The sequence below is a fragment of the Triticum urartu genome, chromosome 7, assembly GCF_003073215.2.
Source record: "Triticum urartu cultivar G1812 chromosome 7, Tu2.1, whole genome shotgun sequence".
Classification (NCBI taxonomy): domain Eukaryota; kingdom Viridiplantae; phylum Streptophyta; class Magnoliopsida; order Poales; family Poaceae; genus Triticum; species Triticum urartu.
The window spans coordinates 657,598,722-657,659,669 of NC_053028.1; the positions used below are offsets into that span (position 1 = coordinate 657,598,722).

The window sequence follows — 60,948 nt, forward strand, 5'->3', positions numbered from 1 at the left end:
TGATGTCTCGCAAGTTATTTAAGAGGAGAGAGATAAGTGTGATGACCTCAGAAAGAAACAATGCTAAGCGCGTGAACTTAGGCAAAACATTTAAAGGAAGGAAGTCCACCAATATATGAAGAGTTTTAGTTGCTAAATCATTAAATAAAGCAAGCTTAACAACCATAAGCTAAGCACCTATGCATTGGGGAATATAGTTGCTAAGCTATTTAATGTGCTTAGCACCTCATCTAAGCACCCATGCATTGGCAGTAGCCTAAGGCTTAAATATGAAATCTCATCAATCAAGGCATTTTGTGAATGGAGGAATGCATCTCGTACTTTACAAAACTATCTCAATTAAACTGATGCATTAACTTGGATTAATTGCAGTGCATGCATGCTTGGCCACTAGATAAGTAGAAACATTACATACATTGATGTGTTCCTTTTTTATTCTTACATGCAAAGATTTAATGCGTCTCAGAAACTAAAAATGAGATGAAGATGAGCCCTATAAATTGGAAAAACAAAAAAATTGAGATAAGCCCTACAAACCAGAAATGAGGGAGTAGATGAGTAGGAACATTATATGCATTGATGTGTTCCTTTTTAATTCTTGTATGCGAAGATCTAATGCCTCTCGAAAACTAAAAATGAGACGAAGATGCGCCATTTAAATTGGAAAAACAAAAAAAGTTGAGATAAACCCTATAAACCGAATCGCGCTTGCCTTAATTATTAAATGAGTTTTTCTCGCCACAAATTTCTTCTGCTACAGATGTCTAGACTCTAGAGCAGAGATCTAGTTGAAGCAGCGCTGCACGATACATGATGCCGAGGTCACGCGCCTTCTAGGTGACAGTCCTCCGCATTAAAGCTCATGATGGGATGGTATCATGGAGGTCGAAGATGAAGCGATGGTTGACTTGCTGCCGGGCGCCGATGACCGTCAGGTCCGTGGACGAGACGAAGCCAAGGCACTGGTAATGGTGGCCGCCGACGACGAGCGGCATGAACACATGCTCCGGCAACACCCGGAGCCACGCGCCGTTCTCGAAATGGAGCGTCATGCTCGGGAGGACGTGCGCCGCTGGGTGCTGCACGCACTTGTGCCCTCGGACCACCACGATATGTGCTCCGTGGTGCTCCAGGTGCTGCCGCACCGCCTGCTCGATGTGGACGTACGCCGCGTGCACGAACGACGTCATCTTCGTGCCGATGTCGATCACGCACCCGCCCGTCCCGTGTGCGGTGCGCCGAAACATGTCCGGCGTGACGCTGCGCAGCCGGTTGACGCCGATGGCGATCCCCGCGAGCTTCACGAAGTAGGCCTCTCTGTTCTCGGCCGGCGCAAGGACGGGCGTGCTCTGGCGGTGCACGCCCGCCGGTGGACGGCTAGGGATGTCGTTACCAAACCGGAGGTAGCTGTACAGGCTCGTCCCCGGCTTAAACGGGCAGTAGGAGAAGCGGCCGCCGTGGTACCGAAGGACCTGCTTCGTGAAGGCTGTCGGAGGCTTGCCCACCGGTCCCATTCCCAAGCTGAGGATGCCGGCGACGGTGTCCTGGTTCGAAGTGCCCGGTGCGGTGGGCGCAGCCAAAAACGATGCCCTCCAGTGGCAAAAACTGGTTGTTCCCGGTCGGGAAGGAGAAGGTGTCCCTGGCAAGGTACCCCGAAGCCTCGGTGGTGTCCCGATAGACAATGCGGAACCCGCACGCTCCGTTCGGCAAAACTTGATAGGGAGGACGACACCAGAGGGTATTGTGTGCCGGGATGATGCTGTAGGTCGGAGACTTGGTTGGATCAAACACCGGGTTGAGCTGCGCCCGGCAGGGCTGGCACGGCAAGCACTGCATCCAGGACAAGCCGCCCGCCATGTCCAGCGCGAGCTGGTAATTCTGGAACCCGGCCCCCGTGCCGACGCCCACCATGACGGCGTACATCATATGGTCCAGCGGGCACATGAACGGTCGTATCTCATTGAACGTTGGCAGGATTTGGTGCTTGATCCTGCACTTTACCTGGTCCTTGGCACGCTGGAGGCTCGCCAAGTCGTAGTGTGCTGGCTGGTCATTGGCGATGAGCAGGAGGCTGAAGCCACCACCGCCGCTGCCGTTGAACGGCGGCGACGACGACGACCCCAAGGCCGTGACGCCATGGGAGAATGGCACGAGGACAACAAGGAGGGCTAGTGCTAGAGTTGATTTGGGCGCCATGGAGAATGAATAGATCGGTGGTGCTTGTGTGGAATGAGATGTTCTGGAGCTATGCCATTGGGAAGCTATATATGCGCCGGAGGGAATCTAGTTTTAGGATTTGCATATCCACTTTACACATCTATGAGCATTAATAAGCCTACGATTGAATGCTTACTAGTAAATGTACGTGTGGAGGAAATCCATTTCGAGATACTACTCTAATAATATTTAGTTAGTAGTAGTATTTTTCAGTTCGAGATACTACTCTAATAATATTTCGAGATACTACTCTAATAATATTTCGAGATACCATTTCGAGATTGAACTGGTCCAGTTAACCATGCTCTTGGCATTAGGATGCAAGCGGACGCTTGTCCAGGATCGTTCGCGAAGCAACAATTGGACTAATGTTCATTACATTAATAACCGCGTTAGTTTAATTTTTCAGTTCATGGACGCTCACGGACCCTATTCATGCCTCATTTGCATTTAAAGCCTACGATTGAATGTTTAGTAAATGTATGTGTGGGGGAAATCTATCTATATCTCTATCTGTATTTAAATCTAGATCTATACTTCTACTAATTAGAGTCCCTATAAACTACTCCATCCATTTAGATATTACATGGCATCGCCTCCAAGAGACCATTATGCCGATTCCGTCCGGTGGGATGCAAGGAGAAGACGAGGAGTTTCTGTTCTCTATGGAGCATTTATGATGGTTCAGGGCTTCATTCTAGTTTTCTTAGAAACAAGGCCTAGCATCTTGCAGCCAAGATACAAAAGTTCTGTTTTTTATACAAACAAGGCCAAAATTATGACAAGTTGTGCAGATTTTCATTGGAATTTTCTGAAGGAAATATGCTCTAGAGGCAATAATAAAGTTATTATTTATTTCTTTATTTCATGATAAATGTTTATTATTCATGCTAGAATTGTATTAACCGGAAACATAATACATGTGTGAATACATAGAAAAACAGAGTGTCACTAGTATGCCTCTACTTGATTAGCTCGTTGATCAAAGATGGTTAAGTTTCCTAACTATATACATGAGTTGTCATTTGATTAACAAGATCACATCATTAGGAGAATGATGTGATTGACTTGACCCATTCCGTTAGCTTAGCATTTGATCGTTTAGTTTGTTGCTATTGCTTTCTTCATGACTTATACATGTTCCTATGACTATGAGATTATGCAACTCCCGTTTACCAGAGGAACACTTTGTGTGCCACCAAACGTCGCAACGTAACTGGGTGATTATAAAGGTGATCTACAGGTGTCTCCAAAGGTACTTGTGTTGGGGATCGTAGCAAAAATAAAAAAAAAATTCTACGCATCACCAAGATCAATCTATGGAGTATTCTAGCAATGAGGGGAATAGGAGTGCATCTACATACCCTTGTAGATCGCGAGCGGAAAGGTTCAAGTGAACGGGGATGATGGAGTCGTACTCGCCGTGATCCAAATCACCGATGACCAAGTGCCGAACGGACAACACCTCCGCGTTCAACACACGTACGGTTGGGAAGACGTCTCCTCCTTCTTGATCCAGCAAGGGGGAAGGAGAGGTTGATGAAGATCCAGCAGCACGACGGCGTGGTGGTGGATGCAGCAGGATCCCGGCAGGGCTTGGCCAAGCACAAGCAGGGAGGAGAGGTGTTACGGAGGGAGAGGGAGGCGCCAAGAGCAAGGTGCGGCTGCCCTCCCCCTTCCACTATATATAGGGGCTAGGGAGGGGGGGGGGCGCATGCCCCCTTGGAGATCCCATCTAAAGGGGGGGGGGCTGGGGGCAACGGCCCCCTTAGGGTTTCCAACCAGGGGGGCGCATGCCCCCTCGGGGGGGCAACGGCCCCCTAGGGTTTCCAACCCTAGGCGCCTTGGGCCCTTGTGTGGGGCGCACCAGCCCATCAGGGGCTGGTTCCCACGCTACTTCAGCCCATGGGGCCCTCCGGGATAGGTGGCCCCATCCGGTGGACCCCCAGGACCCTTCCGGTGGTCCCGGTACAATACCGGTAACCCCCGAAACCTTCCCGCTGGCCGAAACTGGACTTCCTATATATAAATCTTTACCTCCGGACCATTCCGGAACTCCCCGTGACGTCCGGGATCTCATCCAGGACTCCGAACAACTTTCGGGTTACTGCATACTAATATCTCTATAACCCTAGCGTCATCGAACCTTAAGTGTGTAGACCCTACGGGTTCGGGAGACACGCAGACATGACCAAGACGCCTCTCCGGTCAATAACCAACAACGGGATCTAGATACCCATGTTGGCTCCCACACGCTCCTCGATGATCTCGTCGGATGAACCACGATGTCGAGGACTTAATCAATCCCGTATACAATTCCCTTTGTCAATCGCTACGTTACTTGTCCAAGACTCGATCGTCGGTATCCCCATACCTTGTTCAGTCTCGTTACCGGCAAGTCACTTTACTCGTACTATAATGCATGATCCCGCAATCAACCACTTGATCACATTGAGCTCATTATGATGATGCATTACTGAGTGGGCCCAGAGATACCTCTCCGTCATACGGAGTGACAAATCCCAGTCTCGATTCGTGCCAACCCAACAGACACTTTCGGAGATACCTGTAATGTACCTTTATAGTCACCCAGTTACGTTGTGACGTTTGGCACACCCAAGGTACTCCTATGGTATCCGGGAGTTGCACAATCTCATGGTCTAAGGAAATGATACTTGACATTCAGAAAAGCTACAGCAAACGAACTACACGATCTTTGAGCTAAGCTTAGGATTGGGTCTTGTCCATCACATCATTCTCCTAATGATGTGATCCCGTTATCAATGACATCTAATGTCCATAGTCAGGAAACCATGACTATCTTTTGATCAACGAGCTAGTCAACTAGAGGCTCACTAGGGACGTGTTGTGGTCTATGTATTCACACATGTATTACGATTTCCCGGATAACACAATTATAGCATGAACAATAGACAATTATCATGAACAAAGAAATATAATAATAACCATTTTATTATTGCCTCTAGGGAATATTTCCAACAGTCTCCCACTTGCACTAGAGTCAATATTCTAGTTACATTGTGATGAATCGAACACCCATGCAGTTCTGGTGTTGATCATGTTTTGCTCTAGGGAGAGGTTTAGTCAACGGATCTACTACATTCAGGTCCGTATGTACTTTACAAATTTCTATGTCTCCATTTTGAACAGTTTCATGAATGGAGTTGAAGCGACGCTTGATATGCCTGGTCTTCCTGTGAAACCTGGGCTCCTTGGCAAGGGCAATAGCTCCAGTGTTGTCACAAAAGAGAGTCATCGGCCTCGACGCATTGGGTATGACTCCTAGGTCGGTGATGAAATCCTTCACCCAGATTGCTTCTTGTGCTACCTCCGAGGCTGCCATGTATTCTGCTTCACATGTAGATCCCGCCACGACGCTTTGCTTGGAACTGCACCAGCTTACTGCCCCACCATTCAAAACATACATGTATCCGGTTTGTGACTTAGAGTCATCCAGATCTGTGTCGAAGCTAGCGTCGACATAACCCTTTACGACGAGCTCTTCGCCACCTCCATAAATGAGAAACATATCCTTGGTCCTTTTCAGGTACTTCAGGATGTTTTTGACCGCTGTCTAGTGTTCCTTGCCGGGATTACTTTGATACCTACCTACCAAACTTACGGCAAGGTTTACATCAGGTCTGGTACACAGCATGACATACATAATAGACCCTATGGCTGAGGCATAGGGGATGACACTCATCTCTTCTATATCTTCTGCCGTGGTCGGGCATTGAGCCGTGCTCAATCGCACACCTTGCAATACAGGTAAGAACCCCTTCTTGGACTGATCCATATTGAACTTCTTCAATATCTTGTCAAGGTACGCACTTTGTGAAAGACCGATGAGGCGTCTCGATCTATCTCTATAGATCTTGATGCCTAATATATAAGCAGCTTCTCCAAGGTCCTTCATTGAAAAACACTTGTTCAAATAGGCCTTTATGCTTTCCAAGAATTCTATATCATTTCCCATCAACAGTATGTCTTCCACATATAATATGAGAAATGCTACAGAGCTCCCACTCACTTGTAAACGCAGGCTTCTCCATAAGTCTGCATAAACCCAAACGCTTTGATCATCTCATCAAAGCGAATGTTCCAACTCCGAGATGCTTGCACCAGCCCATAGATTGAGCGTTGGAGCTTGCACACCTTGTTAGCATTCTTAGGATCGACAAAACCTTCCGGCTGCATCATATACAATTCTTCCTTAAGAAAGCCGTTAAGGAATGCCGTTTTGACGTCCATTTGCCATATCTCATAATCATAGAATGCGGCAATTGCTAACATGATTCGGACGGACTTCAGCTTCGCTACGGGTGAGAAAGTCTCATCGTAGTCAACCCCTTGAACTTGTCGATAACCCTTAGCGACAAGTCGAGCCTTATAGATGGTCACATTACCATCCGCGTCTGTCTTCTTCTTAAAGATCCATTTATTTTCTATGGCTCGCCGATCTTCGGGCAAATCAGTCAAAGTCCATACTTTGTTTTCATACATGGATTCTATCTCGGATTTCATGGCTTCTAGCCATTTGTCGGAATCTGGGCCCGCCATCACTTCTTCATAGTTCGAAGGTTCACCGTTGTCCAACAACATGATTTCCAAGACAGGGTTGCCGTACCACTCTGGTGCAGAACGTGTCCTTGTGGACCTACGAAGTTCAGTAGGAGCTTGATCCGAAGTATCTTGATCATCATCATTAACTTCCTCTCTAATCGGTGCAGGCACCACAGGAACATTTTCCTGAGCTGCGCCACTTACCGGTTCAAGAGGTAATACTTCATCAAGTTCTACCTTCCTCCCACTTATTTCTTTCGAGAGAAACCCTTTCTCTAGAAAGGACCCATTCTTGGCAACAAAGATCTTGCCTTCAGATCTGAGGTAGAAGGTATACCCAACAGTTTCTTTAGGGTATCCTATGAAGACGCATTTTTCCGACTTGGGTTCGAGCTTTTCAGGTTGAAGTTTCTTGACATAAGCATCGCATCCCCAAACTTTTAGAAACGACAGCTTAGGTTTCTTCCCAAACCATAATTCATACGGTGTCGTCTCAACGGATTTCGACGGAGCCCTATTTAAAGTGAATGCGGAAGTCTCTAAAGTATAGCCCCAAAATGATAGCGGTAAATCGGTAAGAGACATCATAGATCGCACCATATCTAATAGAGTGCGATTACGATGTTTGGACACACCATTACGCTGAGGTGTTCCAGGCGGCGTTAGTTGTGAAACTATTCCACATTTTCTTAAGTGTGTGCCAAATTCGTGACTCAAGTATTCTCCCCCACGATCTGATCGCAAGAACTTGATTTTCCTGTCACGTTGATTCTCAACCTCACTCTAAAATTCCTTAAACTTTTCAAAGGTCCCAGACTTGTGTTTCATTAAGTAGACATACCCATATCTACTCAAGTCATCAGTGAGGGTGAGAACATAACGATAGCCACCACGAGCCTCAACACTCATTAGACCGCACACATCAGTATGTATGATTTCCAATAAGTTGGTTTCTCGCTCCATTGTTCCTGAGAACGGAGTCTTGGTCATTTTACCCATGAGGCATGGTTCGCACGTGTCAAATGATTCGTAATCAAGAGACTCTAAAAGTCCATCTGCATGGAGCTTCTTCATGCGTTTGACACCTATGTGACCAAGGCGGCAGTGCCACAAGTATGTGGGACTATCATTATCAACCTTACATCTTTTGGTATTCACACTATGAATATGTGTAGCATTACGCTCGAGATTCATTAAGAATAAACCATTCACCATCGGAGCATGACCATAAAACATATCTCTCATATAAATAGAACAACCATTATTCTCGGATTTAAATGAGTAGCCATCTCGAATTAAACGAGATCCTGATACAATGTTCATGCTCAAAGCTGGCACTAAATAGCAATTATTGAGGTTTAAAACTAATCCCGTAGGTAAATGTAGAGGTAGCGTGCCGACGGCGATCACATCGACCTTGGAACCATTCCCGACGCGCATCGTCACCTCGTCCTTCGCCAGTCTCCGCTTATTCCGCAGCTCCTGCTTTGAGTTACAAATGTGAGCAACCACACCGGTATCAAATACCCAGGAGCTACTACGAGTACTGGTAAGGTACACATCAATTACATGTATATCACATATACCTTTCGTGATGCCGGCCTTCTTGTCCGCTAAGTATTTGGGGCAGTTCCGCTTCCAGTGACCACTTCCCTTGCAATAAAAACACTCAGTCTCGGGCTTGGGTCCATTCTTTGGCTTCTTCCCGGCAGCTTGCTTACCGGGCGCGGCAACTCCCTTGCCGTCCTTCTTGAAGTTATTCTTACCCTTGCCTTTCTTGAACTTAGTGGTTTTATTCACCATCAACACTTGATGTTCCTTTTTGACTTCTACCTCTGCTGATTTCAGCATTGCAAATACTTCAGGAATGGTCTTTTCCATCCCCTGCATATTGAAGTTCATCACAAAGCTCTTGTAGCTCGGTGGAAGCGACTGAAGGATTCTGTCAATGACCGCGTCATCCGGGAGATTAACTCCCAGCTGAGTCAAGCGGTTATGCAACCCAGCCATTTTGAGTATGTGCTCGCTGACAGAACTATTTCCCTCCATCTTACAGCTGAAGAACTTGTCGGAGACTTCATATCTCTCGACCCGGGCATGAGCTTGAAAAACCATTTTCAGCTCTTCAAACATTTCATATGCTCCGTGTCTCTCAAAACGCTTTTGGAGCCCCGGTTCTAAACTGTAAAGCATGCCGCACTGAACGAGGGAGTAATCATCAGCACGTGTCTGCCAAACGTTCATAACGTCTTGGTTCTGTGGGACGAGTGCGTCACCTAGCGGTGCTTCTAGGACATAATCTTTCTTGGCAGCTATGAGGATGATCCTCAGGTTCCGGACCCAGTCCGTATAGTTGCTGCCATCATCTTTCAGCTTGGTTTTCTCTAGGAACGCGTTGAAGTTGAGGACAACGTGGGCCATTTGATCTACAAGACATATTGTAAAGATTTTAGACTAAGTTCATGATAATTAAGTTCATCTAATCAAATTATTAAATGAACTCCCACTCAGATAGACATCCCTCCAGTCATCTAAGTATAACATGATCCGAGTTAACTAGGCCGTGTCCGATCATCATGTGAGACGGACTAGTCAACATCGGTGAACATCTTCATGTTGATCGTATCTTCTATACGACTCATGCTCGACCTTTCGGTCTTCTGTGTTCCGAGGCCATGTATGTACATGCTAGGCTCGTCAAGTCAATCTAAGTGTATTGTGTGTGTAAATCTGTCTTACACCCGTTGTATTCGAATGTTAGAATCTATCACACCCGATCATCACGTGGTGCTTGAAACAACGAACCTTCGCAACGGTGCACAGTTAGGGGGAACACTTTCTTGAAATTATTACGAGGGATCATCTTATTTAAGCTACTGTCGTTCTAAGCAAATAAGATGTAAAACATGATAAACATCACATGCAATCAAATAGTGACATGATATGGCCAATATCATTTGCTCCTTTGATCTCCATCTTCGGGGCTCCATGATCATCACTGTCACCGGCATGACACCATGATCTCCATCATCATGATCTCCATCATCGTGTCTTCTTGACGTTGTCTCGTCATCTATTACTTCTACTACTATGGCTAACGCTTTAGCAATAAAGTAAAGTAATTACATGACGTTTATGTTGACATGCAGGTCATAAATAAATAAAGACAACTCCTATGGCTCCTGCCGGTTGTCATACTCATCGACATGCAAGTCGTGATTCCTATTACAAGAACATGATCAATCTCATACATCACATATATCATTCATCATTCATCACAACCTTTGGCCATATCACATCACAAAACACTTGCTGCAAAAACAAGTTAGACGTTCTCTAATTGTTGTTGCAAGTTTTTACGTGGCTGCTATAGGTTTCTAGCAAGAATGTTTCTTACCTACGCCAAAACAACAACGTGAATTTCCAATTTCTATTTACCCTTCATAAGGACCCTGTTCATCGAATCCGATCCGACTAAAGTGGGAGAGACAGACACCCGCCAGCCACCTTATGCAACTAGTGCATGTCAGTCGGTGGAACCGGTCTCACGTAAGCGTACGTGCAAGGTTGGTCCGGGCCGCTTCATCCCACGATGCCGCCAAATGAAGATAACACTAGTAACGGCAAGCAAATTGACAATATCGACGCCCACAACTACTTTGTGTTCTACTCGTGCATAGTAACTACGCATAGACCTAGCTCATGATGCCACTGTTGGGGATCGTAGCAGAAATTAAAAATTTTCTACGCATCACCAAGATCAATCTGTGGAGTATTCTAGAAACGAGGGGAATAGGAGTGCATCTACATACCCTTGTAGATCGCGAGCGGAAGCGTTCAAGTGAACGGGGATGATGGAGTCGTACTCGCCGTGATCCAAATCACCGATGACCAAGTGCCGAACGGACAACACCTCCGCGTTCAACACACGTACGGTTGGGAAGACGTCTCCTCCTTCTTGATCCAGCAAGGGGGAAGGAGAGGTTGATGAAGATCCAGCAGCATGATGGCGTGGTGGTGGATGCAGCAGGATCCCGGCAGGGCTTCGCCAAGCACAAGCGGGGAGGAGAGGTGTTACGGAGGGAGAGGGAGGCGCCAAGAGCAAGGTGCGGCTGCCCTCCCTCCCTTCCACTATATATAGGGGCTAGGGGGGCGCATGCCCCCTTGGAGATCCCATCTAAAGGGGGGGGGGCTGGGGGCAACGGCCCCCTTAGGGTTTCCAACCAGGGGGGCGCATGCCCCCTCGGGGGGGGGGGGGCAACGGCCCCCTAGGGTTTCCAACCCTAGGCGCCTTGGGCCCTTGTGTGGGGCGCACCAGCCCATCAGGGGCTGGTTCCCACGCCACTTCAGCCCATGGGGCCCTCCGGGATAGGTGGCCCCATCCGGTGGACCCCCAGGACCCTTCCGGTGGTCCCGGTACAATACCGGTAACCCCCGAAACCTTCCCGCTGGCCGAAACTGGACTTCCTATATATAAATCTTTACCTCCGGACCATTCCGAAACTCCCCGTGACGTCCGGGATCTCATCCGGGACTCCGAACAACTTTCGGGTTACTGCATACTAATATCTCTACAACCCTAGCGTCATCGAACCTTAAGTGTGTAGACCCTACGGGTTCGGGAGACACGCAGACATGACCGAGACGCCTCTCCGGTCAATAACCAACAACGGGATCTAGATACCCATGTTGGCTCCCACATGCTCCTCGATGATCTCGTCGGATGAACCACGATGTCGAGGACTTAATCAATCCCGTATACAATTCCCTTTGTCAATCGGTACGTTACTTGTCCAAGACTCGATCGTCGGTATCCCAATACCTTGTTCAGTCTCGTTACCGGCAAGTCACCTTACTCGTACCATAATGCATGATCCCGCAATCAACCACTTGATCACATTGAGCTCATTATGATGATGCATTACCGAGTGGGCCCAGAGATACCTCTCCGTCATACGGAGTGACAAATCCCAGTCTCGATTCGTGCCAACCCAACAGACACTTTCGGAGATACCTATAATGGACCTTTATAGTCACCCAGTTACGTTTTGACGTTTGGCACACCCAAGGTACTCCTACGGTATCCGGGAGTTGCACAATCTCATGGTCTAAGGAAATGATACTTGACATTCAGAAAAGCTACAACAAACGAACTACACGGTCTTTGAGCTAAGCGATTGGGTCTTGTCCATCACATCATTCTCCTAATGATGTGATCCCGTTATCAATGACATCTAATGTCCATAGTCAGGAAACCATGACTATCTTTTGATCAACGAGCTAGTCAACTAGAGGCTCACTAGGGACGTGTTGTGGTCTATGTATTCACACATGTATTACGATTTCCCGGATAACACAATTATAGCATGAACAATAGACAATTATCATGAACAAAGAAATATAATAATAACTATTTTATTATTGCCTCTAGGGCATATTTCCAACAACTTGTTGGGTTGGCGTATTTCGAGATTAGGATTTGTCACTCCGATTTTCGGAGAGGTATCTCTGGGCGCACTCGGTAATGCACATCACTATAAGCCTTGCAAGCATTGCAACTAATGAGTTAGTTGTGGGATGATGTATTACGGAACGAGTAAAGAGACTTGCCGGTAACGAGATTGAACTAGGTATTGAGATACTGACGGTCGAATCTCGGGCAAGTAACATACCGATGACAAAGGGAACAACGTATGTTGTTATGCGGTCTGACCGATAAAGATCTTCGTAGAATATGTAGGAGCCAATATGGGCATCCAGGTCCCGCTATTGGTTATTGACCAGAGAGGTGTCTCGGTCATGTCTACATAGTTCTCGAACTCGTAGGGTCCGCACGCTTAACGTTCGTTGATGATATAGTACTATATGAGTTATGTATGTTGATGACCGAATGTTGTTCGGAGTCCAGGATGAGATCACGGACATGACGGGGAACTCCGGAATGGTCCGGAGATAAAGTTTGATATATGGGAAAGTAGTGTTTGATCTCCGAAAGGGTTCCGGAATTCACCGGAAGGGGTTCCGGATGTTTCCCGAAATGTTTGGGCACGAGAACACTTTATCTGGGCCAAAGGGAAAAACCCACGATGCTTTTGGAAAGTGAAAAAGGAAGTTTTGCGGAGACCAGAGGCTAGACGCCGGGAACCCTGGCGTCTAGCCCTGGAGTCCGAGAAGGACTCTTGCCTTTCAGGTGAAACCGACTTTGAGGAGGCTTTTACTCTAAGTTTCGACCCCAGGGCTCAACATATGAATAGAGGGGTAGGGCTAGCACCAAAGACACATCAAGAAACACCAAGCCGTGTGCCGGCAACCCCGTCCCCTCTAGTTTATCCTCCATCATAGTTTTCGTAGTGCTTAGGCGAGGCCCTGCGGAGATTGTTCTTCACCAACACCGTCACCACGCCGTCGTGCTGCCGGAGCTCATCTACTACTTCGCCCCTCTTGCTGGATTGAGAAGGCGAGGACGTCATCGAGCCGAACGTGTGCAGAACTCGGAGGTGCCGTGCTTTCGGTACTTGGATCGGTCGGACGTGAAGGCGTACGACTACATCAACCGCATTGATATAACGCTTCCGCGAACGGTCTACGAGGGTACGTAGACAACACTCTCCCCTCTCGTTGCTATGCATCACCATGATCTTGCGTATGCGTAGGAAATTTTTTGAAATTACTACGTTCCCCAACAGTGGCATCCGAGCCTAGGTTTTATGCGTTGATGTTGTGCACGAGTAGAACACAAGTGAGTTGTGGGCGATATAAGTCATACTGCTTACCAGCATGTCATACTTTGGTTCGGCGGTATTGTTGGATGAAGCGGCCCGGATCGACATTACGCGTACGCGTACGCGAGACTGGTTCTACCGACGTGCTTTGCACACAGGTGGCTGGCGGGTGTCAGTTTCTCCAACTTTAGTTGAACCAAGTGTGGCTACGCCCGGTCCTTGCGAAGGTTAAAACAGCACCAACTTGACAAACTATCGTTGTGGTTTTGATGCGTACGTAAGAACGGTTCTTGCTTAAGCCCGTAGCAGCCACGTAAAACTTGCAACAACAAAGTAGAGGACGTCTAACTTGTTTTTGCAGGGCATGTTGTGATGTGATATGGTCAAGACATGATGCTAAATTTTATTGTATGAGATGATCATGTTTTGTAACCGAGTTATCGGCAACTGGCAGGAGCCATATGGTTGTCGCTTTATTGTATGCAATGCAATTGCGCTGTAATGCTTTACTTTATCACTAAGCGGTAGCGATAGTCGTGGAAGCATAAGATTGGCGAGACAACAACGATGCTACGATGGAGATCAATGTGTCACGCCGGTGACGATGGTGATCATGACGGTGCTTCGGAGATGGAGATCACAAGCACAAGATGATGATGGCCATATCATATCACTTATATTGATTGCATGTGATGTTTATCTTTTATGCATCTTATCTTGCTTTGATTGACGGTAGCATTATAAGATGATCTCTCACTAAATTTCAAGATAAAAGTGTTCTCCCTGAGTATGCACCGTTGCCAAATTTCGTCGTGCCCAGACACCACGTGATGATCGGGTGTGATAAGCTCTACGTCCATCTACAACGGGTGCAAGCCAGTTTTTGCACACGCAGAATACTCAGGTTAAACTTGATGAGCCTAGCATATGCAGATATGACCTCGGAACACTGAGACCGAAAGGTCGAGCGTGAATCATATAGTAGATATGATCAACATATTGATGTTCACCATTGAAAACTACTCCATTTCACGTGATGATCGGTTATGGTTTAGTTGATTTGGATCACGTGATCACTTAGAAGATTAGAGGGATGTCTTTCTAAGTGGGAGTTTTAAGTAATATGATTAATTGAACTCAAATTTATCATGAACTTAGTACCTGATAGTATTTTGCTTGTCTATGTTGATTGTAGATAGATGGCCCGTGCTGTTGTTCCGTTGAATTTTAATGCGTTCCTTGAGAAAGCAAAGTTGAAAGATGATGGTAGCAATTACACAGACTGGGTCTGTAACTTGAGGATTATCCTCATTGCTGCACAGAAGAATTACGTCCTGGAAGCACCGCTAAGTGCCAAGCCTGCTGCAGGAGCAACACCAGATGTTATGAACGGGCAGAGCAAAGCTGATGACTACTCGATAGTTCAGTGTGCCATGCTTTATGGCTTAGAACCGGGTCTTCAACGACGTTTTGAACGTCATGGAGCATATGAGATGTTTCAGGAGTTGAAGTTAATATTTCAAGCAAATGCCCGGATTGAGAGATATGAAGTCTCCAATAAGTTCTATAGCTGCAAGATGGAGGAGAATAGTTCTGTCAGTGAACATATACTCAAAATGTCTGGATATAATAATCACTTGATTCAATTGGGAGTTAATCTTCCTGTTGATAGTGTCATTGACAGAGTTCTTCAATCACTGCCACCAAGCTACAAGAGCTTCGTGATGAACTATAACATGCAAGGGATGGATAAGACTGTTCCCGAGCTCTTCGCGATGCTGCAAGCTGCGGAGGTAGAAATCAAGAAGGAGCATCAAGTGTTGATGGTTAATAAGACCACCAGTTTCAAGAAAAAGGGCAAAGGGAAGAAGAAGGGGAACTTCAAGAAGAACAGCAAACAAGTTGCTGCTCAGGAGAAGAAACCCAAATCTGGACCTAAGCCTTAAACTGAGTGCTTCTACTGCAAGCAGACTGGTCACTGGAAGCGGAACTGCCCCAAGTATTTGGCGGATAAGAAGGATGGCAAGGTGAACAAAGGTATATGTGATATACATGTTATTGATGTGTACCTTACTAGAGCTCGCAGTAGCACCTGGGTATTTGATACTGGTTCTGTTGCTAATATTTGCAACTCGAAACAGGGACTACGGATTAAGCGAACACTGGCAAAGGATGAGGTGACGATGCGCGTGGGAAATGGTTCCAAAGTCGATGTGATCGCGGTCGGCACGCTACCTCTACATCTACCTTCGGGATTAGTTTTAGACCTAAATAATTGTTATTTGGTGCCAGCGTTGAGCATGAACATTATATCTGGATCTTGTTTGATGCGAGACGGTTATTCATTTAAATCAGAGAATAATGGTTGTTCTATTTATATGAGTAATATCTTTTATGGCCATGCACCCTTGAAGAGTGGTCTATTTTTGATGAATCTTGATATTAGTGATACACATATTCATAATGTTGAAGCCAAAAGATGCAGAGTTGATAATGATAGTGCAACTTATTTGTGGCACTGCCGTTTAGGTCATATCGGTGTAAAGCGCATGAAGAAACTCCATACTGATGGACTTTTGGAATCACTTGATTATGAATCACTTGGTACTTGCGAACCGTGCCTCATGGGCAAGATGACCAAAACGCCGTTCTCCGGTACTATGGAGAGAGAAACAGATTTGTTGGAAATCATACATACAGATGTATGTGGTCCGATGAATGTTGAGGCTCATGTCGGATATCGTTATTTTCTCACCTTCACAGATGATTTAAGCAGATATGGGGATATCTACTTAATGAAACATAAATCTGAAACATTTGAAAAGTTCAAAGAATTTCAGAGTGAAGTTGAAAATCATCGTAACAAGAAAATAAAATTTCTATGATCTGATCGTGGAGGAGAATATTTGAGTTACGAGTTTGGTCTACATTTGAAACAAAGCGGAATAGTTTCGCAACTCACGCCACCTGGAACACCACAGCGTAATGGTGTGTCCGAACGTCATAATCGTACCTTACTAGATATGGTGCGGTCTATGATGTCTCTTACTGATTTACCGCTATCGTTTTGGGGTTATGCTTTAGAGACGGCCGCATTCACGTTAAATAGGGCACCATAGAAATCCGTTGAGACGACGCCTTATGAACTGTGATTTGGAAAGAAACCAAAGTTGTCGTTTCTTAAAGTTTGGGGCTGCGATGCTTATGTGAAAAAGCTTCAACCTAATAAGCTCGAACCCAAATCGGAGAAATGTGTCTGCATAGGATACCCAAAGGAGACTGTTGGGTACACCTTCTATCACAGATCCAAAGGCAAGACATTGGTTGCCAAGAATGGATCCTTTCTAGAGAAGGAGTTTCCCTCGAAAGAAGTGAGTGGGAGGAAAGTAGAACTTGATGAGGTAACTGTACGTGCTCCCTTATTGGAAAGTAGTTCATCACAGAAACCGGTTTTTGTGACACCTACACCAATTAGTGAGGAAGTTAATGATGATGATCATGGAACTTCAGAACAAGTCATTACTAAACCTCGTAGATCAACCAGAGTAAGATCCGCACCAGAGTGGTACGGTAATCCTGTTCTGGAAGTCATGCTACTAGATCATGATGAACCTACGAACTATGAAGAAGCGATGGTGAGCCCAGATTCCGCAAAATGGCTAGAAGCCATGAAATCTGAGATGGGATCCATGTATGAGAACAATGTGTGGACTTTGGTTGACTTGCCCGTTGATCGGCAAGCAATTGAGAATAAATGGATCTTCAAGAAGAAGACCGACGCTGACGGTAATGTTATTGTCTACAAAGCTCGAGTTGTTGCAGAAGGTTTTCGACAAGTTCAAGGGATTGACTACGATGAGACCTTCTCACCCGTAGCGATGCTTAAGTCTGTCCGAATCATGTTAGCGATTGCGGCATTTCATGATTATGAAATTTGGCAGATGGATGTCAAAACTGCATTCCTGAATGGATTTCTGGAAGAAGAGTTGTATATGATGCAACCGGAAGGTTTTGTCGATCCAAAGGGAGCTAATAAAGTATGCAAGCTCGAGCGATCCATTTATGGACTGGTGCAAGCCTCTCGGAGTTGGAATAAACGCTTTGATAGTGTGATCAAAGCATTTGGTTTTATACAGACTTTCGGAGAAGCCTGTATTTACAAGAAAGTGAGTGGGAGCTCTGTGGCATTTCTGATATTATATGTGGATGACATATTACTGATTGGAAATGATATAGAATTTCTGGATAGCATAAAGGGATACTTGAATAAGAGTTTTTCAATGAAAGACCTCGGTGAAGCTGCTTACATATTAGGCATAAAGATCTATAGAGATAGATCAAGGCGCTTAATTGGACTTTCACAAAGCACATACATTGACAAAGTTTTGAAAAGGTTCAAAATGGATCAAGCAAAGAAAGGGTTCTTGCCTGTGTTACAAGGTGTGAAGTTGAGTAAGACTCAATGCCCGACCACTGCAGAAGATAGAGAGAAGATGAAAGATGTTCCCTATGCTTCAGCCATAGGCTCTATCATGTATGCAATGCTGTGTACCAGACTTGATGTGTGCCTTGCTATAAGTCTAGCAGGGAGGTACCAAAGTAATCCAGGAGTGGATCACTGGACATCGGTCAAGAACATCCTGAAATACCTGAAAAGGACTAAGGATATGTTTCTCGTTTATGGAGGTGACAAAGAGCTCATCGTAAATGGTTATGTTGACACAAGCTTTGACACTGATCCGAATGATTCTAAATCGCAAACCGGATATGTGTTTATATTAAACGGTGGAGCTGTCAGTTGGTGCAGTTCTAAACAAAGCGTCGTGGCGGGATCTATGTGTAAAGCGGAGTACATAGCTGCTTCGGAAGCAGCAAATGAAGGAGTCTGGATGAAGGAGTTCATATCCGATCTAGGTGTCATACCAAGTGCATCGGGTCCAATGAAAATCTTTTGTGACAATACTGGTGAAATTGCCTTGGCAAAGGAATCCAGATTTCACAAGAGAACCAAGCACATCAAGAGACGCTTCAATTCCATCCGGGATTTAGTCCAGGTGGGAGACATAGAAATTTGCAAGATACATACGGATCTGAATGTTGCAGACCCGTTGACTAAGCCTCTTCCACGAGCAAAACATGATCAGCACCAAGGCTCCATGGGTGTTAGAATCATTACCGTGTAATCTAGATTATTGACTCTAGTGTAAGTGGGAGATTGAAGGAAATATGCCCTAGAGGCAATAATAAAGTTATTATTTATTTCCTTATTTCATGATAAATGTTTATTATTCATGCTAGAATTGTATTAACCGGAAACATAATACATGTGTGAATACATAGATAAACAGAGTGTCACTAGTATGCCTCTACTTGACTAGCTCGTTGACCAAAGATGGTTAAGTTTCCTAACCATATACATGAGTTGTCATTTGATTAACGGGATCACATCATTAGGAGAATGATGTGATTGACTTGACCCATTCCATTAGCTTAGCACTTGATCGTTTAGTTTGTTGCTATTGCTTTCTTCATGACTTATATATGTTCCTATGACTATGAGATTACGCAACTCCCGTCTACCGGAGGAACACTTTGTGTGCCACCAAATGTCACAACGTAACTGGGTGATTATAAAGGTGCTCTATAGGTGTCTCCAAAGGTACTTGTTGGGTTGGCGTATTTCGAGATTAGGATTTGTCACTCCGATTGTCGGAGAGGTATCTTTGGGCCCACTCGGTAATGCACATCACTATAAGCCTTGCAAGCCTTGCAACTAATGAGTTAGTTGCGGGATGATGTACTACGGAACGAGTAAAGAGACTTGCCGGTAACGAGATTGAACTAGGTATTGAGATACCGACGATCGAATCTCGGGCAAGTAACATACCGATGACAAAGGGAACAACGTATGTTGTTATGCGGTCTGACCGATAAGGATCTTCGTAGAATATGTAGGAGCCAATATGGGCATCCAGGTCCCGCTATTGGTTATTGACCAGAGAGGTGTCTTGTTCATGTCTACATAGTTCTCGAACCCGTAGGGTCCGCACGCTTAACGTTCGTTGACGATATAGTACTATATGAGTTATGTATGTTGATGACCGAATGTTGTTCGGAGTCCGGGATGAGATCACGGACATGATGAGGAACTCCGAAATGGTCCGGAGATAAAGTTTGATATATGGGATAGTAGTGTTTGATCTCCGAAAGGGTTCCAGAATTCACCGGAAGGGGTTCCGGATGTTTCCCGAAATGTTTGGGCACGAGAACACTTTATCTGGGCCAAAGGGGAAAGCCCACGAGGCTTTTGGAAAGTGCAAAAGGAAGTTTTGAGGAGACCAGAGGCTAGACGCCAGGAACCCTGGCGTCTAGGGGGTAGACGCCGGGAACCCTGGCGTCTAGCCCTGGAGTCCGAGAAGGACTCTTGCCTTTCGGGTGAAACCGACTTTGAGGAGGCTTTTACTCCAAGTTTCGACCCCAGGGCTCAACATATAAATAGAGGGGTAGGGCTAGCACCAAAGACACATCAAGAAACACCAAGCCGTGTGCCGGCAACCCCGTCCCCTCTAGTTTATCCTCCGTCATAGTTTTCGTAGTGCTTAGGCGAGGCCCTGCGGAGATTGTTCTTCACCAACACCATCACCACGCCATCGTGCTGCCGGAACTCATCTACTACTTCGCCCCTCTTGCTGGATCGAGAAGGCGAGGACATCACCGAGCCGAACGTGTGCAGAACTCGGAGGTGCCGTGCTTTCGGTACTTGGATCGGTCGGACGTGAAGACGTACGACTACATCAACCGCATTGATATAACGCTTCCGCGAACGGTCTACGAGGGTACGTAGACAACACTCTCCCCTCTCGTTGCTATGCATCACCATGATCTTGCGTGTGCGTAGAATTTTTTTTGAAATTACTACGTTCCCCAAAAATTTCAGCAACATAACACGTTGAAAGAATCTAAAATCACTGTGTCATTCATTCCAAAATTCATTCATGCACTCCAAGTCAGTCAATACACTAGATTAAACATTACATATCATCATCCTACCAAATCATTTTCTCACAAAAGTCAAACACAACTAACAAACTTACACTACTCAATGTTGGCCGTTCCTTCTGATCGTGCTACAAACTAGCATCAATCTAAGAAAAGGTACGACTGAATTGAGGATGTGCGTCTTACTCACCCTAATATTCTTATCTATCATGTTCTGGTCATGCTACAAACTAGCATCAATCTTTTGTCCCATAGATGAACCTGTTCTATGGTGGTTAAGGAGGCGTACCCGTGGCAGTTAATTTGAAGCAATTAAGTATGATGCCTCCATCAGCATGGATGCCGAGCAACCGAAATACAACAAATGTGGCATGGGCTCACGTCCGAGTACTCCTCGTGTCCTCGAAACCGTTCCTGTTATTTGCATGTCGCTCCTGCCCTCACTACTCAGCACACGTTCCTTAAATCTCCTCCTCAGTTCTCTTGCCGTTGCACTTGCACGTACAATTTAATTTATCTCAAATATACATGGTCAAGGTAATTCAGGAAGCAATGTGTTGCTGTGTTTAAGTATACTAGATGATACCCTGTGCGTTGCTGCGGGACGTTGTTATGGGATGTGTTGCTGTGTCCAAGTCTGAATAAGATTATTTTGACACATTTGAGTAGGTTGCTAGCTTGTGCAACCAAAACAAAAGTATAGCTCCTGAACTATAGATAAATTTAGTAATTTCCAAATCTCAAATTAATAGTTGGATCTATAATGATCAAATAGGCCTGAAATATATGTGAACCAAGTCCTTACATAAAATTACTGGCCCTAAATCGTGTCTTTCCTATCTGGTGTTGGCTCATTGGCTCAATAGTAAAACATCATAATCAAGAATGAACATGACCCATCAGCTTCTTTCTGCTTCAACTCAAATAAACCAAATAATATGAATACCAGTAGAACTTGAGAAGGATAACCATAATCGGGAAGCTATAAAACAAATACAACATGTAGTGATAAATTATGTGCAGTTTTAGCTTACAACACGAAGTGATACTTTCGAAGATTGCCGGAGCTTGACACTTTCACCACACAACTACGTAAAAATCTTTGTATGTAGTAAAAGCATACCAAATTAGTAGCTCATACTCACTTGTGAATCCCACTATCGATAATGGACACTGCTCATAATTTGCATGCCCCATTATAAGAAGATGGTAGACGACCGAGATAGTAATACTTTACTAGATCATTGATGGTGCGCGTTGCCGCGCCCATCCATTTTATCAATAAAATGATAGGCATTTATTAAATTATGTATAAATATGGATAACAATGCACCCAGCTCATTTCATTTAGAAAGAACGGTATAAATATTTGAAAATAGCTATATGGTAATATCTGTAATAGAATATGAACAATGCAAACTTGATGCATTCAGATGGTGGTTGTGAATCAAATCTGAAGAAACACATTTGCAAAACATGGTGTAGTCATTTGATACAAGCTTTAGCAAAGCACATAATATGAAACAAATTGAAATTAGTGTGTTACATGCCTCCAAAAATTTCATGCAGCCTTTTGTCACCCTACACGTACCACCACTGGCATCATCATCTCTCCCTACATCAACGCCATCTCAATCAGAATCGTTCATTGTTTCTCCATCTATGTTGTCTATCCCAAGTTGATACCTTGTTTTTCATTCAAGAACATACAGAAGCAAGTCTTTCTTCTTTTGTTATTCATTCATAAGCATCAGGATTAGAAATCTCCAGGATAAAGTCTCAGTCAGAAACAACATTAAGATTGTTAAGTGCAGATTAAGTTAAATATAATTGAACTGCAAAAGGACACGAACAATGCAAGATTTACCATGTGATAGTTTCCTAACTGGAAAAATGCAATGGGAAACACAGATAACAAACTAACGACAATATTTAAAATGAGAAAGGAACACTTGCAAGTGTATATCCTTTTAAGGTAAGCCTAACTATATAATGATATTACGGCAACTATTTTTTCTAGTCAAAGTAGCAGTTTCCAGGAAATAAGCCAGCTTATCCCTCTTGGGGTGATTCCTAATAGTAGGTACTCCTTTCTATAAAAATATAGGAAGTTTTGCCATTCAAATTGAATTACAAAAACGTCTTACATTTTGGTACAGAGGTAGTACACACTGCATCATAGGCAATTCGAAGGCAAGGATTTACTAGAGATATTAGTCTAAACCTCTTCTTCATAGTTGATAGTTAAGTCATTTTCTCATGTGAGGTAATAATAATAATAATATACATAAGAAAGATTGAGTTTAGTCTTTTTAACAAGTCTTGGAGCTCCTCAATTGCCTGAAATGGGCCAAAAACAGCAAACGAACAACTAAAAGCATGCAGATGCCAATCAATATCACCTTCAGGAAATGCATGTTACATGATCATTGAGTCCAATAAGAGTTAAAACCGTACATTTGGCATGTTTGTAGTTACCATATATCTATTAAACCTTAAATGGACTAACAATGCTTGAGAAAGTGGTAGAATTGTGATATGATTCTAAGAGGGGTTAGTGTATAACTTCATGCAAATTCACCTACCCCATACACACATAACTGTGAAGATTCATGTGTTTGGGGGGGGGGGATACATGTAGTACCACATCAAATAATACCAGGAAAAAGGTATCGAGCTAAGAATGTGTTACCTATGTTCCAGAGTGATCACACATGAATGCTTCCATCCGCAGAAGGCAAAGTTTGATTAATTAGCATCTAAATCAGAGAGGTCCGCTGTGACCATGGACCTTTTCCATGATGAGGCAGCACCGCAGCATCGATAAAAAATAAAAGAAAAACCATTAGGTAAGATCACCCATTAGGTAAGATCACATGATTCATTTGAAAAACCTAGAATGGAAGGGAAATATTATTGATGATTAATGGAAGGCTAAAAATCAGTAAAGGTTGCATCTCATTCTCATGGCAGGGAATGAAACGATAGCACTACTACAAAATAGTTGGAATGCTAGCTAAGAAGCAAAATAGAGAAGATATGTTGTTGTGGCATCAATCCCATACATGAGAAGGCAACATGCAAAAAAATGGACCCAGCAGAAATTTAGAACATTCTATATTCTAGAGGCTAGCACCTTCTAGTCTTCCAAAGAATCCAATTCTTCAAGAACTGAAATGTCGAGCTCTAGAAGAATTTTTGTTGTGGAATGTCATTTTGAAATTACTTGGCATCCATAAGCAGCAAAACATATTTTGATAAAAAAACTTAGTACTTCCTCTGTAACTTAATATAGTATGTTTTTTGACATTGTCATGGACTCTAAAAACGTCTTATAAAAAGTTAGAGAGGGAGTATTATATAAGATTAAATTGCTAACAGAACAGCAACGTAGATAAACAAACCATCCGTAGATTTCCTTCATTGTTTTAATAACAGATGAGAAACTTGATATTTCAGCATCATGCATACTCGATCAGAGATGTGGGGCACCGGGCACCACAACACCAGTTACACCTCTGTTTCGATTTTATTAAGAATACCAATTTTAAATAGAGTACTCGCATAGGCATTTAGAATAATGTTAAAAAGGTACTATTCGAGCATTGCTCAAATGATGAAGACTTGGAATGTAAACTACAAGCAGAATAAGGGATGAACACATGATTTCTTTGTAATTCAGTCTTATAGATAAACATGGTCATAGTTACTTATTAATGTGAAATAAGTGAAGGTTGCAAAACAGAACATTAAGCATATGTGCTTAGCCAACTTTCAAGTTACATAGTATCAACCATTTTATAACTTCGATAAAGTGCAACCAATTATTAAATGTATCTACTTGGGAGTTGGGACACCCATACAGACATATGGGCATATTGCCAGATAAAATGTTCTATGGTCAGGCTTAATAGAACCAGATACATATTGTTACATGAAACAAAAATACTATTCTTGGGAATAAGTTAACTATTGATGGTTATGTCATAACTAAGGTAGATGATAATCATACTGTTTCTGTGGCAACAAAATTTTCAGAAGCTCAATTACTCAAATGGCCAAACTGACTCATAAATGTTATGATGTCTAGAGCATCAGTGTAATAAGAAGGCAAAACTTAAGAGAGAAGTTTTACCAGTAAACCACTTTACTGAATTGGGTACGTTTTCTGGAAGAGTAGGCAACCCTTTGCAGCTTCTCTTCTTACTGTTTTGCAGCAACGACATATCTATCAACTCTTTCATCTGGGGTGCTCTTTCCGTGACACCTTTCACGGCTTCCTAAGAATGATAAAGTAGCTTACATAGGGTGAGTGGAGAAGGAGTGCGGATTTTCAGAGGCCGAGCCACAGGCAGGCCGGATTCGTGGACGTTGGTTTGGACCTTGGGATATGCAACCCCCAGTCAGTGTGTGGCCGGCCTATTGAGTGAAATACAGCCCACGATACGGCTAGCGGATTCTAGGCGTATTGTGTACGGCCCATCGAAACTAACTGTGCCCCCGTGTCATTTGCTTGGACCAAGGTCAGGGCCCATGACCAGTCGTTTGAAACAGCACATGTGAGAGAATCTCCTCCAACACACCCTCTCGCATGCCTGGGCTGCGTTGGATAAACGAAAGCCACACAGTGGGTCGTCTCTCCCGTTCCAATCTGCATCGGTTCGTCGAGCAGCGGCGGCGGTGCTGTTCTCTCGCCGGCCGGATGTCTACCAATGGCGTCGAGATTAACGGGTACGTTTTGTTCCCCTCTCCGGCAAACAGCCATTGGTAGAAACTGGCACTGATTTTAGGTATTCCTAACTGATTTGCCGTTCCGTCGATTCACAGGATGTGTGCTGCGCCCGGGGCGATGACCAGTTCTTTCTTCCCAGTGGAGTCACAGGATTCCATGAGCGTCCCAAACGGCGCTGTCTGTGCCGCCGGCTGTGCGCGGCCGGCTCGGGCGGGCGGGGGAGGGGGAGGGGTGTGCGTGAGCCAACTGTCAAAATCAATCGCCTCTGTTTCTTTTTTGTCTGTTGTTCTGCAATCTTAAATCTGGACCATTTCTATGTTATTAGGCATAGAAACGTGCTGATTGGTGTATGCGTGGTATATGTTGTTGTTTGGGTTCACTAACGAGGCACATTATATTCGGATGTAGCGGCAAAGCAGTTTATTTCCATATTTGTTAGGTTCCCAGGCACTTAAAATTTTGGCAGTGAGCTATGGGGTTTACTGTTGCTGAAGTTCATGAAGCATTAGAATTTAATTCAGGCTGTCCTGGACGGGTTGTTTAGTTTGAGAGAGTCTGTGCTGCTGATGTGTTCTCAATGCATTTTTTCTAGGTTGGATTGCATAGTTGATTATATTTATGTGGATGCCAGTTGATTAGTCTACATGATGCCGGGAGCTGTTTTTGTTGATTTTTGAGAAACTATGAACTGCCCGTGCCGGATATGATATGCACGTTTGTTAATGTGTGTCGTGTCCCGCCGGCTCTTTGTGTGACTATTAGTGTACTTTCAAAAATAATAAGGTACTCATTAATTGTTTCGTTTGTGTCGTCTCATCCTGAGATGCTTATGCAGGCTCAGGGTTGGAAAAGCTCCTGAGGAGAGGGAGATGAATCCAAACAGGATCTCAGCTCTGGAATTGTCTGTCCGTGCTTATGCAGAGAAGAGGGATGGAATGGTTGTGAACCCAAGCATTGGGACAAGTTTTGACTCGTTGGATGAAGCTTATGAATTCTATAATCTGTATTCGTGGGAGTGCGGGTTTGGTGTTAGACTTGCCAAGAGCAGATTGAATGTTGAAAGGAAGATATGCATGCAAGAGATTGTGTGCGCATGTGCGGTATGTTAATTGAACAATTGGCAAATTTAATCGCATCCTAAGCTGTCTGATTGTTCTGTCATTGTGGATCCTGTGCGACTGACGGCATTTCTTCTTGTCGTTTTATCTTTGCAGGGGAAACCGTTGAGGGAAAACAGCCGCTCGACCAGGTGCGGATGCAATGCCATGATTAGGCTACTGCGGTCGAACGACAAGGGCTGGTATATAGCAGAACACAAGGATGATCATAACCACCCGTTGACGTTGACCTGTGGCCAGAAAATGCATTGGAAGTCGCATAAGCATATAGACAGATACGCAAAAGATCTAGTCAAACAGCTGAGAGACAACAATGTGGGGCTGGGGAAAGTGTTCAGCATTGTTGGAAGTTTTTTCGGGACAGTGGATAAAGTACCATTTACCAAGAGGTCTTTGAAGACTCTGTGCCGAAAGTTGAATAGAGAACAGTCTGACATGGATGCAGTCAAGACGATGGCGATTCTAGCTGAAATGAAAGCTAACGATCCTGACTTCAATTACACGGTGCAAGTGGATGGGGAGAGCAGGGTAAAGACACTAATGTGGGTAACAAGCAGAGGTTTTGACCAGTACAGGTGTTTTGGAGATGCAATCACATTTGATACAACTTACCGTACTAATCTTTATGACATGCCGTTTGGGTTGTTTGTTGGTGTAAACAACCACTTCCAAAGCATAATTTTTGGTGGTGCCATGATGAGGAATGAGATGGAGGACACGTTCAAGTGGATTTTTAAAGAGTTCATCCGTATGGTGGGCGGGAAACACCCATAGACAATCCTAACTGGTTAGTATCCCTCTCGAGCTCTGTTTTTTTGCCACTGGATACATGCAGCTGTTTTTGTTGTACAGATAGAAGAGTTCTAACCAACTGATTGTGGGTTCGACTATAACAATGCAGATCAAGCACGTGCGATGGAGCTGGCTATCGAGGCTGAACTACCAAACACAGTACACCGTTGGTGCAAGTGGCATGTTCTGAAGAAAGCAAAGGAGTCGATGGGTGTGCTGTGGAGCAAGAACAGTGACTTCAAGATGGAGTTCCACAAGCTAGTCCATCACATGATTACAGAGGAAGAATTTGAAGCTGGTTGGCAGCAGATGCTGGAAAGGTACTCCCTGAAGAAGCATCCATTCTTGACGCAGATATATGAGGTGCGCCATAAGTGGGCAAAGCCATATTTTAGAGGAGTGTTTTGTGCGAAAATGACTAGCACACAGCGGAGTGAGAGTGCAAATCACATGTTGAAAGGTTACGTGCCGCCAGGGTGTCCTATGCACCTATTTTTGAAACAATTTGAGAAACTCCAGTTTGACAGGGAGTCGGAGCAGAGCTTCCAGGAGAAGAGAACACTGCTGGTAATTGTTCCATTTGCAGATGCTACAGATTTTGTGCATGTTCTGGCTCATGATAAAGATTTTGCCAATTACTAATATGTGGTGTGTTTGTTTTGCAGAGTGGTGTGTCGCTTAAAAATAACCTGTCATTAGAGAGGCATGCTAGCAAGGTGTACACGAGAGCTATGTTTGAGAAGTTCGGTGAAGAGCTGTATAAGTGTGGTGCACATGTATTGGATGAGATTGTACCAAGGAAGGTTTACAGATCAACACATGTAGATGCAGCAGCAAGAGAGAAATGGAGTAAGGTTGAGTTCACAATCGAAGTGGATGATGAAGAGAGTTTTTTCAGTTGTGAGTGCGGCATGTTTGAACACGCTGGGTTGGTTTGTTGCCATGCATTGCAGGTCAACATTTTCACCTGATTCATACTCGGTTTGTTCACGATGAACAGATGATAGGGGAATGAAAATAATTTGCTATTTGCTATGCAGGTTATGGTCCACTTCCGCCTGTCGAAGATACCAAAGAAGCATATAATGAAACGCTGGACAAGAGATGCAAATGATGTTCTCCCTGCACATTTGGTCCGATACCAGAAAGACAGAGGGCCTCCTTCCAGCGATACATTCAGACATCACACAATGTACACGAAGGCACTAGAGTGTGTGCTGCTTGGCGATAGCAATGTTAAGTGTTATGATGTTTTTATGACCATGATGAAGGAGGTCCAAGCCACTCTGTTACCATTGAGCGCCGAAAAGGACGGGATGGGGCTAGCAGAAAGGGAGCACCAAAATCAGGTTTTAGTTGAGGAGCACCCAGGGGAGCTTTAGGTAGAAGGTGGCAGCACAAGGCCTGCTTGTGATGGTGAAACAAGTTGTTCAGGGATCATTGGGCAGCAGAATAAATGCCCGAGAGGGAGACCGACAACTAGCCGAGACAAAGCTCCGTATGAGCAACAGTTGAAGAGATCAAGGTTTTGTACTATCTGCAGGGGGCAAGGGCACAAGTGCACCACTTGCCCTGAGAGAGGCGACGTGCCGAAAATGCCAAGGAAATCGCCGAAGTGTACAAATTGTGGTGTGCTTGGGCATCGTCGCAATGCTTGTGGCACGAAGAAGTCTGGACCTTTTGAACCCAAGTTTCTCTGAGGAACTTAATATGTTGGCTGTGTGGAAACTGTTTTCATTATCAGGGATGACTTATTATAAATTTGTGATGGGATCGTTTACATCCTGTTGACAATTTAGAATTTGTTTTAATGCTTCAAAGGTTTGTTTCATTCGAGGCACTGATTTTTTATCGTGTTTGTGTTGGTTTCATCCGAGACAGTGTTTTGTTTGCATGGGTGTGCTGGGGACTGTGTTGGATCGTTCACCAGGATGATGTTTAGATGAGCTTGCATTTTCGTTGGCTTCAATTGTGACCATTGCATCAAAGGTGTGTCAAACGGTCCAGCCTGGCCTAAAAAAAGCAAATCCAAGAACTCTGATCTCGCAAATCTATGGCTCCCATGTGTACATGATGATGAATCCTGACAGGTAGGCAAAGGGACGTATGACGGTGAACGACGAGTTGACAAGGCCACGATCATACCTTTAACTAGGCCCATTCACTACCTCATGGGTGAGCACGCCTGGTCTGACGGAGAAAGATGTGCCTGGAGAATGGTACATGCATTGAATGGCCGCGCCCTCTCTCGATTGGCGAATTGGTAACTACAAGAACAGGTATGGCATGAGATGAAATTTGGTTGGCCGTGGCATCAGGCTATGTTCTCCGTTAGAAAAAAGAAAATCACCAGAGATGGATATTTGCTCCGCACGCGATTATTTGTTTTATCCGGAACAATAGATAAAAAAGTTGACCAATTTTTTTGGGGGTGAGTCACTGATTGTTGTGTTGTGCCTGTGCCTTGCTCGGCTAGATGGCCTGTTCTCATGGATGGCATGGGGGCGTTGGGGGAGGGGAGCATTGCCCATGCTTAGGCGATGCATGCCATTGGCTGTGCGAGTTGACAGGTGATGGAAACACTGCTCCCGAAAACTTTTAACGGTGGGCATGATGACGCTCCTTTTCGTGCTGCGAAAGGCCGGGCAGTTGGTGACAAGATGTGTGCACATATACATTGCGCCGTCCATCTGTTCCCGGTATAAATGCGCACAGAGAGCCATGGGCGATAGGTGAGAGAAAGGCTAGGCGTCGCCTGTGCGCTTCCCATCCACATAATTCAAATTTCCAACCTCGGCTACCATCCCACCATGTTGGTTTGAATTTTGAATGTGCTTGCTCGGGAGGGAAAACGAAATTTTTTGCTGTCTATATATGGACGTGGCGCGGGGGAGTGGAAATAGATCCAAACGAGAGTAGAGATGGCGGCAAGCAGCACAGTTTCGCCAGCTTCAGAGCTGACCGAAACATCTGGCTCCACCTTGACACTAGGCGGGGTGCAGGTTAGTAACTTCACTTGGGAGTTAACCATGTCCATCGAGTCATCTACTGCGCAAAGCTTACATTTGATCATGCATGCCGCGCAGGTGGTTACTGAAGCTGTAGGGCTGGATGCTCTCGTTTTCCCTGATCCTTCATCTGTAGTTGACAGTCTGGTCGATGAGGTCTTTGCTTCTACCATAATTTCGAGTGATTTAGCATTGTTTTCACCTGACTAAAAACAAAATTTTTACATTGACACACGTAGGCTAGTGTGATGGCGCAAGGCGCAGGGGCCGAAGAAGAGGTTGTTTCCGGTGGTGCATCATTTGAAAATGTGAGTTTTGATTAGCTTTTCGTACCGGTATTGTGCAAACATGTGCATGTGTTCTAATCCATGAGGATCAAAACATTTTTTTCACAGGCTGATCCGGACACGGAGATCCCGCAGTGGTGGTTGGAGGAAGAGACAGCGGATTTCGACCCTTGCATGGCACATGCGGGGGCGGTGGGTGCATGCAAGCTGTTGGATGGGGATTACATGTCAGGGACGTGGGATGCTGAAGCTGGGTGTGAGGAAGATGACGCTGAGAGACCTCCATGCAAGTGTCCAAGGATATGATATTTTCAACGACATAATGTATTAGGTTGATGCATGCTAGTGTTTGAGGCCGTGCGTGTTGCTTAGAATGTCAACTAAACGTACTTCAAGGTGTTAGTGGTGTTGTTCGCCACGTGCATTTTTCAGTTTCATTCTCACTGTGTGTGTGTCGCTAAAATGGAAAAAGTCTGGCCATTGAGTATTATTTAAATTTGCATGTGAGTTACTGGTTAAACTTGCAGGCTGGAACATTTGCGTGCAAAATGTTTTGTTTATTCGTAGATGTGTATGTTACCCTGAATTAAACGAATTGAGTGGTGCTATGCGACTTGCTAACCAAAACGAGATAAAAGAGCGAGGGAGGTGTGATGCCTATCATAGGCGTACGTGGACCATTTTATAACCACTTGTCCAGGGTGTGGAGGTGAGCACACTGTCGCCCTGTACCGGCGCATGTGTATATAACGTGCTCCCTGTGCCCAAGACTGCAGCACACAGACAAGGCACCACTCCATCTGGCGTTCGGACGGGAGGAGAGGAACCAAAGGTTTGTAATAGTCCTTCCATGGCTTCTCAGTTTTCTTCTTCCTTCCGCGGATCCATTCTCTCAAGTTTCTCACTTGCTCCACTTTCTTCGTTGTGTGAGATTATGCAGTTTGCTGCTGGAGATGGGGCGTCGGGCCAAGCTCTCCTCGCCTCCTGCTGTGCCAGACGGAGCTTCTTCCTCGACCATGCAGGCCGCCAAGAAGGTGCCCACACTGAACACGGCGTACAATGCCGGGCTGCTCCATTCCATCGCCGGAGAATGGAATCCAAACATCAAAGGTGTGTTTTCCGGGGTAGGGATGGAAGAAATGTGCAAGATAAAGGATATGGGGAACAACAACCGTATCTTTAGCATCTCCCTCTTAGCGAGGATCGATCCCAAAACCATGAAGATGGACATGGGAGATGGAAATTACATTGAGGTGAACTCTAGGGAGGTAGCAAAGTGCTTAGGGTTGAATCCATGTGGTAGGAAGATAGATATCCCGGGCGGCGCTTGCTTAGCAGACCGAGAACGGTTGCTAGAGAACTTGCATGCGATCTTAGAGACAAACATGGCTCGCACTTGTAAGATTCTTGTGGTTAGAGTTAAGAAAATCATCCAGAACGCAAGCAAGGTGGCCATAGTAGGAGCAGAGAAAGAAAAGATGATGGTGGCGTGTACAATCATGGCCGCGTCCTCGTTTCTCCTACCTAGGGGAGCACACCCAAAAATTTCCAATGAACTGCTGCCCGTTCTACCTGAGCCAAATCAAATCTCCTACTATGATTTCTGCGACTACGTCGTGGAGGGTCTAAGAGAGGGTGCGGCCAAGCTAAGGGAAGATCTACTACATGAGCCAGCTCAGCTTAGTCTGCAGGGGTGCCTTGTTGTCCCACAGGTTAGCAATAATGCTTATTGGTTTACCACTTCCAAAATCAGTGTGTTGTGCAATCAAGCTTCTGACTGCAATTTTTGTTTTTTGTTTTCAAATGAATGTAGATCATTTTTTACGATTATCATGAGCACGGGATGGAGGGACGCGAGCTGCTGCCATTCCCTCGGCTAGCATCGTACTCGGATATGATGTTGAAACTGTAGATCAAAAAGCATGCAACAAGGAATGGTGTGGATGCTGGGTCTGAGGTACATTTCTTCTTCTTTAATGCAAGTTCAATAAATACAGTATAGTTGCTAAGATCCAGTTCGATTGTTCCCTTGCAGGCTGCGGATGTTCCCAGATCACCGGCATTTAATGTCGCTTCTGCTAGCCCGGCTCAAGCCCAAGCCTAGACCACGCCGAGTCCTAGTGTGCATGACGCTACCCCTGGATTTGGTGTGGCCCATGAGCTAGCGATAAGTCAAGAGGTTAGCCATCTACACTTGTTCCCTTTGTGGTCGAACTTGCTGTTTTGTCCTCAACTATTAACTACTTGTGTTGTCTTCTTGTTGTCTCATGTTGTAGGTTCTTGACGCCATGAAGGAAGCAATGCAACATTGCCTGAAGCAACGTGAGGATGAATTCCTCGAGATGGTTGAGGAGACACAGGCCAAAGTGTTTGAAGAAATCAGGAACAAGGTGGATGCTAAACGGCACAGAGACCTCGAGGACACTCTTGGTGATTTCATGGAGCGTGTGAAGAAACAAGCTCCAATGGCGGCAGCATTTCCTAACGTGAGCAAGACCTCGCATCGTCCTAGGACGATGACAGGTAATCTTCTATCTCTATGGATCCAGAAAAGTAATTACCTTTTGTGTACGTGTGTGTGGGGGAGAGCATGCATGCATGCGCGAGCGCTAGGCACCGGTTTGTTTGATCCTGCATGCATGCAATGCATGGGCCATACATGCATGCGATGCGTGGGGCATGGAAGCGTGGGCGTGTTCGGGTGTCTTGATGTGGCCCTTGATTACCATGGCCCGAACAAAGTTGATTTGGATCTCGTTTATTTCTTAGTTGTTGCCCAAGATCTGGCTGAAACTTCACGCGAAGCTGCGAGGTCTCTGATGTCAGTGGTTGTTGATAACGAGGAGACACGTGTCCAACCAGGTGCCTACTACCACTTTAAAAGAAAAGAACCAAAAAAATTGTTTAGAAAATTGTTCGTGGGCCACCAAAAAAGCTGATCACCGTTTTGTTGCATGTGTTTAGCAGAATCTCATGGTCTGGCTGCTGCAACCAGAGGGGTGCAAGGACCTCACCTGAATGCATGCCCTGGGGTGCTTGTGGGTTTGCTTGGCAAAGGTAATAACGGCGACTGACGATTTTGAAGTTGACTTGGTTATGTGAGGTGGTTATATGTTAGACTAATTCAAGCATGCCTTGTTTTTTTATGTAGAAACTGCTGTCCAGGAGCCTGTTGATGAACCAGAGGACAAGCCTATGATTGTGGATCGCAAAGGCAAGGGGCCGGCTATTGACGGTAAGTGACGCTATCCTTAACATGGATACAAAAATGAATCAATGATATACAGTTTGCATGTGCTCACATCATTGCCTTGCCAAACCTTGCAAAACAGTGGTCTACCGCAGGTGCAGTAGACAGACAACCATGCATGAGGTGCTTGGCGTGGCAGGTTCTTCCTCTAGAGATCATGTGCATGTCCATCATCCGGTGGTTGCGTCCGTAGACACTGATATGACTGAAGGTAATGATGTTAAATTGATGAGTTAAATGAATGTCGCTCGCAAAATTACATTGTTCTTATAATGAGAACTTGGTCATTTTTTGTTCTGTGCAGCAGTTGTGCCGGATGCTTTGCAGATGCAAAATGATGGGCTTGCAGGAATTGCCACGACCACACCAATAGGGAACAGGAGGTTGGCACTGCCTGGTAATGGGGAACAAACCAACCCGGTCCCTCTTGGTTAGTACAAAAAGACATGGTTCACTTATTCAAGCAAAATGCAAGTCAGGTAGCTAATCGTGTCCCCGCTGACGTGCTTGCAGCGGTTGTTCCTGCTTTGCCACCTGCACGTGATTACGGCTACTCTCCATTTGAGCTGGATCTACAACATTTTTTCTACCCTAACCAAGTATGCCTGGATTTGTACGAGAGCGTTGAACTTCTCAGTCGGGCTTCTGAGCTCAGCAGGTGGGTTTGTTTCCAATGCTTGCACTGTGCATGTGGACAGAGCGGATTTGACTCATGCTAACAGTGGAATTAATTGTTGTCCCTAAACAGGACTTGGTTCGAGCATCACACCCCCACGGTGCTACAGATAGATGGGCATAAGATGAAGTACCAATTCAGTTTGCATGGTGAGATGATGTACAATGGCCTTGACGCCTGGGTGCGTGGTTGGAACGACAGGGAGAGGAGCATGATGCAGAGAGTTGATATCCCAAACTGGAGAGGATTGCTACCACATGATGATGTGGTAAGTTCATCATGTGCAGGAAAATGATTTTGAAAAAGGGTGTGAATGGTGATTCAAACTGATAGATCTGCGTGCGTGTATTTTGTTTGCAGCTCCGCATTGAAAATATTGATACTGACAACGCCCGTGTTGTGCTCATTGCGATGCTTTCGACGCCCAAGCTTGGTTTCCCACTCTGCATGTGTCGTCTGGTACGTTCAATACTACTAGCAGCTGCATTTCTTCTTTATGGCTGGGACACTGAAAACTACCTGCATTTGATTGCAGCTCTTGTTCCCTCTGTGGCTTGCTAACGACTGGTCCCTATACGCCTTCGACATGGAGCTGACCAGGGTCACGGTGATGGACCCATTGTACACGCAGGTGGGGTCACCAGTGTACAAGAGGAAGCACGGGGCGACCGTGCGCATGCTGCTTAAAGGGCTCAAAATCCTGGGGACCATCCTGTTTGGCGGTTGGGAGATGGATATCTCCAAATGGACTGTTCGGTACAACATTGATATGCACATAGCTTGTGGTAGGTGTGTGCAAGTATACATCATTCCGCGCTCTTATATTGCTAAGTGGGCTGCTTTAAATCTTCCTCTTATATTGTGATCTGCAGCGGTGAATCGCCTGGCTACATTGCGCACTATGCGGACAACTTCAATGCTTACGAGCTGGAGGAAGCCGTTCCTGAAGTAAGCACCAACCTACATGATCTTGGTTCCTCCATGAATTAGTACTCATAATGAAAGTAATGATCAACTTAACGTTTTGTTCATGTGTGTTGGAAAAAGGTTGGTCTTCCCCTGCGTCGGAAAAGGATGCTCTATGAGACAATTGCCTGCTCGGGTAACACTGCTCCTCACCCAGGATTCATGGAGGAAGTGGAGGTGGAGGAGTAGAACACTGGACTCCATGTTGTCGACATGTCACCCTTTTGGAGCTGCTGCGTGCAAGGACATGTTTGATTACATCCGGTGAGGATGGAAGTTGTACTTTTTTTGTAGCTGTCTTGTTGACAGTTCTGTAAGCCCATTGTGTGATGGGCTTTGCAATGTGCTATGTGTTAAACCTATGTGGTGCTTGTCTAAGTATTTTGGCATGGAACTGTACCAGCCATTGAAACCTATGACCAATCAATGTTTGTTTCTATGAATGGTGTATGCTGGAACTTATCATGGTTGAACTTGTGCTGTTTTCAAGTGTTAAGTTTACTCCCATAAAATCACTGTGGATGGCTCTGGAAGCAGCTCCCTTGGCACGTGACGGGTCTGCCATGCAGGTGAATTCAAAAACACTTGTGACCTGTGAGAGCCGTTGCCCACCACTGCTTCCGAAAGGTGACCGTTGGTGGGAGCCCTTGGCTATATATACACCACGTCGGCTAAACTACGTTGGGCTTCACTCCAGCAGCATCAAAACTTCCCAAACACATGTCGTCCTCTTTCTCTTCAAGCTCAAGGTCTGCTTGTTCATCCCAGAGGCGCTGGGCTGCCACAAGCAGGTCGCCGGTGCCGTACAGGGTAGGTCCTCTTGACTACAAACCAGCGATGCCATGCTGGTGCAAGGAGAGACCCAAGGCGGTCATGTGGATCTCCTGAAGCGATGATAACCGTGGAAGAAGATACAAGACATGCGCCAAGTCGCGGGTATGTGTTCTACTAAAACTAGTTGGCTGGTCTATGATTCCTACATTCTGAAGTTATTTTGTGGTCAAATCCCGTCAGACTGGAGGCTGTGAAATGTACGTGTGGCATGACGATCGTATTGAGGATCCGTTCCTCAAACAACTCCTCATTGATCTCCGCGACAGGGTGCGTCACTTAGAGAGGATCAACTCAGAGTTACGAGATGCAGCAAGTGTGGTGGCACAACACCGCTCTACCCAGCTAGAACTACCTCCTGCTCCTATAGACAATTTAGCTATGAATCAAGGACCTGGCTATGTCAAGGGTTTGCACTGTTCATGCTGCTGGCAGCATTTTGTTGCAAGTGCTTCTTCGGTTAGGAGCAGTGAACTTTTAACTGCATCCACAAAAAAGCTTGTGTTCTAGATGTGATAGTTGTAACCCTAGCAGTCCATCAGCTGTTGTTGAGTACTTGCCTTTGTTTTTGTCCTAGCAGTTGAACTTGTACCTCTGAATGTATGTGGTAAACTAGTGTGAACTAGTTGCATATGAAATTTGGTTTCTATCAGATGTGCTAGAAATTTGCACTCGACACACATAAGTAGTAACCGATCGTCAGACATAGTTTCGTGCCAGGTGGCCCGTGAAATGGTTGTAATCTCTAGTTATATTACAATCCAGTTGGGAAGAAATTTCCGGTAGTTAGAACGGTATTCTAAAGAGCAGTGAATAATACTTTGACTGCTTCAAGGGTGTCGTTTGCTACTGGAGTTTGGTTGCCTTGCATCCTCATTAGTTCGTAGATCATTAGGCTGCTGTGTGATGCAAGTGTGTCCTGCAGCAAAAGATGGTGTGGATTAGCAAAAAAACGCATTTTCCATGGGAGTATGATGCTAGACCAACATACTTCGTTTAGTGGTATCTGTAGCTTGTCGCCATCGTAATTCCATGCAAAGAAGGTGGCACACAACCCAGTCTGATCTCTGCATTTGGGTGGATTCAAAAAAGCCAAAGGGACAAGTTAAAACAATGCGAGTAATATGTGAACTAATTACAAAGGGCGAGTGGTCGATGGGCCAAAAGCATACTTCTCAATATTTTCCCTCATTATGATCGGAAAAGTGCGCCCCCAGTGGCTTGATTCACAATGCCAAGAGCTGAAGAAATTCTGGAGGCATGTGAACAATGCGGCATGGAGTTTGTTGCTAACAAATTCATGCATGCTGACTCGGCGGTTGCTATAGCCAAACGGGCCAACTGCTGGGTCTAATACAATTATTCTTTTGCGCAACATATCAAAAGCATAGACAGTCCAACCATCAGGCAGTATCGTCGGGATGTACCACTGCATATGGATAGGCATCTCAGTGATTGGCATTGCAAACTTAAACAATACTTCTAATAACACGACCTACCATTCGGCACGAAGCTGGGTTGCAGGATGCTGTTCCTTCTTGGAAGCTGGCCCTGATTGATTGTACAGTCATTGGGTCGGCGTTCGATAAAACAGTTGTCTACAAAAATGCGGTTCAGGGGGGTTTTCATCAAAGCAACCAAATGGGTGAATTATATGGGGATGCTGGGAACACTCACAGCAAAGTCGGGCTTGACGAATTTCCTCCATATCTGTCCAATACTGTCCTTTGAGAAAAACAAATCAACTTGCCCAAGCCTACGAAAAATAGTTGTAGCCATCTCATGGGTCATTGCATCGTTAGATGCAAGCTGACGCTGGATTTCAACACCCTCTAATGTTACGAGTCTTGGCTTAGGATGCACGATCCATTTCCTGCAGTGGGTTCATTGGGGAAATGCAGTTACTAAGTGGGAAGATGAAAAATGATGGTGAGTATTCAGTAAAAAAATTATTGCACAGGGGGGGGGCGATCTTGCCTCTCAAGGTTTAACATCCAGGTTGCACTCATCCAGTCTTTTATGGCCCTGAGTACAGTTGGGTTTGGTGGCACTGGGACTGATCTGGCGACCCAAGGATCTCTTCCAAATTTGCATTGAGGGAGATCGATCTTCAAATGTGCTCCATCGGTGGTTGATCCAAACAATATGAATCCGGGTGCTGGACGTATCTCAGCATAGTAAGTAACCAAGATGGCTGTAAGGTCATCATAAAAAGCAGCAATTTTGCTCGCAAATTCCTTGACAGTTGCATCCTGGGATATGGGGATTTGATTGAGTGGTTCTTGCCCACATGTTGGTGTTGCGGCGAGGGCGGTCTCTGTCTCTCGTGAACATGTTTTCTTTGCTGTGCCCGACTGTATGCTTGATGATAAACTGCCATCCCTTTTCCTAGACACGGAACTATTGACATACAGGCAACCTGCAAAAATAGATAATGGGTAGTGTCAGATTGGGTCATCGTGTATATGCATTCAAATTTCATAACGTAAACACGATGGATCGTTTACCTCCAGGGTTGCTTGGTGCTGGTAGTCGGGGTCCAATCTTGCTGGCTAACGGCGTGCAGAATTGAGTTTGATCTGTTGATACATGAGGGGGGGGTCGCAAGTATTTGTTCCTTCGTTTTCCAAGATGCATTTTTTGTTGCCATGTGCCTTACAACAAGTGCAACTCTCTGCTAAGCATGACATAAGCTTGTCTGTGAAATTAAACATATTGGACTGGAATGCTTGACGCATTTTTGATATGTTTGCTAGGCCGCGAGCATTCTGCTCCCGTAGAAGTATACCAAGCTTCTGCGCTGACTGGATAATCAAATATAAAAATTGGGTTAGTTGCGAGGGAAAACAATATGATGCTGAAAAAAATGTTTGAATGCCTCCTTGACTGAATATAAGTGACTTACTATACTTGGGTAGCGTGTTCGTATGTAATTTGAAAACTCCTGCGGACCAGTTTTGGCATAACTACTTCGCAACATCGGCGTGCATGTGGCGTTTCCCCTCTTGGGAGCCGGTGCCGGCTTTGCTGGCTTTGCTGTGGGACATTCCTTAGAAGGGAAGCCAATTAGATTGCTCACTGACAGCTCGGTCCGTACCTGTTGAGTTGCGAATATGGTCATTGCATGTCATGAATGAAAATGATTGCATTACCAATCAGTAATATATTTTAGCACTGGGGGGCGGGGGTACCGTTGCACCGTGGAAGGAAACTTCACCCGCACCAACATTGACTGTAATTTTTTTCCACCATCTTCTTCATCGCATCATAGTTGTACAGACCTATCCGCGGTGTTACACCTCGCAACATGTTTAGAACGCCTAGATCAAGACTATCTAGTACGTAAAGCTATGATAAAAAGCCCATTAGCCAAAACAAATGATCATATGAATCTGAATAACATCAAAAAGTATGGGGAAAAAATTATTCATGAAGATCCCTGAAACAGAGTGAAAAATACCTGCAGGAACAGATGACAGCCAACTATGTGGACAGTTGGGTTTCTCTTGGACACATCTGCTTTGAACTTCCTCACAGTTTGGAACAGTCTTGAAACAGTCCTTCTCTATCTGTGTGGATGATTCTGTGATGGCTCGATTTAAGTACGCCTCAGCCGCTTTAAGACTGTGCGTGCCTCTTTCGCTAAATGATGCAGCCACACGCGTGTACTCAATACATGCTTCTGACGGCTCCACGCCTTCACCTTCTATGACTGTATTACCACATGGGATGCCAAAAACATAATTAAAGTGTTGGTCACGTAATTCAAGCAAACCTTGGCCCTCTAAATTTATTATGCTGGAATCTACATCAACCCTATCCATTAGGTAAGCGCTGTACTTAAGGCTGATCTTCTGCCATGATTTGAGCTCTAGCATTCCATCGAATCCGGTTTCCTTGATTAAATGTCGCTTAAAATCACTAAACTGGCCTATGACCGAACCAACTTTGAGCAAAGATAGCCTGGACGTAAAGCACGGCGTGCCTGGCAAACCTGATGAACCACCGGATCCATCACAGTCGCTATTCCAATCTTTAGGTGACTGCTCGCTGTTCTCTACTCGATTGATAACCATAGCTGCTTGAATCCCACTAAATAAATCGAACATCTTCACCGTCTAGAACTAAGGCCCCTTGATTAGAAATCCTATAGTATGAGAGCAAGATCTAAGAACAGTGAGGAGTGAGCATTACGACCGAACATGTAAATGCTGGAGGTGTGGTTGTGGTGAGTACCTCTTGCTTAGGCCTGCCCCGGCTGACTGACGGAGGAGGGTAAGCCTAGCCGCCGTCGACCAGCTCCACGGCGAGGGGGCTGTTCGTCCGCCTTTGCTCCGTCTGGTGGATTCTCCTTGGGCGGCGAAGAACAGAGACACAGGTCTGCCTTGACTCTGCCTGAGGTGGGTGGGGCGAGGTAGATGACAGTGAGGAGGGGTGAAAAGGCGTAGTAAATTTGCGTGACGGGACGTCTCGGGGGAAAGCGACCCGGCCTGGACGGATGGGTGTTGTTCCACGAAACATGCACCTCGCGTTTATCCGTCTCGCTAATTGAGTTATTTGGGTTAAAGTAAACATATCAGCGTGATGCCGATCATTTTTCTATGTGCATAAAAAACACTGATAAATCCTGACTAATGTGGGCGAACCTGAACTACGACGTCTCGCTAATTAATCCTGACTACGACAAGCCTTGCAAAACTTGTTCCACTTTATCTAACTTGATAGGTACATGAAAAATGTCGTGCCATGATGGCAGGTAATTTTTGTGAATACATAATTATATGGTAATCTAATACTGTCAATGTGTCAAACAACCTCATTGACCTGTGAGAAAAAAATGTGGGCGAACCTGAACGTTTGCTGGACGGCAGTGGTCCACGTCCTCAATTGCTAAGCCTGTGGTAGTCCATGACCAACGCTTGCATGCACGGCATGCATGTCTCCACGGCCCGAACAAGTTCCAAACGGAGGACGTCCATCAAGTACATGCCAGCCTTTGCGTCAGAGGGCTAGGGCCCTTTTCCATGTGCGTGGGCCATGTCTAGGTCAATACGGGCCAAAAAAATCAAATACGTGGTGTATACAATGGCCGCGCGGATCCATATGGCAAAGTGACGGCCACAGATAGCGGCCTGCCTGCAGCGCGGCCGCTATTGGCATTTTTCGCTAACTAGGTCGTTATTTTTCCAAGCCGCTATTTTTTCATTATTTTTCACTATCGGCATTTTTCACGGCTTCCTAAGAATGATAAAGTAGCTTACATAGGGTGAGTTGAGAAGGAGTGCGGATTTTCAGAGGCCAAGCCACAAGCAGGCCGGTATCGTGGACGTTGGTTTGGACCTTGGGATTTCACGGCTTCCTAAGAATGATAAAGTAGCTTACATAGGGGGAGTTGAGAAGGAGTGCGGATTTTCAGAGGCCAAGCCACAAGCAGGCCGGTATCGTGGACGTTGGTTTGGCCCTTGGGATATGCACCCCCGTCAGTGTGTGGCAGGCCTATTGAGTGAAATACAGCCCACGATACGGCTAGCGGATTCTAGGCGTATTGTGTACGGCCCATCGAAACTAACTATGCCCACGTGTCATTTGCTTGGACCAAGGTCAGGGCCCATGACCAGTCGTTTGAAACAGCACATGTGAGAGAATCTCCTCCAACACACACTCTCGCACGCCTGGGCTGCGTTGGATAAACGAGAGCCACACAGCGGGTCGTCTCTCCCGTTCCAATCTGCATCGGTTCGTCGAGTAGCAGCGGCGGTGCTGCTCTCTCGCCGGCCGGATGTCTACCAATGGCGTCGAGATTAACGGGTACGTTTTGTTCCCCTCTCCAGCAAACAGCCATTGGTAGAAACTGGCACTGATTTTAGGTATTCCTAACTGATTTGCCGCTCCGTCGATTCACAGGATGTGTGCTGCGCCCGGGGCGATGAGCAGTTCTTTCTTCCCAGTGGAGTCACAGGATTCCATGAGCGTCCCAAACGGCGCTGTCTGTGCCGCCGGCTGTGCGCGGCCGCCTGTGGCTGCCGGGGGGGGCGGGGGGGGCTCTGAATGGTGTATGCGTGGTATATGTTGTTGTTTGGGTTCACTAACGAGGCACATTATATTCGGATGTAGCGGCAAAGCAGTTTATTTCCATATTTGTTAGGTTCCCAGGCACTTAAAATTTTGGCAGTGAGCTATGGGGTTTACTGTTGCTGAAGTTCATGAAGCATTAGAATTTAATTCAGGCTGTCCTGGACGGGTTGTTTAGTTTGAGAGAGTCTGTGCTGCTGATGTGTTCTCAATGCATTTTTTCTAGGTTGGATTGCATAGTTGATTATATTTATGTGGATGCCAGTTGATTAGTCTACATGATGCCGGGAGCTGTTTTTGTTGATTTTTGAGAAACTATGAACTGCCCGTGCCGGATATGATATGCACGTTTGTTAATGTGTGTCGTGTCCCGCCGGCTCTTTGTGTGACTATTAGTGAACTTTCAAAAATAACAAGGTACTCATTAATTGTTTCGTTTGTGTCGTCTCATCCTGAGATTCTTATGCAGGGTCAGGGTTGGAAAAGCTCCCGAGGAGAGGGAGATGAATCCAAACAGGATCTCAGCTCTGGAATTGTCTGTCCGTGCTTATGCAGAGAAGAGGGATGGAACGGTTGTGTACCCAAGCACCGGGACAAGTTTTGACTCGTTGGATGAAGCTTATGAATTCTATAATCTATATTCGTGGGAGTGCGGGTTTGGTGTTAGACTTGCCAAGAGCAGATTGAATGTTGAAAGGAAGAGATGCATGCAAGAGATTGTGTGCGCGTGTGCGGTATGTTAATTGAACAATTGGCAAATTTATTCGCATCCTAAGCTGTCTGATTGTTCTGTCATTGTGGATCCTGTGCGACTGACGGCATTTCTTCTTGTCGTTTTATCTTTGCAGGGGAAACCGTTGAGGGAAAACAGCCGTTCGACCAGGTGCGGATGCAATGCCATGATTAGGCTACTGCGGTCGAACGACAAGGGCTGGTATATAGCAGAACACAAGGATGATCATAACCACCCGTTGACGTTGACCTGTGGCCAGAAAATGCATTGGAAGTCGCATAAGCATATAGACAGATACGCAAAAGATCTAGTCAAACAGCTGAGAGACAACAATGTGGGGCTGGGGAAAGTGTTCAGCATTGTTGGAAGTTTTTTCGGGACAGTGGATAAAGTACCATTTACCAAGAGGTCTTTGAAGACTCTGTGCCGAAAGTTGAATAGAGAACAGTCTGACATGGATGCAGTCAAGACGATGGCGATTCTAGCTGAAATGAAAGCTAACGATCCTGACTTCAATTACACGGTGCAAGTGGATGGGGAGAGCAGGGTAAAGACACTAATGTGGGTAACAAGCAGAGGTTTTGACCAGTACAGATGGCGATTCTAGCTGAAATGAAAGCTAACGATCCTGACTTCAATTACACGGTGCAAGTGGATGGGGAGAGCAGGGTAAAGACACTAATGTGGGTAACAAGCAGAGGTTTTGACCAGTACAGGTGTTTTGGAGATGCAATCACATTTGATACAACTTACCGTACTAATCTTTATGACATGCCGTTTGGGTTGTTTGTTGGTGTAAACAACCACTTCCAAAGCATAATTTTTGGTGGTGCCATGATGAGGGATGAGAAGGAGGACACGTTCAAGTGGATTTTTAAAGAGTTCATCCGTATGGTGGGCGGGAAACACCCACAGACAATCCTAACTGGTTAGTATCCCTCTCGAGCTCTTTTTTTTCCACTGGATACATGCAGCTGTTTTTGTTGTATAGATAGAAGAGTTCTAACCAACTGATTGTGGGTTCGACTATAACAATGCATATCAAGCACGTGCGATGGAGCTGGCTATCGAGGCTGAACTACCAAACACAGTACACCGTTGGTGCAAGTGGCATGTTCTGAAGAAAGCAAAGGAGTCGATGGGTGTGTTGTGGAGCAAGAACAGTGACTTCAAGATGGAGTTCCACAAGCTAGTCCATCACATGATCACAGAGGAAGAATTTGAAGCTGGTTGGCAGCAGATGCTGGAAAGGTACTCCCTGAAGAAGCATCCATTCTTGACGCAGATATATGAGGTGCGCCATAAGTGGGCAAAGCCATATTTTAGAGGAGTGTTTTGTGCGAAAATGACTAGCACACAGCGGAGTGAGAGTGCAAATCACATGTTGAAAGGTTACGTGCCGCCATGGTGTCCTATGCACCTATTTTTGAAACAATTTGAGAAACTCCAGTTTAACAGGGAGTCGGAGCAGAGCTTCCAGGAGAAGAGAACACTGCTGGTAATTGTTCCATTTGCAAATGCTACAGATTTTGTGCATGTTCTGGCTCATGATAAAGATTTTGCCAATTACTAATATGTGGTGTGTTTGTTTTGCAGAGTGGTGTGTCGCTTAAAAATAACCTGCCATTAGAGAGGCATGCTAGCAAGGTGTACACGAGAGCTATGTTTGAGAAGTTCGGTGAAGAGTTGTATAAGTGTGGTGCACATGTATTGGATGAGATTGTACCAAGAAAGGTTTACAGATCAACACATGTAGATGCAGCAGCAAGAGAGAAATGGAGTAAGGTTGAGTTCACAATCGAAGTGGATGATGAAGAGAGTTTTTTCAGTTGTGAGTGCGGCATGTTTGAACACACTGGGTTGGTTTGTTGCCATGCATTGCAGGTCAACATTTTCACCTGATTCGTACTCGGTTTGTTCACGATGAACAGATGATAGGGGAATGAAAATAATTTGTTGTTTGCTATGCAGGTTATGGTCCACTTCCTCCTGTCGAAGATACCAGAGAAGCATATAATGAAACGCTGGACAAGAGATGCAAATGATGTTCTCCCTGCACATTTGGTCCGATACCAGAAAGACAGAGGGCCTCCTTCCAGTGATACATTCAGACATCACACAATGTACACGAAGGCACTAGAGTGTGTGCTGCTTGGCGATAGCAATGTTAAGTGTTATGATGTTTTTATGACCATGATGAAGGAGGTCCAAGCCACTCTGTTACCATTGAGCGCCGAAAAGGACGGGATGGGGCTAGCAGAAAGGGAGCACCAAAATCAGGTTTTAGTTGAGGAGCACCCAGGGGAGCTTCAGGTAGAAGGTGGCAGCACAAGGCCTGCTTGTGATGGTGAAACAAGTTGTTCAGGGATCATTGGGCAGCAGAATAAACGCCCGAGAGGGAGACCGACAACTAGCCGAGACAAAGCTCCGTATGAGCAACAGTTGAAGAGATCAAGGTTTTGTACTATCTGCAGGGGGCAAGGGCACAAGTGCACCACTTGCCCTGAGAGAGGCGACGTGCCGAAAATGCCAAGGAAATCGCCGAAGTGTACAAATTGTGGTGTGCTTGGGCATCGTCGCAATGCTTGTGGCACGAAGAAGTCTGGACCTTTTGAACCCAAGTTTCTCTGAGGAACTTAATATGTTGGCTGTGTGGAAACTGTTTTCATTATCAGGGATGACTTATTATAAATTTGTGATGGGATCGTTTACATCCTGTTGACAATTTAGAATTTGTTTTAATGCTTCAAAGGTTTGTTTCATTCGAGGCACTGATTTTTTATCGTGTTTGTGTTGGTTTCATCCGAGACAGTGTTTTGTTTGCATGGGTGTGCTGGGGACTGTGTTGGATCGTTCACCAGGATGATGTTTAGATGAGCTTGCATTTTCGTTGGCTTCGATTGTGACCGTTGCATCAAAGGTGTGTCAAACGGTCCAGCCTGGCCTAAAAAAAGCAAATCCAAGAACTCTGATCTCGCAAATCTATGGCTCCCATGTGTACATGACGATGAATCCTGACAGGTAGGCAAAGGGACGTGCGACGGTGAACGACGAGTTGACAAGGCCACGATCATACCTTTAACTAGGCCCATTCACTACCTCACGGGTGAGCACGCCTGGTCTGACGGAGACAGATGTGCCTGGCGAATGGTACATGCATTGAATGGCCGCGCCCTCTCTCGATTGGCGAATTGGTAACTACAAGAACAAGTATGGCATGAGATGAAATTTGGTTGGCCGTGGCATCAAGCTATGTTTTCCGTTAGAAAAAAGAAAATCGCCAGAGATGGATATTTGCTCCGCGCGCGATTATTTGTTTTATCTGGAACAATAGATAAAAAAGTTGACCAATTTTTTTTGGGGTGAGTCACTGATTGTTGTGTTGTGCCTGTGCCTTGCTCGGCTAGATGGCCTGTTCTCATGGATGGCATGGGGGCGTTGGGGGAGGGGAGCGTTGCCCATGCTTAGGCGATGCATGCCATTGGCTGTGTGAGTTGACAGGTGATGGAAACACTGCTCCCGAAAACTTTTAACGGTGGGCATGATGACGCTCCTTTTCGTGCTGCGAAAGGCCAGGCAGTTGGTGACAAGATGTGTGCACAGATACATTGCGCCGTCCATTTGTTCCCGGTATAAATGCACACAGAGAGCCAAGTGGCCAAGTGGCAAGTACACAATTGTGAACTGCTAACATATACGTGTAATTTGATATTCTAAAAACAGAGATACTTCTTTATATAAGTCTGGTATAAATATCTAGAAACTATAACCGCCATACCGAATAAATGATGAAACTATGACATCCATGCCTACCTGGAAAATTAATCTACCAAACTTAAATCCAATGTATTGAGCACATTGCCTTTACTTAGAACAAAGAAACTCATCTGATAATAGAGACTACATGTTCAATGCTTTATATAAATGATCCTTCTTTTGGAAATACACTTGCATGAGAAGGCATGGCCACCGTGGACGTCTTGGATATCAGCGTGCCAAGGATGTCGGTTCAACCAGCCGGCCGCTGTGCGAGTTTACCAGTCGAGGTGGCCGCCGTCTTGCCCTCCAAACGTCTGGTGTTCATCCTCCATCCTCCACTCGCCTTCAATTGGAACAGAGGAGCGAAACAGGGGCTGCATGAGAATATAGAGGCATGGAGGCGGCGGAGAGAGAGGGATATAGGCGAGGGTTGTGCGGCCCCCTGCCAGGATGCGGACTGAGCGGGAAGGAGGAGGGCAAGAAACACTTGAAAAACTCTCTCGCCTCGTCGTTGCCGTTGCCTCTCATAGTCGATTGACCTTCATCCCGCGCCTCCGCTCGATCCCCTTCGTCCCTCGGGTGCCTCGGCCCGACCCACATCCCGCGCCTACACTGGATCCCCTTGCGCAACTGGCGGTTGAATCCCTCGCGAGCCTTAGATTCATGCCATCCATCACCTCGGCTCCATCCACAGAGATCGGGTGTTTCCTCTCTCCTGTATCCCCGCGTACACACATTCTCATCTATACCGGCGACGCCTGGGCTGGATTTTTATTTTTTGAGTCCAAACATACTTTACTTTATTGATTGAGTAATGAGTACACAAGTTCATGGGGATACAATGTAAGTCCGGCGGGTTTAAGAGCCACACATAGCGCCCGAACTACAGACCAAAAGTATGTTTAGCGAGGCTATGTGCCTCAAAATTAGATTCTCGTCCTTCGAAGATGAAGGAACAATGCTGAAAATTCCTAGATGTTTCCAAAATCTCTTTTATAATGCTTGCATAAACTCCTCCAGTATTGTTCTTGATATCATGAATCACACCTTGGCAGTCCGAGGCCACCAGGACATGTGATAGCGCAAGATCCGTGGCTAGCGCCAGAGCTTCACGACATGCTACTGCCTCCAGAGTGGCTGGGTCAGAAATTCCCCTAGTCCGGATGACTGAAGATCCCATATATGTTCCGGCTGAATCCCTGAAAACTGCACTAAATGTACCTTCATTGAGATCACGTGCAACTGCACCATCCACTCTAATTTTCGCCATCCCAAGAGGTGGAGGGATCCACCTTGGCCGCCCTTGGCGTCGTGGCTCAAGGGCCACCGTGGTCTTCTTTGGCTTACAATCCTTTAGCTCCCTCACGTACTTCATGATAAAGTTGTGTGTCGCTTGGGGGGCTTTGGAAAACATGTTCATGCAAGGCCTGCCTTTTCGCATACCAGATTGACCATAGTGTCACTAGTAGCGTGAATTCATCCGGAGATAAAGATCCACCTCTCGCGTCAGGTTCCTTGGTATTGTTCAAAGCTTCCACCAGTTCAGGATCTTGGAGTGCCCAAACACAACGTGCCACGGTACAATGGAGTAGTGAATGCTGCCACGAATCCTCGGCTCCACACAGCCTGCAACTCGTCGTTGTTGACATGTTACGGTCGTGCAATAGATCAGAGGTAGGGATAGACCGTTGTGCGAGCCTCCATAAGAAGATTTTAACCTTAGAAGGACCATCTATTTTCCAAAGTTTCGTCCAAGCTTTTTGCTCCTTCTACGTATTCGACGAATCAGAGCGGCCCTCAAGCCAGGCTTCCCGCCTCATCTTATGAGCATATGATAAGCTGAACGAACTGAGAAAACTCCATTCTTCTCATGAATCCAGGACCAAAAATCTTCAATATGTCGCGTACATAAAGGTGTATTCAAAATTGCTGCTCCAACACTGGGGAGAAAAACATCCGCAATGGTTGCACGATCCCATTCCGCCCCTGGTAAGATCAGCTCCCCAACATACTTTGGTGGATTAGGCACTCAGGATACAATGGGACGCATGTTCGATGGCCTAGGGAGCCAGTCATGCTGCCAAATTTGTGTTGATTGACCGTCTCCAATATGACGGATGAGGCCCTGTACCAGGACATCACGTCCCATAAAAACTGAAATATAAAAATTATTACTACACATAACATGGATCCTTATTGATCAAAATCTCTAGTAAAATCGATATATGCCTTCATGAAAGTAAATTAGTTCTGAGTTGTAAGCATGCACATTATAGTGAATCAAACTGTGTTGGCATGCTGTGTAGATGAATTTAGGCAGTCCTGGTGTTTTTACCATATAACAGTATCAAGTATACAACATCACCTGCTACTGCACAAGATTATTCTTGTGAGAATATTTTGTTGCCATCATTGTTGTTTTCTTTCAATATCAAAGATTATGTCTGCATTAATTATTAAATAAGTTCTCCCCGTCACAATTTCCTGCTGCTGGACATATCGAGACTCAGCAGAGATCTACATGATGTCGAGGTTTAGCTACCGGCGGCATCGAGGTGACAGTCCTCCGGATTAAAGCTCATGATGGGTGTGGTATCACGGAGGTCGAAGATGAAGCGATGGTTGATCTGTTGCATGGCGCCGATGATCGTCCTGTCGCTGTCCGAGACAAAGCCAAGGCACCGGTACTGGTGGCCGCCATGGACAAGCTTCACGAATACCTGGTCTGGCATGATCCGGAGCCACGATCTGTTCACAAAATGCAGTGTCATGCTCGGGAGAACATCTTGGTGCGGCGCCGGCTGCCGGACACACGTGTGGCCTTCCACCTGCACGATGTGTGCTCCGTGGCGCCGCAGGTGTTGCAGCACCGCCTCCTCGATGTAGACGTACGCTGAGTGCACAAACGCAGTCATCTGTGTGCCGATGTCGATCGCGCACCCGCCCGTCCCGTGCGCGTTGCGCCGAAAGAAATGGTGCGTGACGCGAGTCACTCGGCTGCCGCCGACGCTGACCCCGACGAGCTGGATGTAGTACGCCTCGCTGTTCTGGAGCGGCGCAAGGACTGGCGTGCTCTGGCGTGACACATTTGGCGGTGGATTGCTTGGGATGTCGTTGCCAAACCGAAAGTAGCTGTACGTGCTCATCCCGGGCACGAACGGGCAGTAGGAGAATCGACCTCCATGGCCTGGAAGGACCTGCTTCGTGAAGGCGGTCGGAGGCCTGCCCACCACTCCTATTCCCAAGCCGAGGAGACCCGCGAGGGCGCCGTGGGTGTCGAAGCCCTCAGTCTGGTGGGCGCAGCCGAAGAAGATGCCCTCCAGTGGCACGAAGTCATTGTTCCTGGTGGGGAAGGAGAAGGTGTCCCTGGCGAGGTACCCCGAAACCTCGGGGGTGTGCCGGTAGGCAATGCGGAACCCGCAAGCCCCGTTTGGCAAAGCTCGGTAGGGCGCACGACACCAGACGCCATTGTTCCCCGAGATGTATTGGAAGGTCGGGGACTTTGTTGGGTCGAACACCGGGCTTAGCTGCGGCCGACATGGCCGGCACGGCCAGCACTGTATCCAGGACAGTCCAACCGCCATGTCCAGCGCCAGTTGGTAGTTCTGGAACCCGGTCTGCGTTCCGACGCCCACCATGACGGCGTACACCATGTCCGCCGGTGGGCACATGAACGGCCGTATCTCATTGCTCGTTGGCAGGATCTGGTGCTTGATCCTGCATTTTACTTGGTCCTTGGCACGCTGGAGGCTCGCCAAGTCATAGTGTGCCGGCTGGTGGTTGACGATGAGCTTGAGGCTGAAACTTCCGCCGGTGCCGTTGAGCGGCTGTGGCGATCCCAAGGTCGTGACACCATGGGAGAATAGCATGAGGATGGCCAGGAGGGCTAGTGCTAGAAGTGATTTGGGCGGCATGGAGAATGGATGGATTGCTGGTGCTTGTCTGAAATGAGATGCTCCCGAGTTGTGGTACTGGGAAGCTATATATACCGATGAATTCATTGGTGTTTAATGAATTTGCCAGAGGGAATCAAGTTTTAGGATTTGCATATCCGCTTTACACATCTTTGAGTATTAGTTCGCCGGTGATTAAATGATTAGTAAATGAAGGTGCATGAGAAATCCATTCCGAGATACTCCAAGCATATTAATAGTACAAGCGATTTTTTTCTACTCCCTCCGTCACGGTTTAAAAGGCGCGCTTGGAAATTCTCTCGGACCTATGTGGTTATCTATTGGTAGTGAGATGGGCTAAAAAATAGCATTCACACTACGCATGCATATAAAAATAGTATATCGGAGTACTAAATAGCTACTAGAAATAAATGCAATGCGCCTTAAACCTTGTCTATTATGGAAACGCACGCAAACTTAACTGTGCCTTCTAAACTGTGACGGAGGAAGTAGAATATGCACAAGTGTACTTACTATGCATTAAAGAGAGTGAGAAAGGGTGGATGCACCTGTATTAGTTTGGGTCGTTCTTTCCTCTAGTGCCTGGTGGCTGCAACCCTAGCCGCCGCCAGCAGAAGCAAATCTTCCAACGTCATCCTCCGGCGGCTCCCCTCCGCCGACAACCTCGGTCATCGGTGGTAAGGGGGGGGGGGGCACACGAGTGGATCGTTTTTAGGCCCTCGTAGTTTAGGTTTTTTAGGTTGTTCATCCTCTTGGCTTCGGCGGCGGTGATGGCGGCGCTGAATAAAGATTCTTCAAAACCTTCCCCGACATGGCGATCAGTCCTATGGTTGGGGATATATTTGAAAACCAGTTTGTTCAAGTAAGGATGGTGTGGCGGTGGCGTCATTCTCGTGGTGGACCTGTGTCCTCGGGCTTTGCCGTTGAGACGGCATTTGCTCCAACGCCGGCGTGGAGCTTGGGAGGTAGTCCAAGAGCGGATGCATATATTAGTCTGCATCGATGACATATGGAAGATGGTGGATCGTCAACTGGGTTCCTAATTTGTGGATGGTAGGTATGGTTTTCTCCCCGACGTCTTAGTCGTGCGGGGGTGCCAGATCTGGAGCCCGATGGCGTGTCCGGGGTGTTGCCCCGGTCTAATTTGTTCAACGGTAATGGTTTCACTTTTGGTGAGCCACCTTGGAGGTCCGCAAAACTGCATATCAGCGATAGAGCCGCGCTAAGCTCGGGTGGAGAGGTGATCCGTCATTTTTCTCCTTTGCTAATTGTTGTGGTGGCGCCAGAGGCAAGTGACGAGTGTTGGTGTCAAGTTTAGAGGATCCGTTGGTTTTGTTTGTATTTTTCCTTCTTGGCTGATGTTCCTGTGTGCAAAGACTAGCGTTTTGTTGTCTTTTTAGTTTTATCAGGTCGGTGTGTACGTGACTTGTACTACGATTCTTATGATATAAATGAGACACATATTACCATACAGAAAAGGGTGGAAGCACCTGAAGTCCACGTACAATGATTATGTTACAAACATGCCCACGACATATTCACTGTCAACACAAGTCAACTAGTACTCACTATTGACCCACCTAGCGATCGCTCCCCACACTGTATCATACTCACCCCTAAGGAGACCAGCCCGCTGCCACAAATGTCGTTCCACTTCTACCTTGGTTAGGACATTCCTTACCGATGGCATCGCCCCGTCAAAGACGATCGCATGGTGATGTTTGCACAACTCCCACATGACAAGTGTCATTATTGCTCACGGTTCCTTTTCCCGTCTTGGCTCTCTAAATTCGATCCACATGTAATTTAATGATTCGGTCCTTGGCAGTGGGTGTCCACTCTGATGTGCCCATGACCATCCACATGATTACCCATATCATCTGTGCAAAGATACATCCAACCATGAGATGGACGATAGTCTCATCCTCCTGGTCAAAAAACAGGCACGCCGGCTGGTGCGGAAACCCTCTTCGCTGCAATCTGTCGGAAGTCCAACAACGGGTTCTCATCGTCAAGCAAAAAATCGGCACTGTCGTGGTGCCCTCGATCCCATGCAAGCTATGCATATGGCTCCACCTCTCGAGTAACAAGAGCAAAAAAATTTGCCGCATAAGCAGATCAGACTGAGAACACACTGCTCACTTCACATTGCCCATCGGATGCTATCTGTAGTGTCCATGGTATAAGAGATCGAAAATGCCCAAACATCATAGTTTTTTTTTTGTTGAGAAAAAGCACCATACATAGCATCACGGCCCGACATAACAGGCTACTAATGGGCTCAGGACTGACTACAGTCCAATGAAACAGAGGTTCATGCCAAATCCCTGGCTATGGTTGTTGTCAGTTGTAGAGGCACAATGCTTAATGATATAGTAAAATAGACAAGAAAGAGATGAAGAGCTAATTAACACGGTCTTTAACACAGTGGGTGCTCTCGAAGGATTCTGAAAATTCCTTTAAGTATCCATTCTTTTGACAATTTTATTGCATGGCACCCTGACAGGAAGGGTACATTCCCTGTGCGAACAGCATACAGAGTTCAATCGCTACATAAATTTGGGGCCCATGCAAATACCCTAGAGCGGCCAAGTGGGTCTGCTACCCCGGCTGTTTGGTCTACACTCTGGAAACTTATGATTCCACGTAAATTTTCAATATTTTGCTGACGTTTATTACATGGAATTCTGTCCTTGAAAGGTATACTCGCTAATAGGCATATTGGTGCAATTGGAGGATGCCCTTTGTGTCACAAAAGACATACACCACCTTTTCTTCAAGTGCATTCATTCGAGGGAGATGTGGAATGGGCTAGGGTTAACGGACTTCATAAATACTGCAGCCAATGTTGACCCATCCGGATTAGTTATTATGCAGTATATTCTACCTATCAATCATATACCATTACCACTAATGCCGTCGCTAGAGATGAAACAGTTGATAGTAGTGGGGTGCTGGTATCTCCGGTGGACTCGCCGGCGCATAACACATAATGAGACTTGCCCGCCTGTGGTGAGATGGCCTCTATCTGTCCTAGCGATCACGAGCAATTACCAGAAGGCCTCGGCGGCGAATGTTACAACGGAAGAATCAAAGTGATCGAAACCAGATCCACAATTTGTTAAACTCAACATTGATGCAACTTTTTTCATTGAGGAAGGAGTTGGAGCGACAACGACGATCATTAGAGACGAAAAGGGCATATTCCTTGCAGCTCAATGTAAGTTCATTCCTTATGCAGCAGATGTCATGACTACTGAGGAAATGGCAATGCGGGACGGGTTAAACTTGGCAAATAATCTGGGGTTCCATCGGGTAGAAGCAGAATATGATTCTCTAGATGTGATCAACTTCTGTAACGGCAGAACTCTTAGTGGGATGCAACAATAGCAATTTTTGCAGATTGTGTGGATATCACTACTTTGATTGGGAAGATCAATTTTAAGCATTGTTTACGTTCTGCAAATCAAGCGGCGCATGTGCTTGCTAACTATAGTTACTATAATGAAGTGTCTATTAGTTGGACTGACGAGCCTCCAACTTGTCTGGTGAGTAAGCTCGTAGATGATGTATCCATGTCGTTTGATCAATAAAGCTAGCCATGATAGCCTTTCCTCAATAATAATAATAATAAAGATGGCATGCTACTATAACATGGTTATCTTCGTCATGTTTATATTAATAACGAGAATGTTAAAAATCTACCGTTGAGAGATGACAAAAGTCTGAATTCACACTTCATATTCGGCAAATCGGCAGCTTGCATTGCACACAAAGCAATACATGCATTATAATTATATGATTATTTTTTACTCCCTCCGTCCCGAAATTCTTGTCTTAGATTTGTCTAGATACGGATGTATCTAATACTAAAATGTGACTTGATACATCTATATTTAGACAAATCTAAGACAAGAATTTTGGGACGGAGGGAGTACTAAAAAAGGAGGATTAAATACATTTTATGGAACAAGTTGAAGATAGAAAAAAAGAATCACTTATCATATAGTGCAATGCTCAGTTTATTTTAGGGATACTTCAATGCTCAGATCAGCGATAGCTTTAGGTGATGGAGGAGTACGTGGTGGGCTGGCCTGGGACGAAGATTCGATGTGCTGGGAGGGGAATTTTTGGTCTATGGGGACATATGCACCCTATATGGGAAAAAAATTTAGTAATTCAACAAAAAGTTGAAAATTCCTAAAAATATTTTTGAAATAAACTTGATCTTCTATTGTACTCGTGAGAAATAAAATCCACAAAAAAATATATCCTTTTGACTTCTTTTCAAAAAAGACAAATTTTTAGCTAAAATAGTGTGAATATTGACCTATAATAGCAAATAAATTTTATCTTTTTTGCTGTGAGGTCAATTTTTGTTTTTTTTTCGTCGACATTTATATATCAGTGCAAAAGTAAGAAGTGTTTTATCAAAAAAGTTCTTACCTATTTTGACTTTTTATTAAAATATTAAAAAAATCCCCATATAGGGTGCATATACAACCAGGTACCAAAGTGTATTTCCCCCATGTGCTGGGGTTATATATAGAACTGTTCTTCACTTCACTCTGTCCAGGATTACAGACGGTGCACTGACGCTTGCGAGAGCGGCGCACAACGGCTGCTTCTCCTCCACTGCCGCCTGCCGCCGGTGAGGTAAGCATCCCGCAGCCACGGTTCACATCCCGGTCCCTCTCCATTCCGTTTCTTCTTCTGCATTTCCCCGTCTTCTTCCACCCGATGGTGCCCCTCAGCCCTCACTCACCAGGTCCCTAATATCTGAAGGAAGTCACTCATCGCACACAGTACTAGGCAGGTGTTCGAGGAAATGGGCGCCCCGGGGCCATCCGCCAGGGACTGGTCGGAGATGCCCTTCGACGCGCTCACCTCTGTCTTCGCCAAGCTCGCCGCCGTTGAGCTCCTCATGGGCGCCGAGCTCGTGTGCCGCTCATGGCTTGAGGCCGCCAAGGCGCCGGAACTATGGCGAGCCGTGGTGATGATGTGCCAGCCCCACAATGTGGTGGACAGAGGTGCCTCCTTGTGCGCCATGGCCAAGGAGGCCGTTGACCGCTCTGGCAGGCTGCTCGAGAAGTTCGTGATTCGTGGGGAGGAAATTCGTCACCGATGAGCTCCTGCAATACATAGCGGACAGGTACTCTTGTTCGACACTACTCCCTCCGTCCCATAATATAAGAACGTTTTTGACACTAGTGTAGTGTTAAAAACGTTCTTATATTTTGAGACAGAGGGAGTACATCACTAGATCTGAGTGACTGAGCCTAATTCAGTTTCAGAATATTTAAATCTAGGTGAAAGCCCTGCATTCTTGCTAGATTTATCCGGTAATTTTATATTCTGAACCAACCAAATATATGTAGTCAAAGAGCTGGTATGGTATAGATGAGGAGTCTGAGTGTATCCCCGAGAAGTTGTGCATGGTCACACTCTTAAGACAACATAGAACATTGTCTCGTCATTTCACATGTGCTGTTGCTGATAATTGTGTAGGCATGCCAAGGAGGCAATGCATGGTAGTATACTGCATATATTAGGAGTTTAGGACTCGCCACCAAATTCTCTGATTTTTCGCCACCAGAATACTCTGATTTTCGGCAACACATTCAGTCATTCAGCCACCAGAATACTTATAACTGAATAATTCATCGTTCTTTTCTGTGGACCAAGCCTAGAAATATCCTCACCACCAGGCCTCTGCTATGGCATGTTTAATATACCATTTGCGTCCGGAGGAATAAATACGTTGCAAATGATATGTTCATTCCACTGACCAGTATCAACAGCTAAGAAGTTGGATACCTGATTGACATCATCGTCCAAAATATGGCCCATTGGTTTCTTGCTAGGAGCGCCAGCAGTCCACTTTTCATTACAGATTGGTTGTTGCACTGTCATCAGTTCATTTGATCAACCCATGTTGCTATACCTCTCTGTCTGTGACCAATTGTCATGCGGAGCATTGAACTACACAGTTGTTGCCATGTATATTCGTTTTCCAATGAAATCTTGACATAGAAAGAGCACCACAAAGTAATACTATAAATTTCACCTTGGTTGCAGGTCGCCCTCCCTTAAGAGCTTTGCCCTGATAAGATGCTTGGAGATCTCCATGAAAGGATTCATGGACCTGATTATCAAATTCCCTCGGCTAGAAGAAGTAGTGCTTATTGAGTGCAAAGAGGTATGTGATGATGATGAGGAAAGCCGTGATGTGTACAAGACAATTGGCGGAGCATACCCGCAACTACGAGGTGGTGCGTTCTCGATAAAGATGACAACTACTACAAGAGAAGGGATGTGGTTGGGATCGCTACGATGAAACAGCGGTGACACCTTAGTCTTAACTGCATCGACATCACCAACAAGAAAATGGTGATCATCATTGATAGCTATCCTTACCTCGAGCATCTTTGCATGTATAATTGCCACAACATCACCGTCGACGATGCGCTACTCGCAAAGTGGGCCAGGATCAAGACTCTAAAGCTTAAACCGTACTATGATAGTCGTTGGGTTTCCGCTTATCTTGAACCAATGTTCTCCTACAACAACCAAGATTGCCATTCTGATCCTAATAATTGTTGGTGTTCTGACGACTTTTGGGACACAGATAGCGATTACAGCTCGGACACGTGAAGGCCTTACCTAATCTCCGAGATGACTTTGTGTTTGAGTTGTGTCAAATATTTTATATAAGGTAGGTTATAGTTGGACTCTGAGTCGTACGGTGTGTAGATAGGATACGGACTCATGTCCTAATTAAAAGGATACTTGTATCCAATGCCTCTTATATAATGTGAGGTAGACACACAATGTAATCTCTGCCAACATCATAGCACAAGCAGGCAGGGGGAGCCGGCGGCGTGTGCCGGCACCCGGGCGATCGGGGTGCGGTATTGTGACATTGTCACAGGGAGGAGCGCTATAGTCAGGCCCCGGAGATGTAGCAATATCGATGAACCTCGTTAATAAATCTTGATATTGTGTCTCGTTTGATTGCTTGGTCATCAGATGGTCGACTATGCGCCTCGGATTATATTTATTCTAACACTTTGCTAGCCGCATCCACTGCATCTTGGCTAGGGAGCTATCCGATGAAAGTAGGGGAGCCTGCACGTGAGAATTTTACTATTTTCCTTCACTAATGTTCTTGTTTTTCCTGCAAAAAATGGTAATGTGATGCTAATAGCATGGAGCTCTGCATGAACGAGAGGATTTGAAAACGCACTCGTAACACTGTTTATTTGCAGCTAGCTGTAATTTGTTAAGCTGGGTAACGATCATACTTGCTTGCTTAGACACTTGGCCTAAAATATGCTATGCCAGTGTGCCACTGGTGTGCACAAGATAGATCCATCAACTGTGTATCTTGGATTGATGGGTATCTATTTCCGATATGATGGAAGGAGTGGTCATTTTACATGAGACCATTGCTGAAGCTTGCGAAATGATACTAAGAAAATTGCCTATTTACCTTGTCAAATGGACGTCGACAATGATTTTTTTTAAAGTCACCCATCTATTTTTTTAGTGTGCAGCTCACGAATGGTCTCATGTAAAATGGCCACTCCTTCCATCATATATAGCTGCCTGACAAAAATGTTGTTTGCGTGGGTTAAATGATAGCCAAAGCCACTAAAGTGATCTGATTGATACCTAGGGTTAAAGCAGGGGAGGATGTGTTATATAAGGCTAGTCATAGTGGAAGTAACATAAATAGTAACATAGATGCCACATAAGCAAAAAAGATAATGTGTCATGTAATTAAAGAGGAGAGAGACAAATAGAATAACATAATATGTTACCATCACATAGCGATTTCCAATACAATATAAGTCTACAAAATAATAAATGAAGACATGTATGTTACTACACCTATGACACTTCCCACTATAAAGGTAGCAACATGAACTAGTAACATATGTATGTTACTAGTTTAGTTTAAGTTACTCCCCACTATGACCAGCCTAAATGGGAGAAGGTTAATCTGGGTCAACGAATCGTTATTTAGTGGTCCAAAATCCATCAGCTCCAAAAAGGTAAAACCGTCGACTGCCATGTCGAAAACCTCAGCGTTTATTGCAATATAAATCTATTCGAAACAAGACACTACCATATGCCGAGATTTAGCTTGGGGGCTCTGCGTCGAGGTGGCATGCCTCCGGATTGAAGCTGACAGTGGGCTTCTTAGCTTCGAGGTCGAAGATGAAGCGATGGTTGATCTGTTGAATGGCGCCGATGACCGTCATGTCCCTATTCGAGACCAAGCCGAGGCACTGGTATTGATGGCCGGCCTCGTCGACGATCTTCATGAACACATGCTCCGGCATGACCCGGAGCCATGCACCATTTTCGAAGTGCAGCATCATGCTCGGGAGGATGCCATGGTGTGACGCCGGCTGGTGGACACACATGTGGTGGCCCTGTAGATGGACGAAGTGTGCCCCATGGTGCTGCAGGTGGAGCCGCACCACCTGCTCAATGTGGATGTATGCCGCGTGCACGAACGCTGCCATCTTCGTGCCGATGTCGATCACGCACCCGCCTACCCCTTGACATACCCCACGACAGGGACGGTGGAACATCTCTGGCGTGACACCCGGCACCCGGCTGCCGCCCACGCTGACCCCAACGAGCTTGACATAGTATGAATAATCGTTGTTCCTAGTCCGCGTAAGGATGAGTATTGTATGGCGGTGCACGCTCGGCGGTGGCTGGCTAGGGATGTCGGCGCCGAACCGGAGGAAGTTGTACGCGCTCATCCCCGGCGTGAACGGGCAGTAGGAGAAGCGAACGCCTTGGCCATTATTGACCTGGTCTGTGGATTGATGGGGGACTTCCACATCCCAAGGCCGAGGACACCGGCGAGGATGTTCTGGTTGTCGAATTCCGCGGTGTGGTGGGCGCAGCCGAAAACTATGCTCCGCAGCTGCTCAAGCCCACCTTCGTTGTTGCCTTTGAGGAAGGAGAAGGTCTCCTTGGCGAGGTATCCCGAAGCCGACGTGGGGCTGCTTCGGTAGCCGATATGGAACTCGCAATGACTGCTTTCCCACGGTTTGTACCGCGCACGACACAAGACACCATCGTTCGCTGGGACATGGTGGAAGGTCAAGGACTTGGTTGGGTCGAACACTGGGTTGAACTGTGGCCTACAGGGGTGGCATGGCACACACTGCATCCAAGTCCAGCGCAAGCTCGTAGTTGTGGGACCCATGCTTCGTGCCCACCCCCACCAGGACGGCATACACCATGTCCGCCAGAGGGCACATGAGTGGACTTCTGGCATTAATGGTGATGTTGGTGGCGATGCCCGGCGGGAGGAGATGGTTGGTGATCCGGCACTTTACATGGTCCTTGCCGTGCTGGAGGCTCGCCAAGTCATGCGTCCGTTGGTGGTTGGCGGCGAGCAGGAGGCTGAAACCGCCACTGCTGTTGAGTGGCGGTAATAAAGTTGAGGCCGTAATTCCATGGATGGATGGCACGAGGGTGCCCAGGAGGGTTAGTGCTAGAAGTAATTTGGCCGTCATTGAGTACGGAGTGGACCGATAGTGCTTGTTTGGAGTGAGATGCACGAGTGGTGGAAATTGTGAAGCTATGTGTACAGATGAAATCCATTGATGTTTGTGGAATTTATTGGAGGAAATCTGGTTTTTGGACATGCATACTCTATCTATCTTCTAATCCCCATCAATTAATAACTCAATTGTTAAAGAAATCCATTCGGAGATACGCAGCACTTCAAGTACATTAATTAGCAAGAGATTGAACTGGCCCAGAGTAGCATTGGCGCCATAGATACCAAGGTCCAACACAAAGGGCTACCAATAAGCCAAGGCCTGAGTACAACCCGATAAGGACAGAGGTTCACGTCAAAATTAGCCACACAAACAGTTTAAGCCAGAGTATTGTTGTCATTATTAGCCATAATTTTTAAAACCGAACTGGCAATCAAACAACTGAGGCTGTTGATTCAAGTTTTAATTGGTCGGGCCTCCTGCTCAATAGGTTTATTGGCGACAACAAATGAAAACTTTTAAACAACCTTTTAAGTAACATCACATCAATTTATACACAATATATTCAAGGGAAAAAAATCTAAGGTGCATAGTGTGCACCTTTGGTCTTCACTTGCTGCCACATTCCAACGAGACTTTTTTTTATAGAGAGCACACACTAATGTTTACATCATCACATTAATTGCTGGATTCTTTTTTTAGGAGAAAACTTATGATCTATTCCTCTTGCCACTATAGTACAAAAAACATAGAAA

General features: G+C 45.7%; 3 protein-coding genes, 3 long non-coding RNA genes and 2 pseudogenes across 8 annotated transcripts; 3 read left to right on the forward strand and 5 right to left on the reverse strand.

Annotated features, from left to right (window-relative positions):
- Window positions 1–822: 822 nt before the first annotated feature.
- Window positions 823–2,196, reverse strand: LOC125523000 (annotated as a pseudogene).
- A 28,980-nt stretch (window positions 2,197–31,176) lies between these two features.
- LOC125519316 lies at window positions 31,177–32,563 on the forward strand. The gene is made up of 3 exons (XM_048684161.1): window positions 31,177–31,291; window positions 31,400–32,171; window positions 32,495–32,563. The coding sequence occupies exons 2-3, from the start codon at window positions 31,413–31,415 to the stop codon at window positions 32,561–32,563; spliced, it is 828 nt and encodes a 275-aa protein (XP_048540118.1). The 5' UTR covers window positions 31,177–31,291; window positions 31,400–31,412.
- A 223-nt stretch (window positions 32,564–32,786) lies between these two features.
- Window positions 32,787–35,758, forward strand: LOC125523849. Of its 2 annotated transcripts, none has more exons than XM_048688913.1 (12): window positions 32,787–32,982; window positions 33,229–33,321; window positions 33,427–33,516; window positions 33,611–33,694; window positions 33,792–33,920; window positions 34,014–34,139; window positions 34,223–34,367; window positions 34,458–34,653; window positions 34,746–34,844; window positions 34,921–35,174; window positions 35,258–35,333; window positions 35,433–35,758. In XM_048688913.1, exons 1-12 carry the CDS (start codon window positions 32,802–32,804, stop codon window positions 35,538–35,540), a joined length of 1,581 nt encoding a protein of 526 aa, XP_048544870.1. In that variant the 5' UTR covers window positions 32,787–32,801; the 3' UTR covers window positions 35,541–35,758. The 2 variants fall into 2 exon arrangements, with proteins under 2 accessions (XP_048544870.1, XP_048544872.1); XM_048688915.1 differs by having other exon boundaries at window positions 34,017–34,139.
- A 441-nt stretch (window positions 35,759–36,199) lies between these two features.
- Window positions 36,200–36,836, forward strand: LOC125523046. Its single transcript, XR_007290090.1, has 2 exons — window positions 36,200–36,287; window positions 36,366–36,836. It is a non-coding gene; the product is annotated as an uncharacterized LOC125523046 (long non-coding RNA).
- A 128-nt stretch (window positions 36,837–36,964) lies between these two features.
- Window positions 36,965–37,747, reverse strand: LOC125523045. The gene is made up of 3 exons (XR_007290089.1): window positions 37,682–37,747; window positions 37,174–37,611; window positions 36,965–37,101 (listed from the first exon to the last, which is right to left on the reverse strand). It is a non-coding gene; the product is annotated as an uncharacterized LOC125523045 (long non-coding RNA).
- Window positions 37,748–38,712: 965 nt separating this feature from the next.
- Window positions 38,713–39,729, reverse strand: LOC125522438. Of its 2 annotated transcripts, none has more exons than XR_007289764.1 (4): window positions 39,643–39,729; window positions 39,374–39,530; window positions 39,088–39,279; window positions 38,713–38,986 (listed from the first exon to the last, which is right to left on the reverse strand). It is a non-coding gene; the product is annotated as an uncharacterized LOC125522438 (long non-coding RNA). The 2 variants fall into 2 exon arrangements; XR_007289763.1 differs by having other exon boundaries at window positions 39,374–39,517; window positions 39,643–39,719.
- Window positions 39,730–49,280: 9,551 nt separating this feature from the next.
- On the reverse strand, window positions 49,281–50,660 carry LOC125519317 (aspartic proteinase nepenthesin-2-like). Its single transcript, XM_048684163.1, has one exon. The coding sequence runs from the start codon at window positions 50,658–50,660 to the stop codon at window positions 49,281–49,283; it is 1,380 nt and encodes a 459-aa protein (XP_048540120.1).
- An 8,144-nt stretch (window positions 50,661–58,804) lies between these two features.
- LOC125519318 lies at window positions 58,805–60,205 on the reverse strand (annotated as a pseudogene).
- Window positions 60,206–60,948: the final 743 nt, after the last annotated feature.

Excerpts from the sequence above, each read along its gene's own strand:
- LOC125519316 (XM_048684161.1), top strand. The coding sequence starts at position 31,413 with ATGGGGCGTCGGGCCAAGCTCTCCTCGCCTCCTGCTGTGCCAGACGGA. Across the intron at positions 32,172-32,494 it reads GGTGCCTTGTTGTCCCACAG|GCTGCGGATGTTCCCAGATC; the intron begins GTTAGCAATAAT and ends GTTCCCTTGCAG.
- LOC125523849 (XM_048688913.1), top strand. The coding sequence starts at position 32,802 with ATGGTTGAGGAGACACAGGCCAAAGTGTTTGAAGAAATCAGGAACAAG. Across the intron at positions 34,140-34,222 it reads AACCAACCCGGTCCCTCTTG|CGGTTGTTCCTGCTTTGCCA; the intron begins GTTAGTACAAAA and ends ACGTGCTTGCAG. Across the intron at positions 34,654-34,745 it reads TGCTACCACATGATGATGTG|CTCCGCATTGAAAATATTGA; the intron begins GTAAGTTCATCA and ends TTTTGTTTGCAG.
- LOC125519317 (XM_048684163.1), bottom strand. The coding sequence starts at position 50,660 with ATGCCGCCCAAATCACTTCTAGCACTAGCCCTCCTGGCCATCCTCATG.